This window comes from Neophocaena asiaeorientalis, unplaced genomic scaffold, assembly GCF_003031525.2.
Source record: "Neophocaena asiaeorientalis asiaeorientalis breed wild unplaced genomic scaffold, Neophocaena_asiaeorientalis_V1.1 scaffold417, whole genome shotgun sequence".
NCBI lineage: Eukaryota > Metazoa > Chordata > Mammalia > Artiodactyla > Phocoenidae > Neophocaena > Neophocaena asiaeorientalis.
The window spans coordinates 2,387,387-2,459,475 of NW_020175387.1; positions in this window are offsets into that span (position 1 = coordinate 2,387,387).

A 72,089-nucleotide genomic window follows, 5' to 3' on the forward strand; every position below is an offset into this window, starting at 1 on the left:
AATTTTTGCACTCTGACTTAGAATTATTTAATTTTCAATTAAATTATGATAGATGGTATGTATTAAGTCAACTTGTTCAGTGTCCCATATATAACAGACATTCAATAAATGTTAGAGTCATTTCCTCCTTCCTTTGTGTAAATATCCAGGAAACATAAAATGCAAATCCTTTAGTAAAAAAGAAAAGAAAAAGGTTTTTAAAATTATCTTTAAGTAAAATTATCATGAACATGGTTATTTGAAGTGTTTGGACATATTAAGCAACAAAGAGCAATATGCAGAAAAGGGTAGATGAGAGATTTCGTGGATTACATTTATGTGCAGAAAAGGCTATTTGAAAATGTATATGAATACTTTGAATTTCATATGCAAAGAAATACTGGCTTTGAAGGATTTGAAAAAGGAAGTAATGTGGGCAAAGCAATACATTTGAGAGATGATTTTGGCAGCAATGTCTGGCCACGTGTTACAGAAACACAAAAATGTGGAGGAGAGTTGAGACTACATATGTGGAAGCTGTGGAGGTGAGATGAAATCAACCAGATGTGTACGATGCCACTGTAGAAACAGAAAAGGATGTTATGAAGGAAGAAACACTGACAGAATTTTTTCAGTTTGGGGCTAAATAATAATACCAAATGGCTGATTTTAGGATGTGGAGTCTTAAAAATAATACTAAGTGGTTAATTTTAGGATGTGGAGTCTTAAAAAAAATCTTAGGGACAGAAGAATAAAGCACTAGAGCGCAGAAAGATACAAATACCAACATTTGGTCCCATAACGGAAATATTTTGAGTACAGTAGACAATTTATTTATGTTGTAGAAAATTTAAAAATTAAAAATGAGAAAAAATATTATTTATTTTTCTAGGCAAGATTGTTATTTTGGCATGTATACTTCACACCATCCATATAGTTTTATATATAATCTATAACATTTTGTGATATGTGTTTTAATTATCCATATATTTTGCATATTTGCCACAGCGCTAAATATCCTACAACATATTTATCACACATTATTCTGCTAAACCTTGCCCCAAGAAATACTGATAAATTATTTATAAAAATAAGGTTCCAGGGTCAGATTAAATTTAGAAACATTCTATGCACTATCTCTTGCATTCGTCTATATGGTGAAACACAGTGGCTGTTAGAGTATTAACATAGCTGAGAATTAGTGACACCTAAATTTATATAATTTTACAGATTCAAAATATTTTTTCATAGAATTCATTCCAGGGACTAGTATTTCTTAATACAAGTTTGGGAAATATTATTTTATTTTAATGTTTATATTTTATTACAATCTGTAGATATAGTATATTTAGTCATTTTGCTATTATTGGACTTTGTTTCATTTTTTATTTACATAGAGTTAAGATGAGTTATCCTTATAAATTTTAGCGTTTATTTCATTATATTCTTATGGCACTTTTCTTTTGGTGGCCTTGTTAGTGTATACAGCTAAATATGGCTTTAAAGGTATGTTTTATATCATCGTTCAGAAAGTATATACTAATTTACCTTCCCATTAGCATTGTTTGTATATCTGCAAATTTGTCAATTATAAACTGATTTTGAAAAATAGAGCACTTGTCTAAGCTGTATTTATGGGATAGCTGTTGATGTTTTTATTTTAAACGTTTTGCTTTAATGTTAATTTTTAATCATTTTTTGTGTTAATAAAAATTGGAGAAGATATTGTCACACTCAGTATTAAAGCTGGAAGAGATTCCCTCAAAGTTACATAGTAAGCAACAGAACTGGTTCTAGAACACAAGTCTCCTTAGTCCCTGTCGTGTTCTCTAAACCACACTCCCTCAAAAAAGAAATTCCCTGTCATAGACTCATATCCAGCCAATAACAGGGAAAGTGCCAAGTCCTAGTTACTAAACCAGTGTAGTCAAGAAATATGGGTTTTTGTTTCCCACTCTGCCATTCCCCAATTGTATGAACTTCAACACTCAGCTTATTGAGAATTTAGATTTCTTTTGTATAAAATGGAGTGGGTCCCTTATAGTGCAAACATTGTATAATAGCAAATGTGAATAAAAATATTATACCACCTTAGATGTGAATTTATTTAAATTGTTTATAACTGATCATTCCTTGTAATTTTGAGTAGCCTCCCTTTCTTTTTTACATGTTGAAATTAAGTATTTTCTCATTCTATTTACTGTAAATAATGTTTGCCATTTTATTGCCAGCTGTTATTAGTTGGCATCTTCTACTAAACAAAATCAAGAATGAAAGAAAAAATAGAAAAATAAATTTTGAAGAAATGTAGATAATTATTAGTGGGAAAGGAACTAGTGCAGTTCTGAGAAAATAAATATTTACGAGCTACTTTAACTCATTATTACTTAATTTTTTTTCAAAATTTTTATTTACAGAAAAGTTGCGTGAATAGTACATAGAATTCCTGGACACCTTTCACCTAGAATCCCCCAAAGTTAGTATGTTATGATATTTACTTTTTCATTTTTTCTAGGTAGAATGTAGAAATTTTCCCCTGAACCATTCAAAAGTAAGTTGCAGACATGATGTCCCTTTACCATAAACACTTTAGTATTTATTTCCCAAGAATGTAACCATGGTGCAGTTTTCAAAAAAGCAAATTAATATTGATACAAGGCTGTATTGTGATTTCACTAATGTCTCTATTAATGACCTCTGAGCAAAAGAAAAGCCAAAATCATGTGTTATGTTCAGTTGTCACATAACTTTAGTTTCCTCTAATTTGGAAGAATTTATTAATTTTTTTTGCATTTTTTTACAGCATTGACAGCTTTGAAGAATAGAAGATAGTTACTTTTTTACAATATTCCTCAATTTTAGCTTGTCTAGTGTTTTCTGATGATTACATTGAGAATATGCACTTCGAGTAGAAATACCCTAGAAGCGATGCTGAGTTCTCAGTATATTATACCTGAGGGCACTTGCTGTTGGTTTGTTTCATTACTGGCAATATTAATTTGATCATTTGGTTAAGGTGGTTCCCGTCAAATTTCGCCCCTTTAAAGTTACTGTTTTACATTTTGAGATATTAAGTATTCTGCGGGAAGATATGCCGAAATATTGTAAATATTTTGTTATCCTGATGGATTAATTATCAGCATCCATTGATGATTGTTGACTGACAAAATCATTGTAATGGTGGCTTGCAAATGGTGATTTCAAATATTATTCTTGTATATGTTTTGTTAGCATGTTACTGAAAAGAAATAATTTTCCCTAGTTATGTTTTCATTTATTTATATCAGTATGAATTATAGAATCCTATTTTATTGAATATAATCTCTTACTGTAATTATTTATTTTGATATTCATGTTGTAATGCTAGTAAGAGCTCCTTCAAGTTGAGTCTGGGCCCTTTTGACAATTCCTCCATTATTCTTTATTCATTTCTTTACAGTTTGGCTCAGAATTATTCCAGGATTGTTATGTACTTTCCCCACCCAGTTCTGGAATCAGCCATTTTTTCCTAAGTATTCCTGATTCCTTTAAGAGCAAAGTGGTATTTAGAAACCAAAAGGTAGGTATTCAGTGTGCTTATTGCTATTGGGGAGCCATTGCTTCTATACATTCTTAGAGTACAGAAAGAGTTATCACATTGATATGACCAAGCCCAATCCAAATCTACAGGCCTCATTCTGTCTTCTTAATTTCCATCTTTGTTTCTCCCTTCTCTGAGTGAGAAACCTATCCCCCATTTCCATAAAGTTTTTATGTGTTCCATCCTAGAAAGTATAGAGCATGATTTTAGAACTGCTTATTCATGCTTTTATCATAAAAGAAGCCTTTAACTTGGATTTAAATGTATTGTGAGTACTTTTAGAAGGTATTTTTCCTTTTCTCTTTAGCTTGAAGGCATGTAGTCTAACAACTGTGTTGAGAGGAACTCAGTTTTGATCTCAACCATCCTCCTTCGAGTTGTAACATTATTCATTTGAATACAGGTAAGTTAATATGTTTCTGTTTGTATTCTATTTTAGAGGTTTGTGGATTTTATTTATTTTTTTCTGAGTATATGAAACTTTAACATGACTATGAAAGATGTTTACAGAAAGATATATTCAGAGAATATACCAATAGAATATTTCTACCCACTCTTTGAAACTAACCAATCTCATTAGTATCTAGTTTATCCTTTCTTGTTTCTTTGTGCTTAAACAAGTAATTACATACATATATTTATTTTCTTCTGTTTTTTTACACCAGATACTCTTCTGTACTTATCCTTTTTCACATAACGATATATATTCTGAAAATTACTCCATACGAATTCTTCCTCATTCATTTTTATACTTTTACAGCATTCTATCAGATGTGCTGATATTATGTAGATATAGAGATACCAGAGGTTATTCAATTATTCCTCTGTGTATGGACATTATATTGTGTCCAATATTTTGTGATAATTATGTTGCAGTGATTATCCTTGAGCATGTTGTGTATTTTAGTGTTGCTGGAGATGTATCTTTAGATAAACTCTTAAAATTGGGATTACTGAATTAATAAGTCAACATCTATGTATTTTTTGGTGAGTTTTGCCAAATTCTCCTTCACAAGGTTTGTATAAATTTGTGTTCCCGTAAACAATATATGAGAGTCTGTTTCTCCAGTCCCACCAATAGAGGTGCTGTTTTACAGTTTAATATTTTCCAATTTGGTAGGTGAAAATACTATCTCAGTTATATTTTAAATTGCTTTCTTCTAATTATGTATGATGTTGAACATACTTTTGTATGTTTAAGGATAACATTTTCATTTTTTGTTTGAGAATGATCTGTTTGTATATTTTGTCCATTATACTTTTAGGCTTTTGTAATTTTTCTCTCAATTTTTAAGAGTTCTTTATATATTAGAAAGATTTAACCCTGTTTGTATGATATGTTGCAAATATCATCTTTCACTTTGTCAGTTATATTTTTATTTCATTTATGGTAACTTTGTTGTGCCAATTAAAAGTTGTATAGCCAATTAACCATTCTTTTATTGCCCTAGATTTTTAGTCATAATTAGAAAGCCTTTTCCTACACCCAAGATAAAGAAGGATCCACCAGTATTTTATTTTGCACTAGTTAAATCTTCACTTTATATTAATCAGTGCCACCTTATTCTTGCTAAAGTTTTTTTTTTCTCATTTTAGCTATTAACTGTTTGATATTTAAGTATATCATCAATGTTTTTCACCTTTTTTTAGTACAGTTGAATTTTAGTTGATTTGCCATTGACAATAGTTGTGTGATCATTTTTGAGAGATAAGTGTCTACTATTAAAATTAATAATTTCTCATTATAGAATACCAAAATTTTAAAAATTTAAGAGCAGTTTATAGATATAAATAGCACTAAGTTAATAAGTTCATGCTGACTTAAATGATGTGAGCTTGTTTAATTGAAAATGGTAATAAATGAAACCAGAGAAATACCAGGCATTAAGTTATTTAAGACCTTGTAAGATATTCTACTTAATTTGGACTTATTCCTAATAGAAGAAAAGAGTGTTTATAGGCTTTTAATTACTGAAGTGTCAGATACCATGGCTGTAAGGTGAATAACGGATTAGAGAATGTATAAAGCTTGAAAAAAGGAACCAAATTAGCATACGGAAATATGATGGTGGTTTCTTCAAAGGAACTGGTACTTGTGAGAGAAGTGAATAGAATTAAGACATATTTGGAAAGCCAAAGCATCATGATTTAGAAATGGATGAATTTGGATGTGAGTGACATGGAATAGTCCAAGATAAAGCTCAAAGTTTTTGTTTAGTTCAACTTCATGCAGTTATAATAATCACTTAGGTATCAAAAGGTGGAAAGAGATGATAAGTTGAATTTTTGAAATGTTGAGTTTTAGATGACTAAGGGACCCCAAATTGGAGGTTCAATAAGTAGTTGGAGAAGTGGATCTGATTCCCAAGAGACTTTTCTTGGCTAAAGTTAATGATTTAAACATCTTTAACACAGAAGAGGATACGTTTTCTTGAGTAAATTGTGGAAGTACTGTATCAGAGTTACTAAAAGTGACATTGTAGGAGGGAAAATGGACAAATACTAAAAGAAAATTTTCTTTCTTAATAATATTATATATACAGATGCATTTCAATGAATCTATTCATTTCAACAGAAACTCTGGGGATGTTGGGCTTGGAAAGAAAGCTTCAAACAGTTTGTGGGTAGGTCTAGCTTGAGGCCAGATTTTCTGGTCAACCAACTAGGACAATTATAGATGCAAAGATCTCATTAGTGATGATGTTTTAAAAGCTGGGCCAATAGACCACATGGTCTAAACAGAATCAATTCTTGACATGCCCTCCCCTGAAACCTTACAAAGCAACAATGGGAAATAGGAGAGGGAAGGGAGCAAACCTATCTGAACTCACACAGGATAACTTTTGAAGCTTAATGCAGGGGTCTGTGGCAACACAAAGCTTCTGACCTATGTACTCTACACAGTGTTTTTAAATCCCATATCTACTGAATACTTGTGAACTTTGAAAACATAATGTATTTGAAATAGTTAGTGAGGGAAGTCAAGAGCAATAAAAGATCACAAGACAAGAAGGTCAGTCTAGCCAAAGAAAATGGTGATAAATTGTAACCAGGTGTCTTTATTTCCTGATCCCTCAAGTACTGCACACTCAGCTTTCTCTGCTAGAAAGAGCAGCTTGTGAAATTCCATACAGCATTTGTCAGCTTCAATAATCCCTTGCAAGATCTGAGAATTATTTGCTTTAATCTCAACTACCTCAGAGGCAGATGAGATAAATCATTTGGAAATTATTGATAGATATGTAGTAAAAGAAAATCTACTGTTCATTGTGATTTAGGAACTTCACAGGAATACCTTATTGGCATTCTGGTGTTTGCTATACTCATTCAGGGCACAGTAGGTCTAATTGTGGCATTGCTCATGTGCACAGGTCAAAAGCCAAGTTGTGAAGTATTCCATGATTATGTACTGACTTTTCCAACAGAAATACTCAAATTCCTGTGAATTTCTGTATTTCACTCATTATTCATACTCCCTCTGAGTTTCTTCATAAGGTCAACTTTTCTTTAATTGCATTCTGCACTCTATGTGGTATTCTTTGTTTTTGTATTGGTATCTGTTTTAGTCCATGTTATTTCACTAAACTACATGGACAGAAAAACATTCAAAGAATTCTTCAATCTAACAGACTGTATCTGTATCTGAGATACAGAGCAAAGAAACCATCTTGGAAGAAGCAAAGTATAAGAACATTTGCTGGTATTGGACCTAGAAAATACACTGACCAGAATAAGGCAAGAAACAAGCCCTCATCACCGAAAGGGCTACAAGGCAAGATTCCTACCTCCCATCCATGGTTTGAGGAAAGGGATAAAATGATAGAAAAATCCATTGTATTTAAAGTATCAGTTCAGGAGAAGAAAGAACATTCTGCTGCTGCTGCACTGCAAGGGGATGCCCTTTTCTATGTGAGCATTTTCATGGAGCTGTTCATCAAAATATTGACTCCCAAAGTTACTCTCCTATAGGTATTCCAGTCTTCAGGCATGAAGCCTCAGGGAATATTCTAGCCATATTGAGCAGTGGGTAATTAACACATGATATCTTAAAAGATGCAGATATTTTAGAAAGGAGTATGTGACCTTCTAGTATCTGACAGTTCGGTGCTAACGGATGATTTGAGCCAGCAGTAGACAAGGATTCATTTTTTAAAACGCTTGAATATAGTTTCCATGAATAAAAATCATATGTACATTTCTTTTTATTCTTTCCTATTAAGGGTACTAGAGAAAAGAAGTTAGAATAAGCTAGTTTTCAAATTAAGTCCTCTTATTTCAAAAGATCTCTTTTATTTCAAAAATAGTTGTGAACTTAATGTAGGAAAAGAAAGTCACTCTGCCATGATCTGGTTATTTTCTATAAATTAAAAAAAAAAAAAGAGAAAAGAAATAAAGTCAACTAATGACCTAAGTAATTGCCAAAAATGACAACCCATTACCAAATAACTGAGTTTGGGATATTTCAAGGCATTATTTTTTCAGAGGTTAGAGAAGAAGATATGTTCCTGGATGGGGATAAAGAAGTACATCAATATCATGTTTATGGGGAGTGGCAGGGATGAGTGTTTTGAAAAGCATCCTACAACTCACCATTTAATAACATGCCTGGAACTAGAGAGTTTGCGCCCACCCATATTAAAGGATAAGTTTCAAGTTATGAAATATGAATAATAAAAAGAAACAAACTGATACCAAAACTTGGAAGCAACTAAGATGCACTTCAGTATATTAATGGATGAATAATAAACTGTGGTGCATTCAGAAAATGGAATATTATTCAGCTGTAAAAGGAAATAAGCTATCAATGAAATGAAAAGATATAGGGATATTACTAGTGAAAGACCCCAATATGAAAAGACTATCTGCTGTATGATTCCCAACTATATGACACTCTGGAAAAGGGAAAACTATGGAGAGAGTAATAAGGGTGCCAGTATTAGTGAGGAAGCAGACATGAATAAGTAGAGTTCAGAGGATTTTTAAGGCAGTGAGACTACTCTGTATAATACTACAATGGTGGATCATGTCCAAACCCATCAAATGTACAACAACAGGCTGAACCCTAACATGAGATATGTACATTGGGTGATTATGATGTGTCAGTGTAGATTTCATCAGTTATACAAATATACCATTTTGGTGGGGGATATCACTTGCAGGGTTGGGGGGAGCTATGTATGTGTGCTGGGGATATATGGGAAATCCCTGTACCTTCTGCTCAACGTTACTGTGAACCTAAAGTTTCTCTTAAAAAAGAAAAAAAATTTTATTTAAAAAACAGAAGGAAAGAAATGAGCTATTAAGCCATGAAAAGATGAGGAATAAACTTAAATGCATATTATTATGTGAAAGAAGCCAATCTGGAAATCCTGTACACCAAATGATTCCAACTACATGACATGCTGGAAAAGGCAAAGCTGTGGAGGCAGTAAAAGGATCAGTAGTCACTAGGGGTTAGTGAAGAGGGAGGGATGGATTACCAGAGCACAGAGGATCTTTAGAGCAGTAGAATTAGTCTGTATGATACTATAATGGAGGATACATGTCATTATACATTGATCCAAACCCATAGACTCTATCAGTACAACACCAAGAACTCAATGTCAACTATGGACTTCGGATGATAATGATCTATCAATATAGTTTCATAAATTATAACAAATGTATCACTCTGGTGGGGAATATTGATAGTAGGGAAGGCTGTGCATGTGTGCAGGCAGGAGTTATATGGGAACTTTGCTCTTGATTTTTCTTTGAATCTAAAACTGCTCTAAAAAATAAAGTCTATTAAAAGCAAAAAGAAAAAAGAAACAAAACGAAACTCAAGCAAACTGAAACTCAAAGAAGTGACTGATGTTAAGTAGCTACCCAGAAGAAAAATCTTGGCCTAGTCTGAAGTTTAATGGCATGCAAATTATCCATTTCAATAAAAGAGGAACTTATTACTTTGGGATATTTTCTGAGGTATATCCTCAGAAAATATGCTACTTTGGGAGGTAGCATATTTTATAGGAATGTTTCAAATAATTCGTTGCTTAAAGACAAACATACAAGGAATGTTGATCTGTTTAATGAGCCCTATCACAAGGATAGAAGCTGGTAGCCACACAAAATTGTGTAGGAGCCTCCCATTTTAGAAAGGAAAATTAATCATTTTCCATGAATCATGAATTAGGAAATTTATAACTTTAGCAACTCAGTTGTGTTTAATTTTGTGAAGTCTTTTTTTTTTTCATCTTAGTGATTAGCAGTAAAGTCTACTGGCTTGTTTATTTTCACTGGCAACAAAGAAGGAACAAACGAGACAGCATCCCTATTTCACTTCAAGTTTGGGGGAAGAAAAATCCCCAAAGGATAGATTAGATGGTTGCAAACAACCAATGTAGAAATAAAGAAAAATTAGTCCCTCTGGCAAAGTGGATAAAGAAAAGAAAGGGGAAGGGGAGAGGTGGCTGTGACGTGGTTGAAGATGGACCCTAGGACAATGCTTGTAAAAGGCCTTTGAAATCTGTAGTAACAATTCATCATGTAATTTCCAAATAACATTATCATCTTATAGACACTTGGGAGAAAGGAAAATGCTGATTGTTTTTCTTGATGAGGATACTAGAAAGAAGAAGCTGAGCGCAACTGAGAACGAATTCTTTAAATAGAATGTTGTTTATTCTTTAGATAAGGATTATTTCCAATAATCACTGTAATTTGTCACTGGTAAAGTGAAATGTAGAGTCAAACCTCCCACTACTTTTTTCTTCTTAAGTTGCGTGGCAAAATAGGATATATTGGTACTAAACTACATCTCACTAACCTCTTTGCCTCAGCTATTGACACGACAAGTTGTTTTTATCTTGAAACTGTGCTAAAATACACTTGGCTTTGCCAGTGAGCTTAAAATGGCTCACTGTTTTCTTGCCAGAAAATAAGAAACTAGCAATTTTTAAAATAGGTAATAATTTATGCTTTGATGACTTACACCTACCTCATTTTGGGTAATATAGTGCTGTTTCATTTAAATGTTTTAATGTATTTAAACTTAATTTATTACTATTAAAAACTACTCAGTTGACATTCATAAGACTGAACTGCTTTGTCTTTAACTACATAACAGGTACAGCAGGGGTATAATTTGGTAATATAAAATATTCTCCTTGATTGGATAGCACATCTACCTTGTGTTTGCTGGAATAGAAATCTCCAACTTCAGGACTGGGTATTATTTTTTTCAAGTTTCACTTTATTCTTATAGTGCATTAATAACAATGCAAATTTCATTCTAGCTATCATAATGTGTGTATTTGATTATTGAGGAAGAGAGAAATAATAATAATAAATAATAAGATAACTTGCTTATAACACATAATTCATTCTAAATAACATGGGTAAGGAGCATAGACCAAATAGAAATAAAAGCTTAAAAAACAAAGAACTTCCAGGGAGCTGAAGATAATAATGGCTAAGTTTGCATCTTTCAATATACCATCTCCAAACAATTCAAAACTATAAGAAGAAAGCAACAATAATAGCAAAACTATACCAAAAATATGCCTTAAGCATGACTTAAAGACAAAGAATGACCAAACTTCAAAATAACAGTAAATAAAAAAAGAAAAGCATCAAATCCCAGAAAACAATCTTTATATGATAGCACCACTGCCAACCTCTGTGGTGAGCAAGGACAGGCCAAGAAAAGCAGAATAGAAAAGAGAAATTTGTGAGATAATTGGATAATAAAGGGGAAAATTTAGAGTCTTACCAGACAAAAGAGCCAAATGTCGGAGACACACAACCTCTTTCCCAACCATAAAAAATAGAAGTAACAAAACCCATAAAGGTCTGGATTTTTATCTATTTTGATGTACTGATAAAAGAAGATGCTACTGAACTAGAAATTCTATTAGATACCTAAAGTTCACAACAATGAGCAAAAGAAAACTCTATAAATCTATACAGAATTATTATAAAAATCAGCAAATAAAATTTAATGAACTTTAACTGATGAAACTCTCCATTTCTCCAAAAAATAAAAAGAAGGAAAGCATGTAGCAAAAAACAACTGTAAGGCAATACATTAAGTCCCCTACATACGAACCTTCAAGTTGCAAACTTTCAAAGATTTGAACGTGCGTTCGAATGTCCAGTCATGTAAGTTAGTTCACGCGTCTGGCATACATTGTCACGTGCCTGCATCCTCTACCGGTGGGTGTGCTTTTGTGTACTTTACTGTGCAATACTGTAAGGAGTACGGTAGTACAGTATCTTTATTTCAAACCCAGGATCTGAGTGAGTGAAATTGCAGCTTGCCCTCCATCTCCTATTGCTGACTATCCTTCATCTCTACCATCTCCCACCTCCTCTCCCTCCTCCAGTCAGTAACTCTTCTTACCTGATCACTCAATGCCAATCCTGTATGCCAGCTGTTGTATTGTACTACTGTACTTTTCAAGATACTACACTGTAAGATTAAAAATATTTTCTTTATTTTTTGTGTTTGTTTGTTTTTTATGTATTATTTGTGTGAAAAGTATTATAAACCTATTACAGTATAGTACTATGTAGCCGATTGTGTTAGTTGGGTACCTAGGCTAACTTTGTTGGATTTACGAACAAATTGGACTTACAAACGCGCTCTCGGAATGGAACTCGTTTGTATGTAAGGAACTTAGTGTACTTCAACTTAGTTAAATATACACAAAAAAAGTATTTAGTGATACGGAAAAATCCCTTGCATTATAATTTAAAAATTAAGATGAGAAAAGAGCAGAAAAAGAGAAAAAGAAATGAAGGAAGGTGGATTAGATTCAGTATAGAAATGGAAGACATTGAAGAAATTATCTCAGAAATAAAAACAAATGCATGATGCTCAAGGGAGAATAAAAATAAATAAAACTTCATAACAATTAGGAAAAACAGGAGAACAACCAAAGATACAAAAATTAAAGAAGTGAAAAGAGCCAGTAAGAACATAGTAGAAATGGAAGACAGGAAAAGAAGGAATAATATTTGTGTAATTGGAGTTAGTAAAGACTAAAACAATGCATTCATACAAAATTAATATTTATAATTGTGATTGAAAAAAATTTCCAGAAATAGAAAGCCCAAGTCCATATACTGAAAGGGCCAACTGGAAAACTGGGAAAATTATGTGGAATTATCAACCTTGAGAAATATGCTAGTAAAATTATTAGACATCAAAGATAAAGAAAAATAATTCTCAAGGATACTACAAATAAGATAAAATAAATTGCAAGAAAAGTAATTATATTGGAGGCAGAATTTTCAGAATATTGATACAAAGTCTTTCTCTCCTTTTCTTTCTGAGTGTTCTTCAGTCTGTTTTGGAAAATTTTCAGGAACACTTGGGAGATAACCTTAGTGACAAATGAATGTGAATTATGAAATTGACTGAAGGGCTAGCCTTTTCTGATGAAGTAAACACAAAAGAAATGCAGTTAATGACAACTTTGGGCAGTTTCACTTCATCATGAAGACTCCAGTCCAAAGGATGTAAAATTGGTATCAGAAAAGTTTGATATACTCTATTTCTTTCATTTCTCCCTAGTCTTTTGACAAACCCATTGTTCCTAACATGCAGTAACTGCCCCAGAACTTTTAATCCTCATTGGATCAGTTATCAAACATTCTTCTACTATTTCATACCCAGGACCATGTAGCTGAGGATACATACTAGGATAACTGTGGTGGATTGGTGGATTGAAAATAATTTCTAATGTTACAAAAAAGAAGGAAATTTAGTTGTTTCATCTCCATTTCAGGTGGCTATAAAATGACCTCTTAATTAAATTTTCCTTTTATAGTCATTACTATCAGAACCAAAGAAACATCTCTAAGTCAGTGAATTGCAGATCAGGAGCAAGGGAGGATTTTGCCTTAGCAATTGGAAGATAATAGTTTTACTAAGATGTGGAGGATTATTTTTGGAACTTCTCAAATCACTCCCATTTGGGAAGTATAATTATTTGTGTTACTTGTGACTAAAGTTTCCATAGGGAAAGTAGATATATAGCTTCTTCTCATCTGGCATAATTATTTTGTGTTATTTGAATATTCTTTGAGATATGGGTCTCTGTCTTTTAGCATTTCATATTCTTATAAATTAAATTATTTTCCTTAAGAAACTTTTTCTCGGGACCTTAAATACATTAGTTATAAAAAGAAATATGTGAACCATATTATTTATATATATAATTTGAAATAAATTGAAATTATATAATATCAAATTTTCAACAGAAAAAGAAGAAATATAACTTTATATTCTCTGTTATTACTTCCTTTATTCCTTCCCTCCTTCCTTCATTCTTGAATACATCAGTCCAAGATATACTCAGTAGGACTGAGTAAGGCAGGTATTCTCACAAGTAGAGGGAAGAGCCCAGTGTAGGGTGTCATCATCCAAGCAGGTTGGAAAGATCATCCATTCAGGAATGGGAATGGCTATGCTGAGGGCTGCCTAGTTTGGGGCATCAATGCCCAGCTGAGTAAGGAGAGCCTCTACAGGAGGCATGGACGCAGCAGTCATCTAGCCAAGTATGTGGGATCTGAAGAGGAATGAAGGGCAGTATCCACAGTGAGTAGCAGTGGCACTGACATAAGATTGTTTACATTAAGAGGAAATTGATCAAATTTTTAAAATATTGAAAATAATTGGAACCAGATTTTTTACTTAATTTCAAGGCCCAAGAAACTCACAGATTGGTCCTTTGTACCTGCAAGGCCACCTGGAGGCTCCCACACTGAAATAGCACCCAGGGGTTTACTGTTGAAGACAAGAATACCAAATATATAAAGGGAGAAAACAAAATTCCACCCTGTGTATGTTGCACATTGTCTGATAATATATAGAGTGGAGGACACAGCATCACTTTAGTAAAATTGCCAGTGAAACATGTAAAATCTGAATCTAATCATGAGAAGACATCAGATAAATCAAACTTGAGAATAATTCTAAAAAATAACTGACCCATAATCTTCTCAGGTCAAAATCATGAAAGTCAAGGAAAAACTGAGAAATTGCTTTGAATTGAAAGAGGCTAAAAGAAACATGGCAACTAAAGGAAAGAGTGGTCCTAAGCAAATTAATTCCAGGACATTATTGGCAAAATTGAATGCTCTCTGCAGGTTAGAGGTATCAGTGTTGGTTGTACTGTGATTACATGACAGAATATTCCTGTTGTTAGGAAGTACATATTGAAGCATTTGAGTACAAGGGCATTATACTGGTAATTTACTCTCAAAGGATTCAGGAAATATTTTTTTTTGGTATTATTCTTGCAGTTTTTTAATAAATTTAAAATTATTTCAAAATAAAATAAGGGCTTCCCTGGTGGCGCAGTGGTTGAGAGTCTGCCTGCCGATGTAGGGGACGCGGGTTCGTGCCCCGGTCCGGGAAGATCCCACATGCCGCGGAGCGGCTGGGCCCGTGAGCCATGGCCGCTGAGCCTGCGTGTCCGGAGCCTGTGCTCCGCAACGGGAGAGGCCACAACAGTGAGAGGCCCGCGTACCGCAAAAAGAATAAAAATAAAAATAAATAAATAAAATCACGCAATATAAAATATATTTAATTATATTTAAGAAGAAATACAGTTATTTCTAAAACCTACCAAAATCAATGGTTATTTATATAATTGAAAAATCACTTAGGAAAGAAGCTAAGTTCTGAAATAAATGTTGAGGTGGAGAGATTTTTCACAAATATTTATTATTTTTAGTAATCAATTTAAACAATATTTGCCTGCATCAGATAAATTTATTATTGATTAACAAAATAGAATCAATAAAATGCAATTTATAAAATCATATGTAAAATATTAAAAAAATAATTTAGCAGATAAATTATAATGCATTCAACGAGAGGAATTCTTCTATAGCTATGTGCTCATTATGTTAAGGAAAATTTACTGTTTTATGAAAGAAAGATAATATTTGTGAAAACTCACTCTTGAATAGGATAAAAACTCAAGACTTAAAAAAAAAATCAATTTCCAGAAAGAATTTTAGCTATACTTCTGTTGTACAGAATTGCACTGAGCTCTGTCAGTGAGGCCTCTGATGAATGATCTTTTGGGCCAGGGATAAATAGGGCTTGTTGAGTGTGAACCATTTTCATGTGTTTTAGCCTTCTTTCCTCCTGATGATAACTCCTTGGCCTCTGAGACTTGGTTCTTCATGCCCTCTCTTCCACAGACTGTGAGCACAACTTGCAAGTTGGCTCAAGGAGACTTTTGAGTCCTGATTCCAGAGCAAATAAGATCCAATCTTTGGGGCTAGACTGCACTACTTCACTTCCCTGGTTTCATTCAAGGAAATTTTCCAAAAGTACTTTCTTAATCATGTAGCTTATGGTTAGCAAACTGCTGCCTCCTCTGTGTTTTTGTATGGCCAGTGAGTTAAGAATGGTTTTCACAGGTTGCATTAGTCAGCTAGAGCTGCTTTAACAAAATATTACAGACAGGGTAGCTTAAAGAACAGAAATTTATTTTCTTACATTTCTGGAGGATAGGAGTCTAATATCAAGGTGTTGGTAATGTTGCTTTCTGGTGAGGACTCACTTCTTGGCTTGCAGATACCTTTTTGCTCACATGGTCTTTCTTATGTGCTCGCACATCCCTGCTTTCTCCCCCTCTTCTTATAAGGACACCAGTTCTACTGGATTAAGGTCCCATTCTTATGATCTCACTTAACCTTTATTATATGCTTATAAATCCCATCTCCAAATACAGTCACTTTGGAGATTATGGCTTCAACATAAGAACTCTGAGGAGACACAATTCAGTACACAAATGAGCACAACTGATAACACAAATGAAGATCTACAATCAACTTGATGATAGGGAACACTGACCTTGAACCCTAATTAAGCAAAATGTTGTATCCTCAAGAACGAGTTTTATTCTTTTCATTAGTAGACTTTTACTCCAAAAAGGAAATGGTACTCAATTATTATTTTTTATTTTGAATTTTTTCAATAAAATTTTTGTGGAATTTGTTTTCTATATTTTTATAAAGGTACCTATATTATGTTTTTGATTCTGCCTCTTGGCCTGCAAAGCCTAAAATACTTACTACTTGTTCCTTGACTGAAAAACTTTCTCCACCTCCAACGTGGCCCAAGCAAGGTTGACTGATTCATTTTTAGTCTTCAAGCCTTTGTCTAAATTACAGACATCTGCTCAGTTAAACATTTGCTGCTTCTGATCTCTAAGTATTTGCTATAAGTTCCTATTTTGCTTTAGCTCTTTTCCCACAGAGATCCATCACTTCCCATGAGCTTGTTTTTTAGACTCTCCTGAACTGTTTTGACAAGCATGGCATTAGCTTGTGTAAAGCCCAGTTCTGTTGTAAATGTTTTAGGATTATAAGGGTGTTACAAAAAAAGAAAAAAAAATCCACAGACTCAATTTATCAAGAGAATTTTCTCACAGTTAGCTCGAGGGGCCCCCAGTTTCCTAAATGCCTTCAGTATTAGGAATGTTTAATCCAGATCTGGGTGCCAGGCGCACATAGGAGGGACTGGAGCAGGCTGTTTTTTTCCCACTGCATTTACCTAAATTTTTCTAGACCATTGTAGATTTGCCATAATAGAAGAGCAGTGGCTTTTGTATACAAATCCAATATCCTGGTTAGTTTTTAGCTCTGAGAAATATTTGAAAAATATATACAGAAAATCCTGCACAGAAAGTCCTCCTGATTTCATAGAGTACTATAACTTTGCCTTATGGAATACTTGAACAATAATAATAGCAAAACAATAATAATTGAAATTTACTGAGCATTTACTATATGATAGTACTCTGTTAATATCTTTATAATGTAAATGCTAATATGCTCCTTAATGTACCAATGGGAAAGTGTCTTATAAAATATGTATAATTAGCCGAAGGCCACACATCGTTAGCATTTGGAGAGTTGTGTCTGAAACTCAAGGCTGTTTGACATCAAATCTGTGTTTCAGCCAGTCTATTTGATTGCCTCCACGTACATGTTCCATTTTCCCAATAGTAAGCATCAACTTTGTCACTCCTGAGAAATAGCAAAGAGAATATTCGTTCCGCATTATGTCTATTCAAATCAGGTTTAAATATATTGGAGGAGGCAATGATTCTTCCTTTATACTTGACCCAAGTTATTTATCTCACATAGCAAAAATACCACAGGCTCTCTGGTCAGGATGGGTTCAGGTATTAGTCAGACCCACCACTTACCAGCAGTGTGCAAGGGTGTTATTGGTTGTAGTTTATGGTGAGTTTTCTCTCAGAAATCCATTGTCTTTTAAAATCTGACCTCTGTGGGCTTCCTGGTATATTCCTGAATGCCATTGGTGGGAAGGCCCAATTACTTTGATCAGCAGGTATCCCACACCTGATATAAATCAGTGGATGAAAAATAATATAACAGGAGACGGGTTTGCCTCACTTCTCATCAGTATCATGACCCAGTTCATGCCCATCCAACATAGTCTGTTACATAAGTGTAAAGAAAGATATTTTAATGTATGCTTAAACTATTATTATGAGCCTACAAAAAAAATAGAAAAGACAAGTAGTGATTGGTATCGCTGATTAAGTGAGTTTATTCATTCTGATTATTGGGAATATAGAAATATTTTTAATTGTTATGTAATTCTGTGCTTAGAAACAAATGAGTATACTACTATTTAAGGTTGGCATGGTGAACTCATGCATTTATGTCTGTCCTCTGCCAAAATTCAATACAATGATAATAAAATTATTTTCAATGAATCAACTGAAAAAAACAGATGTAAGTAAAGCATGGGAGATTGAAAATGCTAAGTTGTTAACTAGCTAGCAGACCCTAAGAAGCTGCCAGACATTCAACATCCAGGCAGAAGACTGGGAGTTGGTTTTCTTTTGAGAAATTTAAGCAGAACAAAAATCAAAACAAAACAAAGCAAAAATAAATCTAAAGATTCTCATGTAGGAGATTCTCCAAAGAATCAGCCTGGATAGATTATCCTACAATGGAATTCAGAGTCAGTAGTAAGTACTATAAGATTACACAAAGCTTCTAAATAGTTTTTTTTTTAATTGTTGTATTCTTAAATATGTCCATAATTAAAAGTGACCAAATACTTAAGTAAAGTCTCTTATATGAGAAGTAAATAATAAAAACAACAAACTTGGAAGAAACATATGAGGAATGGAAACAAAAGTAAAAAGAAAGCAAATTTTTTCAGAGATATAAAATAAAAACACATTAATAGAAAACACTGAAGGTGTGATACAAAAAAAGGAAAGAACATTTAGGGGAGAAAACAAGAATTCAACATAGTAGCAAAAAGAGATGGCAGTGAATGTTGGGGAAATATATATAGTAGATAAAATTGAAAATGAGTAAAAATAAAAAATATAAGGATATTAAAAGAAGGAAGGATCACGTTAGAGAAAACAAAACGAAGCGTATCAAAGAAAAATGATAGTATCATGACTTACCTGTGAAGTGTATTTATAATTATAATATGCATGTTATATGCACATTATATATTAAAATACAAGTTTATACAAAATTATGATGCAGTGCTATTAGGAGGATGGGAGATTGGGAAGTCTGTGTTGAAGAGGCAGGATGCTGAGGGGTGAAAGAAAATTAACTTCTCATCTTCCATAGTGAAAGGCAATACAGACATTAAAATTGCAAGGCATAGAAATTCAGGTCTATACTTTGTTATTAGAAATATGGAGGAAATTACCAAAAGAAGTGGCAAAAGGATTGAACTGAATCGCCCTTTGAGAGTGAGTAATTGGTGGGGTAGGTAGTACACTGCTCTTTTCTTTAAAAGGCTTGTAAACCTATCAATATATGATTCTCTAAATTGTGTTCATGTATCACCTAGATAAAAGTAAAAATTATAATAGAAACAGATGAGTAGTTTACTGAAGTAATGTTGCCAGTGTGGGCTTTCTGTGCTCTATTGTCAGTTATCTACATTAAGTAAACAACATCAACTCTGTCAAAGGATTAAGTTGATTTTTACTTGCATTTTATTGAATTAAGCCAAATTCACTTCCATCTCCATCTGAAATATAGCTTAGGGAACCAAAAACAGGAGAACCTAATCTAATTTGGAAATCAAGGAGAGACCTTCACTATGACAGAAGAGTACGGTGTGGAGATCACCTTCCTCCCCACAAATACATCAGAAATACATCTACATATGGAACAGCTCCTGCAGAACACCTACTGAATGCTGGCAGAAGACCTCAGACCTCCCAAAAGACAAGAAACTCCCCACGTATCTGGGTAGGTCAAAAGAAAAAAGAAAAAACAGAGGCAAAAGAATAGGGACGGGACCTGCACCAGTGGGCGGGAGCTGTGAAGGAGGAAAGATTTCCACATGCTAGGAAGCCCCTTCACGGGCGGAGACTGCGGGTGGCAGAGAGGGGGAAGCTTCAGAGCCACAGAGGAGAGCGCAGCCACAGGGGTGCGGAGGGCAAAGCGGAGAGATTCCCACACAGAGGATTGGTGCCAACCGGCACTCACCAGCCCGAGAGGCTTGTCTGCTCACCTGCTGGGGCAGACGGGGGCTGGGAGCTGAGGCTTGGGCTTCGGTCGGATCCCAGGGAAAGGTCTGGGGTTTGCTGCGTGAACACAGCCTGAAGGGGCTAGTGCGCCACGGCTGGCTGGGAGGTGTCCGGGAAAAAGTCTGGAACCGCCTAAGAGGCAAGAGACCATTGTCTGGGGGTGCGCGAGGAGAGGGGATTCAGAGCACCGCCTAAACGAGCTCCAGAGACGGGCGCAAGCCGCGGCTATCAGCGCGGACCCCAGATACGGGCATGAGACGCTAAGGCTGCTGCTGCCGCCACCAAGAAGCCTGTGTGCGAGCAAAGGTCACTATCCACACCTCCCCTCACAGGAGCCTGTGCAGCCCACCACTGCCAGGGTCCCGTGATCCAGGGACAACTTCCCTGGGAGAACGCATGGTGTGCCTCAGGCTGGTGCAACGTCCCGCTGGCCTCTGCTGCCACAGGCTCACCCCGCATCCGTACCCCTCCCTCCCCACAGCCTGAGTGAGCCAGAGCCCCGGAATCAGCTGCTCCTTTAACCCTCTCCTGTCGGAGCGAAAAACAGACGCCCTTAGGTGACCTACACGCAGAGGGAGGTCCAAATCCAAAGCTGAACCCCAGGAGCTGTGCAAACAAAGAAGAGAAAGGGAAATCTCTCCCAGCAGCCGCAGAAGCAGCGGATTAAATCTCCACAATCAATTTGATGTAACCTGCATCTGTGGAATACATGAATAGACAAGGAATCATCCAAAATTGAGGAGGTGGACTTTGGCAGCAAAGATATATATATAGAGATTTTTTTTTTCCTTTTGTGAGTGTGTATGTGTATGCTTCTTTGTATGATTTTGTCTGCATAGCTTTGCTTTTACCATTTGTCCTAGAGTTCTGTCTTTCCATTTTGGTTTTGTTTTTCAGTATAGATTTTAGCGCTTGTTGTCACTGGATTTGTTTTTAGCTTTGGTTGCTCTCTTCTTTCTTTCTTTTAAATTTTTTTATTACTTTTTAAAAATTATTTTTTATTTTAATAACTTTATTTTATGTGTTCTTCCTTCCTTTTCTTTCTTTCTTCCTTCCTTCCTTCTTTCTCTCTCTCTCTCTCTCTCTCTCTCTCTTTCTTTCTTTCTTTTCTTTCTCTCCCTTTTTTTCTGAGCCATGTGGCTGACAGGGTCTTGGTACTCTGGCCGGATGTCAGGCCTGTGCCTCTGAGGTGGGAGAGCTGAGTTCACGACATCAGTCCACCAGAGACCTCCCGGCTCCATGTAATATCACATGGTGAAACCTCTCCCAGAGATCTCCATCTCAACACTAAGACCCAGCTCCACTCAACGACCAGCAAGCTACAGTGCTGCACACCCTATGCCAAACAACTAGCAAGACAGGACACAACTCCACCCATTAGCAGAGAGGCTGCCTAAAATCATAATAAGGGCACAGACACCCCAAAACACACCACCGGATGAGGCCCTGCCCACCAGAAAGACAAGATCCAGCCTCATCCACCAGAACAGAGGCACTAGTCCCCTCCACCAGGAACCTACACAACCCACTGAACCAGCCCTAGCCACTGGGGGCAGACACCAAAAACAACAGGAATTACGAACCTACAGCGTGCGAAAAGGACACCCCAAACACAGTAAGTTAAGCAAAATGAGAAGACAGAGAAACACACAGGAGCAAGGAGCAAGGTGAAAACCCACCAGACCAAACAAATGAAGAGGAAATAGGCAATCTACCTGAAAAAGAATTCAGAGTAATGAGTAAAGATGATCAAAAATCTTGGAAATAGAATGGAGAAAATACAAGAAATGTTTAACAAGGACCTAGAAGAACTAAAGAGCAAACAAACAATGATGAAGCACATGATAAATGAAATTAAACATTATCAAGAAGGGATCAGTAGCAGAATAACTGAGGCAGAAGAATGGGTAAATGACTTGGAATATAGAATAGTGGAAATAACTATCGCAGAGCAGAATAAAGAAAAAAGAATGAAAAGAATTGAGGACAGTCTCAGAAACCTCTGGGACAACATTAAACACACCAACATTCGAATTATAGGGGTCCCAGAAGAAGAAGAGAAAAAGAAAGGGACTGAGAAAATATTTGAAGTGATTACAATTGAAAACTTCCCTAATATGGGAAAGGAAATAGTTAATCAATTCTAGGAAGTGCAGAGAGTCCATACAGGATAAATCCGAGAAACATGCCAAGACACATATTAATCAAACTATCAAAAATTAAACACAAAGAAAACATATTGAAAGCAGCAAGGGAAAAACAGCCAATAACATACAAGGGAATCCCCATAAGGTTAACAGCTGATGTTTCACCAGAAACTCTGCAAGCCAGAAGGGTGTGGCAGGACATATTTAAAGTGATGAAAGGGAAAAACCTACAACCAAGATTACTCTACCCAGCAAGAATCTTATTCATATTCAACAGAGAAATTAAAACGTTACAGAGAAGCAAAAGCTAAGAGAATTCAGCACCACCAAACCAGCTTTACAACAAATGCTAAAGGAACTTCTCTAAGCAGGAAACACAAGAGAAGGAAAAGACCTACTATAACAAACCCAAAACAATTAAGAAAATGCTAATAGGAGCATGCATATTGATAATTACCTTAAATGAAAATGGATTAAATGCTCCAACCAAAAGACATAGACTGGCTGAATGGATACAGAAATAAGACCCATATATATGCTGTCTACAGGAGACCCACATCAGACCTAGGGACACATACAGACTGAAAGTGAGGGGATGGAAAAAGATATTCCATGCAAATGGACATCAAAAGAAAGCTGGAGTAGCAATTCTCATATCAAACAAAATAGACTTTAAAATAAAGACTATTAGAAGAGACAAAGAAGGACACTACATAATGATCAAGGGATCAATCCCAAAAGAAGATATAACAATTGTAAATATTTACGCACCCAACATAGGAGCACCTCAATACATAAGGCCAATGCTAACAGCCATAAAAGGGGAAATCGACAGTAACACAATAATAGTAGGGGACTTTGACACCCCACTTTCACCAATGGACAGATCATCCAAAATGAAAATAAATAAGGAAACACAAACTTTAAATGATACATTAAGCAAGATGAACTTAATTGATATTTATAGGACATTCCATCCATAAACAACAGAATACACTTTCTTCTCAAGTGCTTATGGAACATTCTCCAGGATAGATCATATCTTGGGTCAGAAATCACGCCTTGGTAAATTTAAGAAAATTGAAAACATATCAAGTATCTTTTCCAACCACAATGCTAGGAGATTAGATATTAATTACAGGCAAAAATCTGTAAAAAGTACAAACACATGGAGGCTAAACAATACACTACTTAATAACCAAGAGATCACTGAAGAAATCAAAGAGGAAATCAAAAAATACCTAGAAAAAAATGACAATGAAAATATAACAAAAAGGAATCAAAATTGGAAAAGAAGAAGTAAAGCTGTCACTGTTTGCAGATGACATGATACTATACATAGAGAATCCTAAAGAGGCTACCAGAAAACTACTAGAACTAATCAATGATTTTAGTAAAGTAGCAGGATACAAAATTAATTCACAGAACTCTCTTTCATTCCCATTCATTAATGATAAAAATTCTGAAAGAGAAATTAAGGAAACACTCCAATTTACCATTGTAACAAAAAGAATAAAATGCCTAGGAATAAACCTACCTAAGGAGACCAAACCTAGGCAGCTCATAACCTTAAGGAGCACAGATGCTAGAAGGGAGAGCTCTTGCATGGCTGACTTCCTGACCCTGAGAGGACAGATAGGTATATGTCATTTTCTTCCCACGTTTCCTCTCACATCCAGGCTATCACATTCTTGGATTCTCGAGTCTAACCTTAAGGGACTAAGTGGCCTCCTCCTAAGACCAACTCCCAGCCTTCTCTGAGCATGAGATTATCACTAAAGGACTAGGGAAGAGTGGTTTAAGTCCCCATAGGGACAGAGACTCAGGGATGCAGGGAATGTATCATGGGATCATTGTCACAGTCACTTAAGAAAATTTTCTCCTCTCTTAACTAAAGTCCCTACATGAATGAAGTTAGTACTATTGTAGGAAAGAGGTAGCAAGGAAACCAATTTACTAGTTACTTGGGCAGGCTTTTCGAGGTTGCCTGAAAAATAGACATAAACCAACAATCTTAAAGAAATCACAAAAAAGCACTAATCATAAAGGAAGTGACTGATAAACTGTTTGCATTAATACTGAGAAACCCTGAGGGATATACAGCAGCTCCCTATTATGGCAACTTTTCTTGAAGTGTAAATGTAGTTCAATATAAAATTTTAAAAATCAAAAAAAAAAAAAGGAGACCAAAGACCTGGTTGCAGAAAACTATAAGACACTGATGAAAGAAATTAAAGATGATACAAATAGATGGAGAGATATACCATGTTCTTGGATTGGAAGAATCAACATTGTGAAAATGACTCTACTACTCAAAGCAATCTACAGATTCAATGCAACCCCTATCAAACTACCACTGGCATTTTTCACAGAACTAGAACAAAAAATTTCACAATTTGTATGGAAACACAAAAGACCCTGAATAGCCAAAGCAATCTTGATAAAGAAAAACAGAGCTGGAGGAATCAGGCTCCCAGACTTCAGACTATACTACAAAGTTACAGGAATCAAGACAGTATGGTACTGGCACAAAAACAGAAATATAGATCAATGGAACAGGATAGAAAGCCCAGAGATAAACCCAAAGACATATGGTCACCTTATTTTTGATAAAGGAGGCAAGAATATACAATGGAGAAAAGACAGCCTCTTCAATAAGTGGTGCTGGGGAAAACAGGCAGCTGCATTGAAAATAATGAAATTAGAATATCACTTCACACTGGTCAGAATTTCCGTCATCAAAAATTCTACAAACAATAAATCCTGGAGAGGGTGGGGAGAAAAGGGAACCTTCTTGTACTGTTGGTCAGAATGTAAATTGATACAGCCACTATGGAGGACAATATGGAGGTTCCTTAAAAAACTAAAAATAGAACTGCCATACGACCCAGCAATCCCACTACTGGGCATATACCCTGGGAAAACCATATTTCAAAAAGAGTCATGTACCACAATGTTCATTGCAGCTCTATTTACAATAGCCAGGACATAGAAGCAAACTAAGTGTCCATCTATAGATGAATGGATAAAGAAGATGTGGCACATATATACAATGGAGTATTACTTAGCCATAAAAAGAAATGAAATTGAGTTATTTGTAGTGAGGTGGATGGACCTAGAGTCTGTCATACAGAGTGAAGTAAGTCAGAAAGAGAAAAACAAATACCATATGCTAACATATATATATGGAATCAAAAAAAAAATGGTTTCAAGGAACCTAGGGGCAGGACAGGAATAAAGACGCAGATGTAGAGAGTGGACTTGAGGACATGGGGAGGGGGAAGGGTAAGCTGGCACAAAGTGAGAGAGGGTCATGGACTTATATATACTACCAATTGTAAAATAGATAGCTAGTGGGAAGCAGCTGCATAGCACAGGTAGATCAGCTCGGTGCTTTGTAACCACCTAGAGGGTGGGATAGGGAGGGTGGGAGAGAGACTCAAGAAGGAGGAGATATGGGGATATATGTATATGTATAGCTGTTTCACTTTGTTATAAAGCAGAAACAAACACACCATTGTAAAGCAATTATACTCCAATAAAAATGTTAAAAACATAAAAAAGAAACTCAAGGACATTTCTAAGGAATATATAATTTATTTTGGTCTTCAAGGACGAGAAATATTAAGCAGCAAAGAGGGAAAGAATAGCATGTACAAAGGACCTGAAGAGAAAGAAACTTGGAGCTGAATTCAGCAGCTCTTGTGGTGAGGGGGTGGCAGGGAGGTGGAGTCAGGACTGCTTTGGTGTAGGGATCCACAGGCCAAATGGCGTAATGAGGCTGGAGAGATAGCAGGAGCAAGATCATTTAGGACCTTGGGAGTCATGTTAAGGGTATAAGTTCAGAAAGTTTTAGATGTTCTTTAAGAAGATAAACTTGGTGCAAGCAAGGAGAATATAAGTTAAGGGGAGAGAGAGAGAGAGAGAGAGAGAGAGAGAGAGAGAGAGAGAGAGAGAGAAAGGAAGAAGGGAAAGAAACTAATTATTAATACCAAAGAAAACAAAATGAAGCATAGAAAAGGAAAAATTATCATAATAGTATTTATGACTTAGCTGTGAAGTACATTTTATGGTCATAATTAAGCAAAATTTTGATACAACTCTATTGGGAGGAGATTGGAAAAGACAATTAGCACTGTTTAAATAGCAAAGTAATATTTTCATTACTTGTGTGACTTTCTTGAGAAAAGAGGTAGGACAAGGGAAGCTGAAAAACTGGAAAAGAAAACTCAGGTTGAAATTTATTTGTATGCACACGTAATAGCCATAAATGACGTTATATAAAAACTTGAGGGGAAAGTCTTTTCACAAAGGGAATAACCATTGTTAGTCAATGAAATATGCTGTTTTCTTATAGCCCTTTCATTGTCCTGTACATACTACATTTACCAAAGTGTTGTCAAGAGTAGAATCAAATCTGCTCTAGGGAAAGCAAGCTGACTTACAAGGTATGAGAAATTCCCTTAGTCATCAGACATTATACTTGGATTCTTTTGCAGAAAATTAGCTTTGGGTAGCAAAATATTTAAGAATAAATTCATTTCTGTATTTACAGTCAGGTTGGAATATTCTATATTATTTAGAAGAGTTAGAATGGACATTGAAGAGCCTGTTCTTTACCAGAATCTCTGTTTTGGTCCCATGAGTATTAAAGGGCACATCTGCCTATGTGATGCAGCCTGGAGAAGGTATTTAAATATAACCCAAGTAGGTTAAAAAATATGTCGTGGATTTTGTGTGTAAAACCTATTAGATCCAACTGGTCAATGCAATGATTCAAAAAGCTATGTAAAATAAGGAAGAATATTTTAAAGGTACTTTTTAATAGACAATGAAAATTTTAAGGACTTTTTCAATAGAGAACACTAAAGAATGGAAAACATCAGAGATGCAGTAAGTGGAATATAGATGTAATAATAAAAAACAGTCCAAAACACTACTGTAGACATTTAGCCAAAGTTTGCCTTGTGAAACTGTCACTGAAGAAGTAAACTCATACCCACAACCTATTCCAGGAAACTCTTAGAGCATACTTTAAACAGGTTAGTACACACTTAGGAAATGTGAAAAACTAATGTCACATTCATACAAGATTTCTCTGAGAGAATCTGGAGTTTTTTATTTAAATTCTTGGCACGGGGGAAAAGGTACTCCCTGAGTTTGATAATAATTGTGATTTTGGTTTAAATTCTGGACATCACTCAAGTGTACACTTCGTTGTGTGGAATAAAAAATAAATAAAGAGAAAATGAGAAAAATAGAATATGAGAGAATGAGAGGAATGAAGGAAAGAAGGAAGCAAGGGAGGGATGAATAGGAAGGGAGAGGGGAAAGAAAAGAGAGGATGATGATGTTGAAGAAGCCTCAGATGAGCCTAAGGAGTCAGGGACATCTGCCAATCCAAGATGTTTCCCTAAGAACCCATGCTGTACCATCCCTTGTCTGACAGAGGAATTTCAGTGCAGTTGTATAATGGAGTTATAGCCTGGTGTCAGAGGCCACATTCCAGAGATTAGCCTGATCTTCCTATCTCAGTCCATTGTTTATAATTCAGAGACAGAGGCCAAGACAAGTGCAATGAAGCAAAACCCTAGAGGGATATGCAGACATTGCTAAGAGATAAAGTGAATGCTGGGCCCAGATTTTACAATGATGATCACAGACACACTTCCTGGTGTTGATTACTAATTAGTTCCCTCCAAATTAAATTAACAGATAGACAACTGTGATCTTAGAGGACTTGTGTGGATTTTTATTGTGCCTGATTTAAAATGCTGGGGAGAACTCCGTGTTTGTTCAAGCCCTAAAGCAATTTCCAAGACCCCCTGCAGATAGGAGGTGGGCTGCTCATTTTGCAAGTCACAACTCTGAGACCGCTTGTGAAGATAAGTGCCTAAAATAAGCAGGACCACAAGTCTCTCTGAACCATAAAATCTTTATTTATACAGTACATGAAATCATTTTGATTTCATTTGGCACAAAGCTGTTTTACATATTAAGCTTATCTGTATTTTCTTGTCATTAGACTAGTAATACATAACGTAAAACATGGTGGCATTCTCATGAGGTTAAAGATTTATTAAGAAACTAGTTTATTCTATAAAAGTGTACATTGATTATGAATTACACTTGAAAAAATGTTTTTCTCCATAATTGTAAAGAAAGTTCAAAAAGGTGCAAACACAGATTTGAGACTGTTATTGCCATTTAGAATTTAGAACAATCTAATAATTGAATGTGAAGCATTTTAGGGAGGTGATTACTCTGTACCCACATTACAAACACGAATGAAAAGGTATCGTTCATAAAATAATAACAAATATGTTGTATATTGTTTTCAGATGACTAGCAACACGAGAGCAAACAAACTATGTTTCTGGTCATAATTATGTAACTGAGACTGGAATTAAGTTTTCTGTAAATAAGTAGAAACTTGAAAAAATACAGCATAAAATTGTTTTCAGACATTGTACAAAAACAGCACAGGAACAAGATCTATCTATATATGATAGAAGGGAAGTAAACAAGATAAGCCCTACAGTTGCCCTAAATTTCTGGGTAGGGGAACTTTCCACATTGCAGTACATGAAGGGTTATTACAAAAAGGTCATGCTGGTTTTACCAACATTGAAAAAAAAATCTGGAAGGCTGGGCTTCTCTGGTGGCGCAGTGGTTGAGGGTCCACCTGCCGATGCGGGGGATGTGGGTTCGTGCCCCGGTCCGGGAGAATCCCACGTGCTGCAGATCGGCTGGGCCTGTGGGCCATGACTGCTGAGCCTGCGTGTCCGGAGCCTGTGCTCCACAACGGGAGAGGCCACAGCAGTGAGAGGCCCGCGTACCGCAAAAAAAAAAAAAAAATCTGGAAGGCTTATATATAGTACCTGATTTCAACACTTACTATAAAGCTGTTGCAGTCAATTGTGTGATATTGGTGTAAGAATACGTCAGTGGATCATTGGAACCAAACAGAGAGTTCAGAAATAGAGCAAAGCAAAGATATTTAATTAATTTTTAAAAAGAATGTCTTCATTCTTAAAGAATCCTTTCATTGGATATAGAATTTTGATTAGTATTTATTTTATTTCAGCACTTTAAAGGGGTTGCTCCATTGTCTTCTAGCCTTTGTGATTTCTGATGAGAAGTTTGCTAGTATTCAATTTGTTGTTGTTCTCTATGTAATTAGTGTGTCATTTTTCTGTGACTGCTTTCAAGATTTTCAGCAGGTTAACTATGATGATCTTAGGTATGGTTCTCTTTGACTTTATCATATTTGGGTTTCCTAAGTTTCTTGAATCTGTAAATGTATGTATTTCATTAAATTTTGGAAGTTTTCAGACATTTTTTCAAAAATTTTTTTCTGCCCATTTCTCTTTCCTCCTTTTCTAAAACTTTAATTACTCATATAATTGGCTTTTTGAAAATTTTCCACAAATCTCTGAGGATCTACTTGTTTGTTTTGTTTAATCTCCTTTCCTCTCGGTTCTTCAGATTGTATATTCGATTGATCTGTCTTTATTAACTCTTCCCTCTATCATTTCCCATTTTGCTATTGAGACTATTCAGTGAATTTACTTTTAGATATTGTATATTTTAATTCTAAAGTTTATATTTGGTTATTTTTTTAATAGTTTACATGTTGTTAAGACTTTATGTATTTTCATTTATAATGAGTACATTTGCTTTTACTTCATATTGACCTAAAACAAATAGATTGCGAGATATTTCCCCAGCAAAGGTATGTTTATTCAGGATGAGTAGAAAATTGCAATTTAGGATCTGCAACCATGATGAGCCACATGGAAGGGAAAGAGAATTATTTTATAGAAGGGAAAAGGTAGTTGGGAAGGCTATAGTAAACAAAGAGTTCATGAATTTTCATTGGCTGAGTCCTTGCTAAGAAAGAAGAAGAGTCTTTCTCCCTGTTGGGCTTTGCTATGGTCACAGGGTATGAGAGCTCCCTCTACTGGCCTACCAACTCTATATAATTGAAGTGTCTGTTTATTAATATATTTTTTTGCATTTCCCCCTTTCGATTAAGATAGTTCTGTGAATCATCATTGATGAAGTGCCAGGTTTTCCAGTTTCAGAGGATTTTTGTCCCTCAATGCCAGGAGGAAGCTTTCCTGGGTGTAGCGTCTCACATCAGAGGCAAAGTGCACAGATTGGAAACCTATTAAGGCCACATTCGATTAACAAGTAGGAGTAGGAAGGAGAACTCTCAGGTACTTTTTTTTTTTTTTTTTTTTGATCCTGTTGCAGAGCACAGGCTCCAGGCGTGCAGGCTCAGTGGCCATGGCTCACGGGCCCAGCCGCTCCGTGGCATGTGGGATCTTCCTGGACCGGGGCACGAACCCGTGTCCCCTGCATCGGCAGGCAGACTCTCAACCACGGCACCACGAGGGAAGCCCTCTCAGGTACTTTTTATCTAAAGTCCAGATATTATCAAGATAATAGACATTTCAGATCATCTGAAGTGCTATGTCATCATCAAAGATTTGGGAAGTATTTACTTTCAGGTCATCAGATGATGTGCAGTTTCAGTCAGGGTTCAGTTTTCTTTAGCTGTGTCACTTGCATCCAAGAGTATATTCTTTGGAGTCTGGTGGTACAAAGGTTGGTTAGCAGTACCTGACAGGGGCCTCTCCAGTGAGGTTGAAGAGAGTTCTTCTGGACGTGTCTTTTTTAATCGCCAGGTTTTAAGGTCTTCAACTTACAAGAAAGCACTGTGAAGAGGTTGCTCTACCAAGACATGCTTATTTTTTAACAGAAGCAGTGAGGCCTTTGCATTATTAGAGTATCTCTCCTTTTATAAGTTGTGGTTCAATAGAAGCAGAAGCCAAGTGCATTGGGTGTCTTGTAACTATCTCAAAGGGTGAGAGTTTATGAGTTTCCAAAGAGGAGGTGGATGTAAGATTTAGAAGGACCAACAGCAATGCTTTTGTCCAAGATGTTTGGAGGGCCTCTACAAATTTTACCAATTGAGTCTTAATGCCGTTAGTGCATTCAACTAAACCAAAGGAATGAGAGTCATAAGCACAGTGAAAGTGTCATAAAACCAGCTAAACAACATGGATTTGTCAAAGATTTACTGGCCAGTAAAATGGGTTCCTTGATCACTATGAATTTTGAGAGGATTTCCCCAGGTAGGGGTAATCTTTTTCAAAGGAACTTTAGTCATAGAAGAGAAAGTAGCCTGTCTGCAAGGGAAACCTTCAGTCCAGTGTGAAAACATACAGACCATGACTAAAATATATATCTATGAGATGGAGGAATTTGTATGAAATCCATTTGCCATATCTTGGATGGTCCATTAGATAGTTTAAAATGTCTGGGAACAGTACAAACAGGCTTTCTTGGTTTGTATTTCAGACAATTGGGACAAATGAGGTAGGCAGGTTTTGCAGGCTTATTAGTTTCCTTATCAATATTGATTCATGAAGGCTATCATTTTGTCAGTAGACCAATGGTTTAATGCATATACAGTGGTGAAGAGTGGGAGTTTTAAGAGTCTCCGGTAGGACTGGGTTATTTGGTCCAAACCAGAGCTTTCTCTTTTTATTAAACCAACAATTATTGAATTTCCAATCTTGTTTTTCCCTTTTGGGAGCCAATTGTTGGGCCTCTCTAGCCAGTTTTTCTAAGTTATCATTTGGGGAAATATCCCTTTGTACTGTGACAGGGGTTTGGCTGCTATTGGTCCCATTAAGGGCAGCATTCCTTGCAAAAGTGTCAACAAGATGATTTCCCTTAGCTTCCAGAGAGTCAAGTTTATAATGCCCTGGAATCTTAATAATAGCTAAAGTGGTAGGAAAAAGTGTTGCATTCAATAATTCCTGAACATAGGAGACATTATTTATTTTATTTCTGCTGGAAGTGAGGAAGCGATGTTGCTTCTACAGCATTCCAAAATCATGACTACTTCAAAAGCGTATCTACTATCAATATAAATATTTCAGTTTTGTCCTTGCCTAAAGTATAAGCCTGCGTAAGAGTATATAATTCAGCCTTTTGGGCTGAAGTAACAATAGGTAAAGATGCTTCTTCGACAACATCAAAAGAAGTTGCCATAGCATACCCAGCACAGTATTTTCCACCCCCATCTATTAAATAAGAACCATCAATGAATTATAAGAAGTCAGTGTTACTCAGAGGTATTTCCTGTAGATCATCATGAAGGGTCGGGAGGTGATCCATCAGCATTAAGCAGTCATAAGGAACTTCACTGGTGACTGAGAGGAGAAAAATATCAGGTTTAAGGTTATTACAATATAAAAGACTTATGTGAGAACCAGTTAACAAAAGGACTTCATAGAAGATGAGGCAGCCAACTGAGAAATGTTGAGTGTGATGAGAATTCATTAGGGCTTCTATTGCATATGGTACAAAAATTGTTAAAGGCAGTCCCACAATAATTTTCTCGGCAGTTTTAAGCAAAAGAGCCATGGCTGTAATGACTCTAAAACAGGGGGAGTATCCACGTGCCACAGGGGCCAGTTGCTGGCTATAATACCCTAATGGTGGCCTCTGTGTTTTGTGACAAGTACCCCAAGGGCATTCTATTCCTTTTCATATACAAAAAGGAAAAAGGGAATCTAATAATTGAAATGCCCAAGGGCAGAGGTGTTTGTAAGTTCTCCTTTAAGGCCGTAAAAGCCATGTCATCTGGTTTTTCCCATAAAATTCGGTCAGGGTTGCTGTTTAGTAAAGCGTACAGAGGTTTGGCCATAAGAGAGACATTTGGAGTCCAACTTCAGCAGTAACCAACTGGCCGAGGAAAACCTCACAGTTGGCACTTAGTTTTTGGGTTTTGGGAAACTTAGGACACCATGAAGTCCAACTGGATCTAGGTGTAGCCCTTGTTCTGATATCAGATGCCCTAAATATTGAGTCTGGGTTTGAGCAAACTAATTTTTCTTAGGCAACTTTACTTCCCTTTAAGGCTAAAATCTTTAGCAAATGGATGTTGTCTTCCTGTAAGGAGGCTTGAGAAAAGAGCAAAGAAGCAAATAGTTCACATACTGTAGCAAAGTAGAACCCTTAAGGAACTTCATGTCATCTAGATCAGCCTTTAGGATTTGTGAGAAATAAGAAAGACTCTCAGTAAAACCCTGAGACATTACTGCTTAGGTGAATTGTTTTTCTTCCCAAGTGAAGGCAAAAAAGTATTGGCTAGCTTTATCAACAGGAATAGTAAAAAACGTATAACTCAATTACAGTGAAGAATTTACTTTTGGTGAGAATGGATGTTAGCAACATATGAAGGTTAGGGACAACAGGGTATGGAGGGCTAACAATATTGTTTATTGCTCAGAGGTCCTGGACACAACATCCTAGCTCTTAGGTTTTCTAGCTAAGGACACACATCCTAGCTCTTAGGTTTTCTAGCTAAGGACCCACATCCTTAGCTCTTAGGTTTTCTAGCTAAGGACCCACATCCTTAGCTCTTAGGTTTTCTAGCTAAGGACCCACATCCTTAGCTCTTAGGTTTTCTAGCTAAGGACCCACATCCTTAGCTCTTAGGTTTTCTAGCTAAGGACCCACATCCTTAGCTCTTAGGTTTTCTAGCTAAGGACCCACATCCTTAGCTCTTAGGTTTTCTAGCTAAGGACCCACATCCTTAGCTCTTAGGTTTTCTAGCTAAGGACCCACATCCTTAGCTCTTAGGTTTTCTAGCTAAGGACCCACATCCTTAGCTCTTAGGTTTTCTAGCTAAGGACCCACATCCTTAGCTCTTAGGTTTTCTAGCTAAGGACCCACATCCTTAGCTCTTAGGTTTTCTAGCTAAGGACCCACATCCTTAGCTCTTAGGTTTTCTAGCTAAGGACCCACATCCTTAGCTCTTAGGTTTTCTAGCTAAGGACCCACATCCTTAGCTCTTAGGTTTTCTAGCTAAGGACCCACATCCTTAGCTCTTAGGTTTTCTAGCTAAGGACCCACATCCTTAGCTCTTAGGTTTTCTAGCTAAGGACCCACATCCTTAGCTCTTAGGTTTTCTAGCTAAGGACCCACATCCTTAGCTCTTAGGTTTTCTAGCTAAGGACCCACATCCTTAGCTCTTAGGTTTTCTAGCTAAGGACCCACATCCTTAGCTCTTAGGTTTTCTAGCTAAGGACCCACATCCTTAGCTCTTAGGTTTTCTAGCTAAGGACCCACATCCTTAGCTCTTAGGTTTTCTAGCTAAGGACCCACATCCTTAGCTCTTAGGTTTTCTAGCTAAGGACCCACATCCTTAGCTCTTAGGTTTTCTAGCTAAGGACCCACATCCTTAGCTCTTAGGTTTTCTAGCTAAGGACCCACATCCTTAGCTCTTAGGTTTTCTAGCTAAGGACCCACATCCTTAGCTCTTAGGTTTTCTAGCTAAGGACCCACATCCTTAGCTCTTAGGTTTTCTAGCTAAGGACCCACATCCTTAGCTCTTAGGTTTTCTAGCTAAGGACCCACATCCTTAGCTCTTAGGTTTTCTAGCTAAGGACCCACATCCTTAGCTCTTAGGTTTTCTAGCTAAGGACCCACATCCTTAGCTCTTAGGTTTTCTAGCTAAGGACCCACATCCTTAGCTCTTAGGTTTTCTAGCTAAGGACCCACATCCTTAGCTCTTAGGTTTTCTAGCTAAGGACCCACATCCTTAGCTCTTAGGTTTTCTAGCTAAGGACCCACATCCTTAGCTCTTAGGTTTTCTAGCTAAGGACCCACATCCTTAGCTCTTAGGTTTTCTAGCTAAGGACCCACATCCTTAGCTCTTAGGTTTTCTAGCTAAGGACCCACATCCTTAGCTCTTAGGTTTTCTAGCTAAGGACCCACATCCTTAGCTCTTAGGTTTTCTAGCTAAGGACCCACATCCTTAGCTCTTAGGTTTTCTAGCTAAGGACCCACATCCTTAGCTCTTAGGTTTTCTAGCTAAGGACCCACATCCTTAGCTCTTAGGTTTTCTAGCTAAGGACCCACATCCTTAGCTCTTAGGTTTTCTAGCTAAGGACCCACATCCTTAGCTCTTAGGTTTTCTAGCTAAGGACCCACATCCTTAGCTCTTAGGTTTTCTAGCTAAGGACCCACATCCTTAGCTCTTAGGTTTTCTAGCTAAGGACCCACATCCTTAGCTCTTAGGTTTTCTAGCTAAGGACCCACATCCTTAGCTCTTAGGTTTTCTAGCTAAGGACCCACATCCTTAGCTCTTAGGTTTTCTAGCTAAGGACCCACATCCTTAGCTCTTAGGTTTTCTAGCTAAGGACCCACATCCTTAGCTCTTAGGTTTTCTAGCTAAGGACCCACATCCTTAGCTCTTAGGTTTTCTAGCTAAGGACCCACATCCTTAGCTCTTAGGTTTTCTAGCTAAGGACCCACATCCTTAGCTCTTAGGTTTTCTAGCTAAGGACACACATCCTTAGCTCTTAGGTTTTCTCACCAGTAGAATAGGAGTATTACAGTTACTAATACAAAGGATAATTAGACCTTAATTCTTGTAATCTTCTATTTTCAGCCTTATGCCTCCAAGGCCTTCTTTATTTGCAGGATATTGATTAATTCTGGGAAGAGATTATAGAGGATCTATTTGAATCTTTATGGGACATGCAGTATGAATTTTGCCAATTTCAGTTAGATATTTTGCCCATAAGGAGGATGGTAGCTGATTCAATAAGAACAAATGATCAGTGTTTCAAGAATCAGCTCTTGTACAGTCAGAGACAAAACAAATAAAAGATGTCAAAGGCCCATTTAATCCACCTGGTTGGTTATTTTGTGACTACTATCAAATTCCAAAAAATTTTCCCCCTTTTGGGATAAAGAAATTTCAGCATGATACTTTTCTATAGAGCCTCAGCCTAGTAAATGGATGTGGCAGAAGAACTAAGGAGAAAAGTGTGTGTATCTCTCAAAGGGCCTAAACAAAAGGAAATAGGTTCAGAGACAGGAACCTCTTCAAATTCATTAGAGATCCCACTGTGTGCACCATTTTAGTACTCCGAGGTGGGGGCTGCTTTATAATAGGTTGAACACTGACAGTATGGTTCCAGGTCAGTTAGGACTGGAAGAAATTCATCTCCAATCTGGAGAAATGTTTCTCCAATCTGATTAGGAGGGAGGATTGGAAAGAGCCCCTGTAGTTTCTCAGAGCCCCATCATTGAGAATTGGGAGGACAGAGAAAAGGCTGATTTGAGGGCTGAAAGTGCCTGAGGCACTTAAATTTGTAACAGTTTTCTTTTCTAATGTCCTGGCTCTTTGCAATAATAACAGAAACTTGGAGGGTTTTGATTTAATTTAGGAGCTTTCAATAGCTAGAAATGATGATTAAGAATTTTAGCAGTCTTCCTTTTAGGTGACTCATCCAGAGTGTGAGAGAACTGGTTTGCCAGGTTAACTAAATTCAGAGTGGACAGAGTTTCCCATTCTATCCTGGTTCTTTTTACTGAAGGGAAAGCTCCTGATTCAGCCCATTAATAGACACAGAGTTTTAAAAAACTACCCAGGTGGAACATCTGAAGGAAAGCCAGAATTTTCTTTAAAAAATAATCTGAAGTTGGTTGTAATAGTCACGAACAGGTTCATCAGATTTTTGTGTGCAAGGCTGAATTTTGTTCCAATCAACAGGGTTGGAAAAACCCTAGGAATTAATTGCCTGATGAAGTTATCTAGTGATTTCTCAAAACTGATCATTTAATAAGTGAGTGGGCTGGTTCCCCAATTGTGATTCTAGAGACCTTTCAGGATTTTTCCCATTAGTGGTTTTCATTGAATACTGGACCTGACGTTCACTGACAAGCATATGAACTAACTAATGTAAGTTGGAGAAACCAGGATGATACATTTGAATGACTACATTACATTCCTCAGAAAATCTGTGAGGATCATTGGTTACTTTGGAAAAATCTTTGACTATGGCTTGCTTTGGTCCAGAGAATATAAGAAATTAAGGGTATAGCCTACAGGTACTCAGAAGACTTAATTTTAGAGAGACAGGTTCTGATCGGTACAGAAGAAAAGGGAGTGGGAAAAGTTTCAGAGAAAAAGGGAAGTTTGGCAAGAGAATTAGTACAGGGGAACTGAGGGTATAAAGAAGGCAAGGTGGGCATAGAAAGGAAGGAGGAAGATGGTACCAGAGGTGGAGTCTGACCACAAGGAGCTGAGGGACAGAGACAAGATGGCACCAAAGGCAGAGCCTGAGACCAAGAAACCAAGGAAGAAGAGCTTGAATGTTTGGGAGCCATTTTGTCTTTATTTTTTTTAATTAAAAAAAAATTTTGTCTCAGTTAATCTTAAAATCTTATTTTGCATAGAGGTAATTTTAGACTCCTGATAATGTTGGGAAGCCTCAAAATACCAATCAAAATAGGCATTCCATTTAGTTCTTGTGATTTTAGAGCTCTTGTCATCAAATTATAAGGTAACTAAGTGTGGGGATTTCAGAAGTTCCCCATAATGGCCATTGATTTTCTAATTGCCTTTGGTTAGGTCAGTCCATTTAGTTAGGGACAGGGTCCCTAAGGAGGGACCATGAATTTTAAACATAAAATCATCCAGAGTTCCTGTAGGAGGGCACCCTGAAATATTTAGATAACCACTTTTCAGAGGTTTTTCTCTGGAGAAAAAATAATTTTCAAACAGTTTAAACAGCTTACAGCTCAAACACCTAAATTTAAACATCTTGCAACTCAGACAGCCTGCAGGCCTAACATGAGCCAGTTCTAAGGAAACAGCTTGTCCCAGAGGGGCCAGGCCAAAAGCTTTTCAGCCAGTAACCATGGAACAGTCCCATTCCAAGAGAAAGGACCAAAGCCTGAAAAAACAGCACAGTTTCAGTGAAGCAGCCCCTGTTCCCGAAGGAGTGGGCCGAAGGTGTCTCAGCCAGCTTCAGTTGTAACAGTCTGAACTAAAAATCAGATTGAACTGCCAAAGGAGTACACACATGCAGAGCAAAGTCTTAACCAGAATGAATAAAACTTTAAAATAAATCCTGAATAAAGTCTGGAAAGTACTCACATACAAAGCAAGGTCTTAATCATAAAGAACAAACCCTTAAAATAGATCCTGAATGAAGCCTGGATAGCTTCAAATGCAAAGAGAGTGTGAGCTCGAATCCAGGAGAAAAACATGCCTTCAGGATAAGTGAGAAAGCAGTGAGTGACAATGGACTGAATTGTCAGTGCCACACCTATTTGCTCACCAGGCTCAGAGCCTTTGAGGGCCTTCTGTGGTCCTCCTATGGGCCACCAAAATGTTGACCTAAAACAAATAGACTGCCAGATATTTCTCCAACAAATATAGGTTTATTTGGGATCAGCAAAGAATTGCGATTCGGGATCTGCAGCCATGGTGAGCCACGTGCAAGGGAAGGAGAACTCTTTTATAGAGGGGAAAAGGAAGTTGGGCTGGCTATAGTAAGCAAAGAGTCTGTGGGTTTTCATTGGCTGCGTCCTTGCTAGGAAATCAGTCTTTCTTCTTCCTGTCAGGCTTTGTTATTGTTGCAGGGCCTGAGAGCTCCCCCTCTGGTCTCTTGACTCTATTTAATTGAGGTTTCTGCTGATTAAATTTTTTTATTCTCACTAAGCAGAGTTAAAATAGCTGTTTTAAGGTTTTTGTAGTGCAATTTTTAGCATCTCTGTTAACTTCGGGTTGGCATCTTTTGATTATCTTTTCTGTTGAGGTTGGGTCCCATTGTTCTGGTTCAATTTATGTTAAGTAATTTTTGTGTATATCCTAAACACTGTGAATATGATACTGTGTGGATTTCAGGTTATGTTATAATCTCCAAAGTGTTGATATGTTTGTTTTTATCAGATGACTAACTTGGTTAGACAGAAATCTGGGCAGCAACTCAGATGTCAGTTCAGTTCTTCAAACCTTAGTTGTTATCTGCATGCAGTTTGCCCTACACAGAAGTGGTTCAGGAAACAGCAGGGACTTAATGGTGAATTTATGTGTGAAATTAGGTACCTCTGGGCATCTTTCCTGGAGCTTCTTTCTCAATCTTCAGAGGCTGTTCTTGCCCCAAGAATACTTACTATATATAGTTCCAGAAAGATGGTGAAACTTTCTATCAGAATTGGAGTCACTTGACATTGTAATCAAGGTCAAACTTCATATACCCTCAGTATAGACAGAAAAAGAAAAAAGAAACTTGCTCTGTTGGATGTTTGTTCCAAGTTCTGACCCCTCTCCACAAATTGTCTGCTTTCATTCAGTCTCCAGAGCCTTCAGGTGTTTTTGTTGCTGTTGTTTATTGTCTAGATTTATGGCTGGTATTTATGGGAGAATCAGTTTTTAGGATCTAATCTTTCTATGCCAGTTGACAATTTATTACTTTCTAAAGGAGAAAAGCCCAGGGAAGTGTCTGCTTACTTTTTATATGGTTGTGACATAATAAAATTGGGCCCCTGTTGGAATGTTCTTATATCTTACATTTTGAAAGCAAGTAGCAAATATGTCCACCTGTAAATCTTGAGAATTTTTCCTAACTCCTTAATTTAAGGGAAACCTGACAATTGGTAATATGAGTTCTATGACCTAAAGAAGAGGCACAAAATTGTGTGTTAACTCTCTGTTGACTGACAAACCATACTTCCATTGTCCTGTTCCTCTCTTGGTCCCACCTGGTTTGTGGTTTTGCTTGGGTCTTTCTCCTCTCTCAAATATCCACTTGAATATTTCTTGATAGTGCCAGTGACTCTCCAGCCAAACATAACGTGTTTCTTGCCAGACGTTGTTCTGCTATCACAGGCTGTGTTCCAGAAAACCAAATTCTTTCTTCCACAGCATAAATATAGCTGACTATTCATTTTTCACATCGCCCCTCCTTTCTTCAAAATTACAATCTAGAGGAAGAGATACAAATACACAGTGAAATTAAATTAGAATTGAAAATTGAAGTGAACATACTTCACATTTTTTATTCAGGGGTTTAAATATTTTATCTATCCATTTCTATATTTTTCTTTCTTTTTTGTTTTGTTTTACAGTTTATTTTATAGATATTGTCAGGTTTCTTGACGCATTTTCTCCGTGTCTCTTGTCAAGAGTCCCATTCACCAAAAGTGCTACATCAAAAAGTGGGTGACATTCTTTAAGAGATGTCTTAGAAGAGATTCCTACACTAATGAAAAGCTAGATTTAATGTCTCCAAGGTCATTTTCAGCTCTAAAGCACAAAGATATACTCTGTAGCATTATCATATCACATTGGAAAGGAGCTATTACTTTTACTAAATTATGTATTTTAGAACTAATAAGTCCTTTGAATAAATAGAAATTATTCAAAGAATATTACATCTTTTCACACTATTCTAAAAAACACAAAATTAAAAGAACCTAGGTTAATCATAAGGGACTGATTTATTGCTTTAGTACACAAGAAGTCTGCCATTAACCTAACAGAGGCTCCACACAGAAAAGTCATTCTGTAGTGGAGGAGGCCAAAAAGAAAATTAGCCCTATGCTGAAAGAGAACCCATTATGGGTGATTTGATGATATTAATGGCATTTTCCATCCTTTGCAGTATTGTAAAACCTAGACATTTTAATGGTGCTCATTTCCTTCCCTGGAAGGGAAAGATTACATTACTCTAAGCCTTTTGTAAATTTTAGAGCATATGTTATATAGTAATTTGATTCTTATACTTCACTGAGTTTAGGGAGCTTCATTCCTTTGATCAGAAGCTGTGAAGCGAGAGCCACTCGGGGCTCCAGATCCTGTCTGCCAACCACTGGACTTCATGATAGTTCATGCTGCCAAGTGGACAGAGACCGATTATTTTCTGGTTCCCAATTTCTGAGTCCTGCACTGTAGGTTAGACCAGCCCGTAAAGTTGACTTTGTGTATACAGTACGCTGAAATGGCATAATCAACACATTTTTCTTTCTGCACATGGCAGCAGAAGAGAAGAACATGGCTCTATTAATTGATCTGCTGTAACCTTGGTCCACAGGGAAATAAATCTTTCAACCCTTGAGTTATAAGGACTGTAGTTTTCCTAGGGCAGTGAAGATCTTTTAATTTGCTTGTCTGTGTTAAGCCAAACCTTGGTTTTCAGTACTCCCATATATTATTCAGGAACACTAGAAATCATTCTTACCTATCTATTCTTTTAATAATTATACTTTCCAATATTAGATTCTCCTATTTTGCATGCCCAGAATGCATATTTACAACAATGATCTCCTTTAGAAGAGTAACAGTAGAGCAAATTAAAGATATGACTCTTCTTCAGTCTTAACCAACACACCCAATTATTCCGTCATTTCTATTATTGAAGAACAATTGAGAATCAAATTACCAATAACATTTAAAAGATCCCTGTGGCAGGTGGAATTATTGTATATTAATTTTTCACCATTCTCTGAATTCATAACCTTTGTCACATCATTTTGCAAGTCCTTTCATAAAAGGTGGGCTCGGCTCACTTTTCACTCTTTTGGGTTTGGCCGATGAATATAAGTGAATGGACCTGGCCAAAAGCAAAGAAAGTGATGGTATGAATGGGCTTGCTCTCTGGAATTTCTGCCATCAAGAGAAGAACATGCAGCTAGCTAGCCCTCTAGTCCAAGGGGACAGGATATCCTTGGGGGAGAGCTACATGGCTGATCTAAAAATCTGCAGCATGAAGCATAGATTCAGCCTACGTCAGCTGATCCCCAACTGAATGAAACACAGACTCTTAACAAAGCTCAGCTATCAGTGAAGTTGCCCAGCCAATTTTCAGTCAGAGACAAGAGTGGTGAAGATTTATGAGAAAAATGTACTTTATTTTTTTCTATGAGTTTGTGATATCTTCTTACAGAGAATGTCACAGTAATGCTGTATACTTATAATTAAAATGATTATCACAAGCTTAAATTTACTAATGTCCAGATCTTTAACTTATAATGGATCTCCTTAATGCCCTTTTCAGAAACTCATTTACCTTAATCACCTGTAATTTTTAAAATGTGGTTTTAAAGTAAAAATGCAAAACTTCTGATGCGTGAAAGGATGTATTCTTAGTTCTTTAGAGAATAAGCCCAGGATAACTCATTTTCCTTGAGTTACATATTGTTAACCATCACTAAAAAGTAATTAAAGTGTTTAATGACTTAAGTTAAAATCCTAGAAAAACTTGGTTTAGATGATAAGTAATAGCACTATGTGTCTATACAGAACACCTCATTCACTAAAGAGTTCAACATTGCCATTTCACATCAGTCCTTATAAGAATTGGCATGGCAATAGAAGAAAGACACACTGACTTTAGCTGATTGTGTCTCAAGGGCACGTGTTATTTTAGATATAAAAGAAATAGTGGTAATGATTTTGGTGTTGAATATTAAATGAAAGCATTTCAAATATAAGGGGAAATTCTTCCTGTTTATGGTCACCAAAAAGTATTTGTGACTTACTGATTTTAAACTTTGAGAGATAAAGTTTTTATTACCACCTATTCTACTTCAAAACTCTTATTATTTCGCCAAGGATTTCCTCATCAGTGTATTCTTATTTGGAGGAATGCAGATTTGAAGCTCATTGCTTTAAAGGCTTAACAGTAGGGAAAGGCCGTGCTTGGATGTAGTTGCTATAATCAGTCTCCATTGAGCAAATAAGGATTGCCAAGATTAATGAATTCTCACTATGAAGGCATTTTGTAGCAGTGACAGAAAAACTTTTTCCAAAGTTCTGTCTGTAAACCACAAGAGGCCTTTTTTGTTGTTGTTGTTCATCTGACCAAGTTTTGACTATTTGTAAGTATTCTGGCTCATAAATTTCTGTGTTCCTCTCCCCAACCCCATTCTACAGAATCATTGCCATGCTCGTTTATAATCATGCTTTCAGTTTATGACATTCTCTGTGCTTCCTGGTTGGTAGCAACCATCTCCAGGCCATTTCCCTGGAATTGGGAAAAATTTTGATACCTAGTGTGGTTATTTTCTTCACACCCTTACACTTGCCTTCTCTCACTACCACTTGAGGAACTTCCGTGTTTATATATACATAAAGAATAGCTTAGGTGAATGTCTACGAAGAAACACTCAGGTAGAAGCTGAACAAAAATGAGATTTCTCTCAATGAAGTAAAAAATAGTCAGACAGAAATATCAAATGTTTTTTAAGCTATGACTGTGGTTTCTGATGGATGTTTGACATTGATGGAAACTATAATTATATCCCTTCAAAGAAAGCACCATAATAAGAAATATATATTTTATGTATTAACCTGACAATGGCATGTGTATGTAGCATTTGAGGATCTTCTAAAGTTAAAAATATCTCAACTTGTTATTCCTGAGTAGATATATTTTCAAAATTAGGAATGTTAGTACCCTGAAATTAGCCTTCCTATCAAGTATATTAATTATTTCATTTAATATATATTTATTTAAAAATCTACCATAGACTAGATATGGTCTTAGTTGATAAGGGTATAGTGGTGAAAATGTATCTGTGCATGGAGCTTACTTAGATTCTAGAGGAGGAGATAAAGAGTAAACAACAATTTTGTTAAGGCTTAGTTACATTTGTGGGAAATGCTATATTAAAAAAAAAGAAATGCAGAGTTTGTGAGAGTACATGACATGATACTACCAGGTAAAGGAGGGCAGAGAGAAAGTAACAGTAAGCTGAAATGAAATTTCTAAGATGGATTAAACTAAGTTAGTGAAAAGCTCTGGGTGCAGAATTTTCAAGTAGAGGAAAGAACACCCTGAGGCCAGTAGGAAAACGGTGTGTGTTGGTTTCCTAGTGCTGCTGGAGCAAAGTACCACAAACTGGGTGGATTAAAACAAATGAAATTTATTCTCCTGCAGTTCTGCAGATACAGGTAGAAATACAAGTTAATTTTAGACTTGGTTAGAAAGAAGAAAATTTGGGCATGCATGTTAAAAATTTAAGGGCTACCCCTAAAATAATATATTAGGTTGAACTAAAAATATAAGAACATTTTTTACCAATCTAACTGTTGATAAATAAAGAGGAAAAAAGATGAAGAATAAGCATGGTAAACATAAAACCTTAATAATATGGTGGAATTATGTTCAAATATATCATCATAAGCCAAATGAATATTATTGTTGCCTACTTAGAAACTGAAAATCTCAGATATTATTTTTGAAGTGTTCACTTTGGCTAGCTTTACCTAGGAAAGATGAATCATGGGAGTTGAAGATAGATTGAAAAGGAGAAAAAGTGTAAAGGTCAAGAAAAGTTCAGAGAACATTTCAGTATTGGTGGTGAGAGTAGAAATGAAGTAAAATAGGTATTTTAAGGAAATACTTAGGAAGTAGGTTTAATAGTTTATTATATAATCCAAGGGTCAGTAACCCATGTATTCCTAAATCTTACAATCCTCTGAAGTCACCCTTACCACTGAACTTTTAAAATAACTTACTGGGGCTGGACAGGAATAAAGATGCAGACCTACTACAGAATGGACTTGAGGTTACAGGGAGGGGGAAGGGTAAGCTGGGACAAAGTGAAAGAGTGGCATGGACATATATACACTACCAAATGTAAAATCGATAGCTAGTGGGAAGCAGCCACATAGCACAGGGAGATCAGCTCGGTGCTTTGTGACCACCTAGAGGGGTGGGATAGGGAGGGTGGGAGGGAGATGCAAGAAGGAAGAGATATGGGGATATATGTATATGTATAGCTGATTCACTTTGTTATAAAGCAGAAAATAACACACCATTGTAAAGCAATTATACTCCAATAAAGATGTTAAAAAAAATTAAAAAAATAAATAAAGTAACTAACTGTAGGTCCCAGTCCCCCAAACTAAGAAATATAGTTTCCTCTTCCTGCTTTACAGTATTTCTCAAGATTTGTAGGTAACTAGTATGTCTCTTAGTGATCTGATACTTACATCCTTTCTCTTCTGAATTCCATCTTTATTACACATTCTGTTTCCCGTGACTTTCTTTCCACCTTGTCTCAAATGTGTCATAAAGTTCATTTCTTTATTTCTAGTAACCAAAAATATTATAAAGCATTGTAGTATACTAAACTTTTATTCCAAATAGGGAGTGATGAAAGAGTGTACCAGAATAGCATCAAATTTTTTAAAAATTAGTCATTCTTTACCTTAAGGCTCCCTTAGGTAGCCTCTCTGACATCACAAATTTATCCCTGGTTGTCGTTAACCCTCGGGATTTGTCCCTAAACCACGTGATTCAGATGCACTCGTGTCCCTTTCTTGGTTCCCTCTCACACCCACACTCTTCATATCTTCTCATTCACTGTGATGGAGAAAGGACTCTCAACATGCCACTCAGGAATTTCAGTTTCTTCCATCTATCTCTCCGTTTTCTCTACCTTACAGTGTCCACCCACAAACACAATCTCTGTGCATGATTCTACATTCGGAACATCCAATGTCCTTACCTTGCTTTGCTGACTATTTTGCCTTGCAGAAGACAGAGAAATCATGGAGCAAACTATTTAGGAGAGTTGTTTAAACTTGTCCTCTTTAACATTTGTTCGAAATTGAGCCCATAGCCTGGAGGACAGGGCAAAATGTTGTGGGAGTTTTTCTTCATTCTACTCCTGATTGTTTGCTGTATATTTGGGTGATATTTTGGCATGTTGAAAAACATTGAGTGACAGTGTCTTAAATCATTTTCTCCTTTGGACTATGTTACCTTTCTCATAATTTAGGCTTTCAAGTCATATCATTTTAAGATTACATATTATTCACATTCTCATTTTTATCATTTTGATTTGAAATAAAGATTTTATTTTGTTCTAGACTCCTTTAACTTTCTAATATTTTACATGATTATTTCTTTTAGTTCCTTAAAATATGTTTTAATAACTTTTATTTATTTATTTTAATATTCATTATGTTTTTAAATGAAAAAGTAACAGCACGTTAGTTGATTTAATGTACATGTAATGTTAATTCAGTTAGAGTTAACTTTCTTTTTTTCCTATTCCTTTTTTATCGAAGTATAGTCGATTTACAATACTATATTAGTTTCAGGTAAAAAGCATAGTGATTTTTATAGATAGATTTATATAGATATTTATAGATTATACTCCATTTCAAATTATTACAAAATAATGGCTATAATTCCCTATTCTGTACAATATATCCTGTGCTATGTATTTAGTAGTTTGCATAGTAGTTTGTATCTCTTAATCCCCTACTCCTATCTTAACCCTCCCTCTTTCCCTCTCCCCGCTGGTATGCACAAATTTGTTTTCTATATCTATGAGGTCTATTTCTGTTTTTCTATATACATAGGTCTGTTTAATTTTTTAGATTCCACATATAAATGACAACATACAGTATTTGTGTCTTTCTCTAACTTCACTAAGCATAATACTCTCTAGGTCCATCTACGTTGCTGCAAATATTTGTTCTTTAGATTTATCAATTGTTATCTATTTTAATTCATTCCTGAAATGCTTTAAAAGTTACAACTTTTAAAAACTATTATTTTATTTCTTGTCTTATCTCTTTTAGCCTTTTTGCAGTCACAAATTTAGTAGTCTTACATTTTTGTCTTACCGATTTTATTGTTATAATTTTGGCTTTGTCATAATTATACATTTTGATACTTCTGTTTTAATAGTTTTCTGATTTAAAATTTTTTGATCTAATTTTAACTTTTCTTCAGACTTTAATTTTGGGCTTTGCTTTATAATTCTAACGTTGCTGACTTTTTTTCACGTTTTTAATTTAGTGTAAAATTTAACAGTTTCACCATTTCATGATAGGTGTGTAAGCTCCAAATGTTGGTTGAGATATGTTTTCAGATATAACACAATATTGCAATAGGTGTACTGTTGAAGAGGAAGTGATTAATTCCAGCTGATAGAACGTAGGTTGACGACAGAGGAAATGGCATTTCAAGGACAAAAGAGAATCTACTTCATTGAGGTCTTTCTAGGTGTCCAGTATGATGAAAGTGCTTCACTCAGATTAGTCCCTTTATCTTCCCAACACTCAAGCATAGATGGTATTATTATATCCAATTTGCAAATGACTCAACTAGAGTTTCAGGAAGAGTAATTTCTCCTAGATTATCCAGCCAATAAAAAATATAAACCATGTCTATCTGACTAATTCCTCCCTTCTTTGCATCACATATGCTCATTGACATGGTGGACCAGGCAATGACAGGGAGCTGCTTTGAACCTAATTACTACCAAGTGAGCAGAACCAGAACCCACTGATGCATCAGCTGTGAGGATAATGACATTCTGAATAAAAATATGTTTGACATAACATGAATAAATCTGCTTACTCTTTCAGGGTGGTTACAAAAGGTAGGTGAGGGTCTTATCTTTTATAATTTACTATATACACTTAGGATATTTTTATACTGAGAAGAAAAATTGCAGAGAAAGTGTCTTCTAGTTACTCTTTTTCCTCTCATCAAAATTCACATGTTTAAATCACATTCACTAACATTGATAGAAAATGTAGTTCTACTTAGTAAAGTGACTACTAATTGAAATCTAATTACCTTAAAAATATGTTCCTGGGAAATGTGTCCATTTTATGAAATCACTGAATTTGTTATAAACTTTTGTTTAGAATTCTAAACTAGTACTACTATGCTCTTTAAGCTTTCCACTACTTTATAAACACTCTTGTTGGCCACAGAGTATATGCCAAACTTAATTCAACTAAGAGCCTGGATTTGTTTTTCAGTGTTTTGAAAACTGCATAAATTTTGATGATTGACCCTCAGGGTGTGATTCTTTTTCCTGGACTGAAAAATAAATGAAATCTTTCTACTTTTGAATGACAAATACCCACAATTTAAAAAGAGTAAGAAGGCTTTGGTTGTTTGTTTTTCAAAGTGCATTCACTATTAGAAAGTAGACCTAGAAGAAACAACCTTTTATGTTCATTTGATTTTAAAATTTCTCAGGGAAGATGCTAGTGACTTATATTAATACTCTTATAGTTCCCTTAAAGTTATCTATGCATTCCTTCTTAACCAAATCCATTAAATTCAGCATTATTACTAGTCTAGATTCAGTTTTTCTGATATGACCGCGTGGGTTAACTTGTCAAGTAAACAGCATATGCGACTTACACTATTGTTATATATTTTGAATGTGATTCATATGTTACCTCTTAATGCATATTTCTATCTGAGTATGTAATCTTATCTATATTATATTGGTTGTTAATTGAATTTTTAAATAATTATACTATTTTAAATAATTATTACTAATAACCTTTATCTTCAGCATATTGGGGTTATAAAACATTTTCTATAATTTAGTAACTTTCTTAATTAATTTTTTCCTTGGCAAGCAGATGCCATGATATTTAACAATGCTTAAAAAAAAAATCCATACAAGTCAGGTAGTGAAAGCCATATGCAGTTTAGGTAAAGCAATAAAGAAGGTCAAAAATAATGGAAAATCACAAATATTATGATAGTAAATACTGAGGAGAAATACCTGGACTGTGATAGTATAAACTGCATGTGGAAAATAAACCACATTTCATTAGATAAAAAGACTGTCCAATGTTTGGTTTAGCCAGGAAGTTAACTTTTTGTTTAATCTCAATGTCTGCTTAGTTCAGGGTTCTAGTAACTGCTCCCGATAACCTTTCATTTCTTCACTTTTTTCTCTTTCTCTCTTTATTTTATTTGCTTTATTTTTGCTTTTTTGTGATGTTGTTGCCCATGTATTCTCTGAGTTGGCTCTAGGAATTGGCGGGGGGCGAAGGATTTCTTATAAAAAATCACCACTACATTCAGTACAATTAGAATTAGCCAAAATAAGTGTTATTAACTTACTTATTAAAAACAAAAGAGGCCTAAATACACTGCTATACAAAAGGCACAGCAGAGAAATAATGACCAGTCCCTTGCTCCTGGTCCTTAACTAGAATAATCCCAGGATAGTGATAGCTGGTGAATGGATACATCATTAATTACTCCTTTTAGATAATGATTTGACTTCATTGGTGTCCTCTTTAATCCCTTGTTTTCAGATTGATGTAGAGTGTGGTGGTGTGGTTAGAGAATATTAGTGTTAATATGGGTACCAGGCGTCATCTCAACAAATAAGGTGTAAATGGAGCAACTGAACTCCCTTTCTGGATTTCAGCCCTGCTATTCTGCTCCCCCACTGCCTTCTATTCTCCATCAGGTCTTCTCTCTAATGTCATTGGATTAGAATTGGGGAGAGAGGACCTCTAAAATAGATTATCAGGGTTGTCCCTTTGTTATGATTTCAGTTAGATTTTTTCATTTGTAAATGATAGAAGATCAAAATAGCTTACACCCCCTCCCCCAATTGTTACATCATTGAACAATTACATCATTGTTCAATTACATCATTGAACAATTACATCATTGAACAGGTAAAGGTGACCCATTTCAGCATAGCAGGATCCAGGAATGCAAATAACAGGTCTCTTTCTCCAGTTCTAGGCTGCTTATTCCTTTGTGTCAGTTTCATTCTCAAGTAAAAATGATCACCAGCAGCTCTAGACTTACATCAGATTTACAGTAATAGTCCCAAATCAAATAGAACGCCATTTCTCAGTTATTCCAATAAAATTTCCGAGGTTGGCTGATTAATTTGAATCACATGCCCATCTCTGCCCAAATATCTATATTGATGTAAATGGGGTACTCTGGTCAGCTCTTGGTTTCTACTCAAATTTGTGTAGATCGGGGAACCTACCACAACTAAAACCAATAAACATCACAAAAAAGAGTGTCACTCTTTTACCAAAATGAGTGGCTACACATGCTGTGCAGACATAAGTAACTGCAGTGTTCTATAAAATATTGAAATTTTAAAAAAAGTTTTTGAAATAAAAATAGGGATTTTTGTAGAATATTTGAAATAGATTAGAATGTAACCAAGGGAATATTATTCTGAGAAACACTAGGAAAATTTTTACGAGTCTCTTTGTGTGTGTGTGTGTATATTTGAACTAGTTGTATTCAAATTGGATGAGTGAGTTCATAGCCTGTTTTTCCATTTACTTATTATGACTATTCATAGTTGTCTGTGTTACTAAAAACACTTTTATAAAAATTCAATGACTGTATAATATATTTTAAAATGATATAATATTATTTACTGCCATTTCCCTATTTTTGTTTTTGTTTTTTTAAATTATTTTTAATGACACACATTTTCAAGCATGGGGTTATTTCTAAATTAAAGATTAGTTTTATAGATGAATTCCTAAAGTGATATTTTTTCATTAAAATATGTGAAAGTTTGTATAACTCAATTCATATTGACAAATCTATTTCCTGAGTTGCCCTATTTTTAAATGTTCTCTTAGGCTCTCTTTTCATCTAACTCTGCATATTCTCCCGTGGCAAACTAATATACACCCATGGCTTTAATTACCATCTTTAGTCAAATGGTTGGTAAACCTGCATAACAAAATTGAGAATTGTCTCCTGAGTTCCTGACCTCCAATGCAACAGAATTTTGACATCTCCAATTGGATGCTCACTGGGCTTCAAATTCATGACATGTATTAAACCTACGCATTGTGATAGCCCCACCCTAAGGTGTGGGCTCTTTGGAATTGTTTTTCTTTTTTCCTGTCTTTTTCAGGAATCCTTTCTTTAATGCCTTTAATAGATGAAATCACAGCATTTCCACAGAGGTGATTGGGACACCTAGCCAAGTTTCCCCACTAATAGTTCTTCCCCTTTTTCTGAAGTAGAATTTAAATTTAAGACCACAATAAAAATGTGTGCTGAGCGTCTGCTTTTTTGACAATCCTGGTCATAAAATAAAGAAGTATATGAAGTCTTTCATGCTGATTTAAAAGTGTTATTTATAACCAAAGTCTTAGTACTGAAGAATATAAGAAGTGAAATTATAGAAATCACAATATAAAATTAAAAATTACTGTTTTATAAACTCAGATAACTTTTTTAGTGTACAAAAACATTTCCTGTTTCCTTGAATAAAAATTAAATTAAATCGTAATGTTTCAGTATACAAAACATCTCCTGCTCCCCCAAATGAATATTAAATCAGATCCAAACAAATCATTATGCAGAAGGAGATGAAAACAAAGACCATAAACAAAGGGATTGAATTCCTATATAGGCACATTCTTAGAATACTCACGATTGTAATATGTTTCCTACTCAATATTGTGGTAATAGCAGAAAGTTTAATCTGATATCAGTCTAGAAAGCCACACTTTCCTATATAATTCTTATGGTCTGTTATTGTTGTTATCTGATGGTTTTATATTTATAAACTTGTTAAATACCCTTTCAGAATGGAGGTATTTTATATTCTCTGGTTTTTATAAAGGTAGCAGCCAAAAAAGAGCAGCCAAAATAATGTTTCTCATGAACATTGGTACTGATGTAGGTTGGAATTTTTTATGTACTGAATTTGCAGAGAGGCATTTATTCGTTTACTGAATAATTATTACAAACCCCAAACAAATATTATAAGAAAATTTATAACTGTCTTTCATAACTCATTAATTCTTCAAAATGATAGTGGACTCCTGTTATTGCTCATGATTTCATACTTTTTTGTGGCTCACCTGGCTTAGGAGATTTCAGGAGCTTGATTAAGTCTTCTTCTGGTCTGTCAGCAAGAGTAGACGGATAGTGAGCTGCTCAAGTTCTTTTTTTCTTTTTTATGTGAACAATGGAAGACAGAATAGTCTACTAATCTGAAACCATATCCTTCTTCCTTATAGTTATTTCATGTTTATAGATGTGTATTTCCTATCAAATGTATGGGTACATGAATAATTAAATCATATCTTCTGGGTTGTCAGAAACCTATAACAAATTGATGGCAAATAGGGCAGGGATATCTCCATGTAAGATGAAACAAATGAAAACATGGCATAAATTCTTATATATTTACCTGGAATAATTTATAAAAATTCCATTTTTATATTCACGGAAATCTTCAAATTTGAGGTCTCTTTGTAAAGTTATTTGGCAGAAAATGATCAATAAAGAGAAGGGAGGTATTTAGTAATATTGCTTTTTAATCCACTACTTCACTTAAGGAAACAACATATTTGGACTTAGTCTTTCAATACTATATGAAATTTTATATAATTAGACCATCAAAAGCTGGGACCTGAATCATATACTCTTAAGGAATTAAATAAATAACTTAATAAAGACATTATTATTGCTAAAATTATTAACTGATTTCTCTTAGAAATTTATTATGGCTAAGTCTTGAGAGTAAAAGTTCATGTTTTTTATTGTTCCATCTTTGAACACTTCTGAATCAGCTATGCTGGGATTTACCACAGAGTAACTCCAAGAGACTGCATGATAATATGGCATCAAGTCAAAAACCATCTTAAGTAAGAGTTTAGGTGTTCTAACATTGAGCAATGCCAATGACAGTGTCTATTTAGAATTTCTACACCCTGTTCATATGGGAGAAAAAGGCCCTTAATGGATAATGCAGAACACATGGTCCAAATTTGATAAATCCATCCTGAGTGCATTTTCCCGTATGGTACCACACAGGCATTACTTGATTCAAACTCTGGGCATCTTGTCTTAATTTATGACCTACAAAAACTTTTTAAAGTTTATATTTAATATATGAGTATTGTGGTGAGTTATATAGCAGCTGATGTTTGCCATTCTAGAAGAAACTAAAAAGTTTTGGATGGAACCACCTGGAACTAAAAGTTAACAGGACGAGACTGGCAGTACTAACTAGTGATGGATGGTATCATGAATAAAGACACACCTCAGAGATATTGAGGGCTTGGTTCCAGACCACCGCAATAGAGCAAATAAAACAAGTCACACGAATTTTTTGCTTTCCAAGTGCACAGAAAAAGTTATGTTTACACTATACTGAAGTCTTTTAAGTGTGAAACACCATTATATCTTAAAAAAAGCAATGAATATACCTTAATTAAAAATACTTTATTGCTAAAAATGCTAACCATCATCTGAGCTTTCAGCAAGTCATAGTAGTAACATCAAAGATCACTGATCACAGATTACTATTACAAATATAATAATTTAAAAATTTGAAATATTGCAAGAATTAACAAAATGTGACACAGTAACACGAAGTGAGTAAATGCTTTGTAAAAATGGCACTGATAGGGTTGCCAGAAACCTTCAATTTGTAAAAAACAGAGTATCTGTGAAGCACAAAAAAGTGAAATGCAATAAAAAGAGGTATGTGTGTATATCACTTCAGACTTTAAAACCTTATAGCCACCTAGATTAAAGCTATTCAAGAAAACTAGCTGGACTGACTCACCATGCGTTATACATGCAAAGGTGAAGTAAATTTAAGTAGTTCTTTTCAACGGATACCTTGCATCATTTTTCTCATCTTTTCTCCAGTACTGGGGGGAAGGTAACATTTTTCATGTTGGCAAGGAGACTCTACATGTAAGACAACTGCTTCTGTCCCTGAGACCAACAGTGATAGGCTCTCAAAAACAGCGAATACATGTATCTGATTGCTGAAGTTTCCACGCCACAAAGATTCACAAAAACCTGAGATAATATACTGAAATAGCTGCTGGTGGATACAAGCTACTTGAAATACAAGGTCCTGAATTTATTACAATATCAGAGGGAATTCTTATTTTGAAGGACAAGGCAAAAATAAAAGCTATAAAAGAAATTGTAAAAGTTTACTACAGTTTAACAATATCTCCATTTCTATATTCATTTAAAACTTGTTTTGCATGCTATAAAGTTATATTTTTAGTAAAAAACTCAGTGCCCATGAGAGATGATGACTAATATGTCATGAAGTCATCTAAAGATGATCCATGCAAACCAAATGACAGGTGAGTCATGAAAACTAAAGATTCATGATTCAGGCAGACCATGACCCCAGTATCTGTTCTGTCACCCCAGCTATGTTTCGTAGCTGTCACAAAGTAACTTTGAAAGTGTTAAAAATTTCAACTCCTCTGAAATCTCAGTAAAAGGATTTTAAGACCTGAGCCAATCTAAAATTACTGCATTTTCTATATAAATATTTTTGTTTTTCCACTCAATGCTGCTTAGCTAGAAAAGAACAAAAATATAAATACTTCTCTATATTTACACCATCATTTTAGGTTAAAATGATCAATTTCATAAGAAACTACTAGGTAACTATGTGATAAAGGAAAAGCAAAATTATTTAGTGAAATGACAGTTTAAAATGTAACACAACAAAAGTACAATTAAGTTCTAATATATATCTTTTAAAATTCTAAACAAGTATGCTAGGTATCTTTCATTTGCTCATCTAGATTTACTCTCCTCTTCTCTTTACCCTGATTGGGTTTCTTGGGAAGCAACCTACATGCACTAAAGGAATAAGATGCCGATTCCCAGTTTGCTTCAGAGAAAGGGGGCACCATCAGAAGTCGGTGAGAGGAAGGACTGTGAGTGAGGTCAAGCTATTCCCTCCTCCCTTCCATCAGGGTCACTGCAGGCTGCCTATGGTCCAGAGCTGAAGGTCACAGCAAAAGTCAGCCTTCAACCCAGTTTTCTCTTGCCCATTGCCCATAACTGTTCCCACCCTTATCCTTAAGTGGGAAAATAATGGCTCCCAGCTCTTTTAGCCCCTAAAGTACCGCACTATCCTTGTGGTTTTCATAAAGCTTACCAATGCCTTTTCAAACACTCACCTTTAAAAAAATCTTTTCAAATGTGTGTGTGACATTTATTTCTTGCTTAAACCCTCGTTGATACACAAGTAACAGATATCCAGATATCTGGTGGCCATTCTTATTATCAAAAATGGAAATACAAGTATCTACTCAAAATTTAGTCTATATGGAATGTAACCTAAGATTCATGGAATATAACTGGAGATTCTCTATGAAAAATTTATTCTTTAGAAAACCCCATATAATCTTGTGGAAAAAAAAAAAGAAACGGTTAAAATCAAGAGTAATCCTTTTCTAGGATTTGGATGACCTAGCGTTTCCTCTCTCTTCCCAGAGTTTGTCAAAATACTATGAGACTTTTCATGTTTATGAAACTTTTTTCAATGACCTGAATGATGTTTGGTAAGAGGAAGCCTCACTATATAGACTTTCCAATTTCCAAATGAAAATTTATTTTGATTCTTAGCCAGTTGGCTTTGGAAATGCATAAAATACTTGGCCATTATCAGATTTCAGTAAAATTTGAACTTTGCCAAAACATACATTTGGTCTAAACCTGTATTATTTTGTTTTTAAAGGTTGGGGTTAAATGAAAATTTTCACATCTATGTTATCTTTATATTATTCATCTCTTTGAAAAAATAAATGTTTTAAAAGGATTTCTTTTTACAGGTAGCTTTTCATTAATTGTTGTCACTGTGTTCCTATGAAAGTACTTATACCGTTCTTTATACTAAGTCTTTGAAGTCAGATGTGTTTGTTGCTCTTCATTTTACTAAAGGTGAACATTCAACAAAAAGAAGTTAATTAATTTGGACTGTTATTACTGTCATTAGTGTCATTTCTGTCTGCTTAAGTGCCTCTCTAATGTTCCCTCACTTTTCATTCAGTTTACCCTTCTGAACTAACGCTCTCCTTGCCTGAGTTTGCATATTAGTACAGACTTTTGTATCTGATTTAAATTTTCTACCTGTCACTTTAGATAATGATGTTCTGAGATGGCTGGCCTGGGTAGAGCCCTGAAACTTTGATTTGTCTGTTAAAGGAATCTGCATTTAACAAATCTTTGAGTACCTACCATGAGCTATGCTAGACATTAGAGCAGCATTGTAGCTAGTCTATAAGTGCCTTTTCACAATTTAGAGAAAATCTCCCTTTTCCTCTAATGGTTGCAGCTCTTCACCAGGGCACACACATTGGGTATCAGTCACCAATGACCACCTTGCTCAGAACAGTGCACATACAACACAACCATACATAGGCAGTGCTACACGGAGAATAAAACAGATAAATTAGGTACGGGCTTTGCTTTTGAGGAATTCATAACTGAATTGGGCAGACAAGAATGTATGAAAAAATGTAGTATTAAAAATGCTGTCTATGATTAAAGTATGAAAAATAGGTGCTATGGAAACTCATCATATGAAGTTAATAACTTAGAGAGTCAACGCATTTCTACAACTCATATGTAACAAAGAATTGCAAGCCTAGGGTTTAAATTGCTGTGTTTTTGAAAAATCTAAGACCACCCAATGTACTTTTCCTGGACTTGCTTACTCTCAGAGGATATCTTTTTGTGAGTATTGAGAACAATTAACTAATCTTAGTGCACCCTTATATACATGTAACATATAAAACTCTGCTTACTGCCAAAGAGCTCACAAATTCACACTTTCAGATAGACCCTCGTGGTGATAACAAAGCTTTCTTTTTCTCCTCACCTTTTTTCTGGCAGTTGCACTCTAAGAACCTGAATATAATACTGCTTTGTGGTGTCAGTAAGGTTTTCACAGAGAAGATGTACTTTATGTATTGTAAGATTTCAGGTGAACAGATTTCTGCTCAATGAGAGTAGATAGAGTGACAGGAGAGTATTTCCTTGTGGAAGAAGCACTAGGTCCAAATGCTCTGAACTGCAAAAGCACAAAGGGATGCAAGGATATTCAGCAAGGAGCTCTGACTTGCTGCAACCCAGAGTCTATATATGAGAACATATAGGGTGAAGAAGATAGGTAAATAAACAAGCAAATAAATGAAAACCATGACACTTGTGGGGAATATGGCTTTTTCCTAAAAGGCAGTTGAGAGCCAGGAGGTCTTTAAAGGAACAAATGGATATAATCAGATTTGGGTTTTAGAAGATAAATTGGACAGTAGTGTGGAGCTGGTGATAGCGGGACAAGACTTGACAACAGTGAGAACACCCTGGAAGTGATCGCCATATAAAGGCCAATGGTGCTCAACCTGGGGCAGTTTTGTCCCACAGGGAACACTTGTCAATCCCTGGAGAAAGTTGAAGGGGAAGTGTGCTTCTGGAGTCTAGAGGCCAGGGATGCTGCTGAGCCCTACAATGCATAACACAGTCCCCAATAACAAAGACTTATCCTGAGCATAATGCCAGTGGTGCCGAGAAAAAGTGGTTTAAATAGGGTGGTAATGTGTAGTATCACACTGAGGGTTTAATTTGTGTTTCACTAATGGCTAATGCAGCAGGTTCTTATTAGTTATCCATTTTAAATTAAAGTGGGTGTTGTATAGAGAGAGAAAAAAAAAAAAGATGGACATAAATTCTTCCACTCAGGTTAAAAAGTGTGCTGCAAAAATACGAGATAGGGGGCTTCCCTGGTGGCGCAGAGGTTGAGAGTCCTCTTGCCGATGCAGGGGACACGGGTTCGTGCCCCGGTCCGGGAAGATCCCACATGCCGCGGAGCGGCTGGGCCTGTGAGCCATGGCCTCTGAGCCTGCGCATCCAGAGCCTGTTGCTCCGCAACGAGAGGGGCCACAACAGTGAGAGGCCTGCGTACCACAAAAAAAAAAAAAAAAAAAAAAAAAAAAATACGAGATAGGAATTGGCAGCGGTTCACATGAACCAAGATCGGCATGAGAATGTGCATGGTCCTTGGTTACAACTAGATAAGCACATCAGTTAATGTGGATGAGGACTCTGAGGACACATACCAAAAAGCTAAGCAGTTGTGTTATGGGGGTGTCTTCCTCTATTTTCTAAAGCCTTTATATGTCATCCTGTTACTTTTATAATAAAAAAGTAAATGCATACAATTGTTTTGAAACAAAACAAGGAAAAAAAGGAAAATGATCCAGAGGTCTTAGTCCACCACAAGCCTCAGGTGATCCCACAGCGTGAGGCAGCAGCTGAAAGAGGTAACTTGATCTCAGGCTGCACAAAGGCTGCCTGCCACCCAGGTCAGACCACCGGGGTTCACTTATTTCAGAGGCATGCTGACAGAAGTATGACCGGAGGAGACAGCAGAGGATGAGAAGTCTAAGATGCTGAGGTTGTTCAGCTTTGGCAAGGCTGAGAGGCATCTGAAGGGCTGTTAAAATTGGATAGGGATGCAACAAATGTACCACACTAATGCAAGATGTGAGTAATAGGGGACACTGCATAGGGAAAGAGGGGAACTCTCTGTACTTTCCTCAATTTTCTGTAAGCCTAAAACTGCTCTGAAAAATGTCTATTAAAAAAAATAATAATAGCGGCTAACGATGAGCACTTTTTCCTGTGCTTGACTAATACTGTTGAGTAACTTTTCATTGTATAGGTATATCTTCTTTGGTGAACTGTTTGTTTAAGCCATCCTTATGTTTTTAAAGACTGGGTTTTCTTATTCTTGCATTTTGAGAGGTCTTTATATATTTGGGATACCAGTCCTTTATCAGCAATGTGCTAAGTAAATATTTTCTCCCAGTCTGATGCTTTTTTTTTTTTCATGCTCTCAGCCATGTCTTTATTGATGAGGTCTAATTTTCTATCTTTTTCCTTTATGGGTTATGCACTTCATGTTATATCTAAGAAATCTATGCCTAATTCAAGGCAATACAGAACTTCTCCTATGTTGTTTTATAATTTTAGCTCTTACACTTAAATCACTGATACATTTTGGACTAATGTTTCTATATGGCATAAGGTGTGGATCAAAATTTTGTTTTGTTTGTTTCTTTGTTTTTGGTGGGGGTTGGGGAAGGGCGTAGATATCTGATTGTGCCAGAAAATTTTGTTGAAAAGACTGCTGTTTTTCCACTGAGTGCTAATGCAACTTCGGGGAAAAAATGACTTGGTCATATATAGGTGGGCCTGTTTCTGGATGTTCTGCTCTGTTTAATTGATCTATTTGTTTATCTTTATGCCAGTACCAAATTGTCTTGATTATATGGCATTATAATAAGTCTTGAAGTCAGAGAGTGAAAATCCTCCAGCTTCACTCTTCTCTTTCACAGTTGTGTCTCTTTTAGGTCCTTTGCATTCTCATATGAATTTTATTTTATTTTATTTATTTTAATTAATTAATTTATTTTTGGCTGCATTGGGTGTTCGTTGCTGTGCATGGGCTTTCTCTAGTTGCAGCGAGCAGGGGCTACTCTTAGTTGCGATGCTTGGACTTTGCATCGCGGTGGCTTCTCTTGTTTCGGAGCACAGGCTGTAGGCACGAGGGCTTCAGTAGTTGTGGCACGTGACCTCAATAGTTGTGGCTCACGGGCTCTAGAGTGCAGGCTTAGTTGTGGCACACAGGCTTAGTTGCTCAGCCGGCATGTGGGATCTTCCTGGACCAGGGCTCGAACCCGTGTCCCGTGCACTGGCAGGTGGATTCTTAACCACTGTGCCACCAGGGAAGTCCCCTCATATGAATTTTAGAATCAACTTGTCGATGTCTATAAAAAGTCTGCTGATATTTTGAATGGAATTGCACTATCCATAGATCAATATGAGAGAATTGTTATCTTAAAAATATTGGGTCTCCTTATGCATGAGCTTAGTATGTATTGCCATTTATTTATGTCTTTTTAAAATTCTGTCAACAAGTTTTATAAATTTTAGTGTACAGCTCTTTCCATGATTTTTCAGATTTATATCTAAGTATTTCACATATTTTATGTTATTGTAACTGAACTTTTTTTTACATTTCAGTTTCCAGTTGTTCTTTGTTATTCTAATGAAATACAAATTGTTTTTGTCTATTCGTCATATATTCTGCCACCCTGGTGATCTCAGTTATTAATTCTAGAAGCTTTTCAGAGATTCTTTATGATTTTGTATACAATCATGTGACCTGCGAATAAAGACAATTTTAGTGCTTCCTTTCCAATTCAGATGCTTTTGTTGCCTCATTGTACTGAGTTGAATGTATGAATTATTATTTAGCTTCCAAAATTAGGCAGTTTTCCTTGTATATTTCTGTTACGCTATCTAATTTATTTCCAGTGTGGTGTGATACTTTGTATGACATGAATCCTTTAGTATTGACTGAGACTTGTTTTATAGCTCAGAATGTGGACCATATTGTTAAACGTTTTATATGCACTTGAAACTGTCTAAACATATTCATTTTCTGAACACCTGGTCTATCAATTATTGTGAAAAGGGTGTTGAAAGATATGACTGTAACTGGATTTGCCTATTTCTCCTTACAGTTCAATCAGGTTTTTATTTATATTTTCATAATTCTGTTATTAGTATATAACATTTACCATTATTATGTCCTCTTGATGAACTGACCTATCATTATAAAATGACCTAATTTATTCCTGGTAATATTTTTTTCTCTAAAATCTCCATTTTCTGATATTAATTTAGCCACTCCAGCTTTATTTTGATTAGTTAGTATGCTATATCTTTATCTATGTTGTTACTTTTAATCTGTTTGCATCTTTATGTTTAAAGGGGTTTTTATGGGCTTGGGTCTTTCTTTTTCTATTCTAACTTGACAATCTCTGACTTTTAACTGGGGTGTTTAGACCATTTATACATACTGTTGATATGGTTGGAATTAAGCCTATCGTCTGGCTACTGGCTACTGATTTTCTATGTATCCCATCTGTTCTTTGTACACTTTCCTTTGTCTTCTGTTTTTTAAATTACTTGAATATTTTTATGATTTAATTTTATTTCCTCTGTTGGCTAGTTAGATATAACTCCTCTGTTGTTATTTTAGCGTTTGCTTTAGAATTTGTAGAATACCTGCTTCATTATTACATTCTACTTTCATTTTGATGTTATACCACATCACAAGGAGTATAAAAAAACTTATGACAGGGCTTCCCTGGTGGCACAGTGGTTGAGAGTCCGCCTGCCGATGCAGGGGACACGGGTTCATGCCCCGGTCCGGGAAGATCCCACGTGCCGTGGAACAGCTGGGCCCATGAGCCATGGCCTCTGAGCCTGCGCATCCGGAGCCTGTGCTCCGCAACAGGAGAGGCCACAACAGTGAGAGGCCCACGTACCGCCAAAAAAAAAAAAACTTATGACAGTATATATTTATTTCTGTCACCTTGACCTCTGTACTATTGTCACGCATTTTACTTCTATATGTTATAAATATCATAATGCGTTTTTATTATTTTTCTTTTGAACAGTTAATAATCGTTTATGAAGACTCAAAAATAGTTAGAAAAAAGACCTCAACTGCAGAGATGGTTACTGTTTCTGGTATTCTTCATTTCCACCTGGTATAATTTTCCTTCTGTCTGAGGGTTTTCTTTAACGTTTCTTGGATTGCCAATCTACAGCTTATGAAATATTTCAGCTTCTGTATATCTAGCAAAGCCTATTTATCTTTCATTTTTCAAAGGTAATTTGACTGGAGAGAGAATTCCAGGTTGAGAATGCTGTAAAAATATTGTTCCTCTGCAGTCTCACTTGCTTTGTTTCCAATGAAAAATCTACTGCCATCTTTATCTCTGTTGCTCTGTGTGTTATATGTCTTTTTCTTATAGTTGCTTTTAATATTTCTCTTCATCACTCTTTTAAATTAATTTCACTATGATATAACTTAGTGTCATTCTCTTTTCATTTCTTGTACTTGGGGTTCCGTGATTATCTTGGTTCTATGGATTTATACTTTTCATCAAGTTTGAAAAATGTCTGGCATTTATTTCTTCAAATATCTTTGTTCATTCTCTATTCATTCTTCTCCTTCAGGAACCGTCATTACACATATATTTGACTATATTAAGTTTCCCAGATCTGTCCATTTTTTCAGCCTCTTTTCCTTCTGTGTGTGTGTGTGTGTGTTTGGTTGGTTTCTATTGCTGTATGTTCAAGTTCAACAGTCTTTTCTTCTGCAATGTCTCATCTACCATTAATACTGTTTAATGTATTTTTATCTGAAACATTTTAATTTTTACCTCTTTGATTTGGGTTTTTTTAATATTGCGCATGTTTCTGCTTATGTATCACATATTTCCTCTAGCTTCTTGAACATACGTAATACAATTATAATAACTATTTAGTGTCTTTGTCTATTAATTCTACCACCTGTATCATTTCTAGGTAGGTTTCAATTAATTAATTTTTCATGTCATAATGGGTTCTAGTTTTCACCTTCTTTGAATGTCTGATAATTTTGATTGGATGCCAGACATTGTTATTTTTACTTTTTTGGGTACTGTCTGTGTTTATATTTCTATAAATATTCTTGTGCTTTGTTTTAGAATAAAGTTACTTGGAAGTAATTTGATTATTTTGGGTCTTGCTTGAAAACTTTATTATTCAGGGCAAGAGCAATGTTTAGTCTAGGTTAATGGTTCTCAGAGGTGATTTTGTTGCCCAGTGTATATTTGGTAATATCTGGAGACATTTTTAAATGTTCACTGTTTAGGGATGGTGATGGCAGTGGGAGGCTTCTGGCATCTAGTGGGTACAGGCCAGTGCTGTTTCTAAACATCTTACAACCTCAGGAAAGCTCCTCCTACCTCAACAAAGAATCTTACAGCTCAGAATGTCAATAGTGCTGAGATAGAGATACCCTGGTCTGCGAAAATGATGATGAGTTTGTGCACTAAGGAACTGACATGATAAAGAAGCCCAAATTGAGAATCATTTATGAGTCCAAAGATACAGCATTTGACTCCCAATTGCATGAATATTCAAGAAAGAAGTCAGTGATTTTAAAAAAGTACTTTTTTTCCCTTGTAAACGTGGATGTTTATGATTCCACTAATTTGGATCAAGAACACTGAAAAAGAAGGTTTTAAGAGAAAATGAAGGAAGGCTCCATAAAATGAAAATGGAGAAAATTGTCTTCTCTTCTGATAGGTTTGATGATTGTGGAAGAAAGCTAACAAAAGTTCTGATCACCACGTTTATAGCAGTTGACGATTTCAGGCTACTGTGCAACAACGAAAAATGTCTGCGAAAATGAAGTAGAAAAACTTCTAAAATAAGGTTTTTTTAAAATTCTCTGACTTTCATTTTTTGATTTATGATTTATTGCTCTGTCACATTGTGGACTTAAACATAATAATATCAGGGACCTGTTGGGATCAAGGTTCATATTTCAAAATGCAGTATTCACATATCCTCTGCTCTCCCTGAATACCCTCCTTCAGTTAATGGAATGATGCGGTGGTACTATCTGCTAAATTGTTATGTATAGCTTCTTTTGACATTCCCATCTGTCTATATATTTTCAGTGTTTGAATGTAAGAAAGTTATAGAAATAAGATACACTCTTACTATGGCTAAATATAAAGCTATCCTGATAAAATATTCAGGAAAAATTCTTTCCCAAGAAAGTATCAGGAATTAATGTTGGACCTTTTAAGTTCATCTAGACTGGAAATATTCATTGGGAAGCTGAAATACAGATATTGAGTTTGGAAGAAAGGGTCAGGCTAGTAGTATAGCTAACCTTTAAGTGGAAACTTGGGGATGACAGAGAGCATCCAAAGAGACTGTGTAAAACAAGAAAAGGGATGATCCCAGGAAAATAAATCTGAAGAATTTTAATGTAACACAGAAAGCTCCTAAAACACAGTTCATAAAATTATCACCTTTATATAGACTATCAATAGTAAAATCTTAAGTTTCTTATGTCTTAAATCAGGGGCAAAAGGAAACTTAAATAGTTTTCTGATATATCTATAAACATAAACATCATGTGAATAGAAACAGTAAAGTTGCAAAAAGCTATAAAATTTTACAATGGTTTGTTTTACAAGGCATATAGGAAAACTTAACATGATATGAATAATTATTGCACAGTGATTTTGATGAACCAGTTTCTTCTTAGCATAGTTTTGTCGTCTATCCACTGAGAGAAACAGTAGATATTAGGTGTTGAAATGGGCACCAGGCATCAAGATGTCTTGTATATGTTAATTCTTGAGATGATGACGTGGACTCTTCTAGAGTTCCTTACTTGCAATCTCCACTATGACATCATAAAGAATTATTTAAAACTTTTATAATAACTGCCATAAAGAGGATTAATAAAGACCACTAACAGAATCTCTTAGAGACCAGGTTGTTGCTAAAATCCCAGTTAACTAAAGAGTCCTATAAGCATGTTGTCAATCTCTTTCTCCCTTCAATTTTGACAGTTTTAGATCTTTTAGTTAATAAACAGTGTTCTCCCTTAACACCTGGGAATTATTTGTTCTCTAAAGCAGAAAAATAAAGTTAATTTTAAAGAAATGGTTCCATTATGAAATAAAATAAGATTTATTTTCCAAATAGCAAAAAGCATTAAAGATGTTGAACAAGAGGAATTCATGGTTACAGTGTTGCCATCTGTCTGCCCATTAGTGTTTCCTCACTGACTAAGCCTATGAAGAAAGGTGTTATTTAGAATTTGAAATATCATTACTGAGAAATTTTCTGGGAAAATTGGTATATTGTGTGGGCTCAACTAGAATTTTCAAATATTTTGAAGTAGATTCTACTATGCTCATTTCTAGAATTTTATTAAAAATCAAATATTAAGCAGAATTTAGAGAACATTGTGTTCGTTTGTCATATTTGCAGAAATGTCTACTTATGAGAATTAACATTTTCTAGATGTTAGAGTACATATTTTCCTAAGCAACTGACCATATTTTATGGGACATAAAATATGTACCCCTGCATACACCGTATGTTAGAAAAGTTCTCACATGCAATAGTACTAATTATGCAGAAATCATAAATAATGTTTTTAATGGTGTTCATAAAGTTCAATATATTGATATAAATAGGGGAATATATAGTTTAGGGAAGATAACACATTTATTCATTCATAATTCATTAAAATATTTTCTGATTTTCTATTGTTTTATCAGTTCTAAGTACAAAATGGTAAACAGGTGAGCCATTAAAGACATTAGAAACTAGTGGAAAGGGGAAAGACAAGTTTAGAAGATGATTACCACCCCAAAATGATTATTTTGCCTATGCTGTTATGAGTCCTTTAATAAAAGAGAGCCAAATTACAATACTTTTAATTTCACCTATACATTGACTGATACTACTCTCAGTAACCTATATTTGTTCTTTTCACTCATTACAGGACTGCTACAATATTTCATAACAAATGATAATATCTTTTCAGAGAAACATCTATTTGTCACAAAATATATATATATTTATTATTCATTCTATACGTTTTTGAGAAATTGTCAAATATTTACTGAATATCTACTTCAGCCAGTATCTATTTTAGATGAACAAGCACCAAACCTTCACTTGAGGAACTTATACAGTAGAGGAAATGACAACGAACAAGTTGTCTCAAGTGTGTTACATGTTGTAAAAGAGGCGTACAGTATGCTACGGATGCATAGTGCAAAAGATCTAACCTATTTAAATGGCCAGGGCATGTGTACTGAAAACATTAATTTAGGATGAGACCTGAAAAGGTGTAGGCTGTATGTTGGCAAACGTGTTTGTGGTAGTGAAGAGAAATTGGGAACTACTCCTGGCAGAGGAAGGAATATGTACAAAGATTATGAGACAAGAAAGAATATTTGAAATAATAGTTCTATGCTTGAAAGGAGAAGTGGTAGGTGATAAAAAGAGGGAGGATAGTCATGATGTAGATTCTGTTAGGACTTTTAAGCTATGTGAAGTACTTTGGTCCTTATCCTAGAGCAAAAGACTTTCAAGAGGGAAGTGGTATAACCAGATTTGCTTTTCCCAGAAGATTGCTATAGATTAAAACAGGCAAGAATGGCTGCTCAGAGCCATTTCTGAGCTCAGTAACTGCATGGCTTGTAAGTACTATTTAATGAGCTAAGAAATACCAGATGAAAAACATATTTGGAGATGATGACTTCATTTTGAAGTGTTGCTTTTTAGGGCTGTAAGATTTTCAGGTGTAGATGAGTAGTAGGTGGCTAGATATACAAGGCTAGAATTCAGAAAATAGATCTTGATTTAAAATAAAAGTTTGGGAGTTAGTGGTTTACATAGAAGTTCAAGGAAGCCACAGAATGTATAAGGTTGCCCACAAGATTGTATAGAATGAGAACAGAGCCTAGAACAGAGCCCAAGTGCAAAACACAGTTTTTTTCCTCTCACTCTTTTGGCCTGATTTGGTATACAGAAAGTCTAGGATGACCCCATTATTTTATATAGCTTTCTTGTCCCCCTCCATTTTACCCTTATTTATAGTATTTTATGCCACAAGAAAAAAGCAAACTAAAACAAAATTATCTCTCAGATAGATGAAACTTCAAAGAATATCACACAATTATGGCCGATAAAGGAAACTGAAATATTTGAAATTTCTGTAATCCAATGAATTAATTGATGATGTAAATATTTTGAAAGTTCAAAAATAAGAAATAATCCCAGAAAGGCAAACTTCAGAACATCACTTGTTAATGATGGTCATGGTCTTAGAAGGGAGCAGAATTAGGATATCAAAAAATATCAGTATATAAAATACTTGTTGGGACACAGTGGGCATCATGACCTGCAGGCCGGATTGATCTCTGTCTTCTATCTAATAAGGTGCCACAATTACAAGGATAGGGGCTTTATATCAGCAACAATATAATTTTTTAAAAGGTTCAAAGGATGAAATGTGATTAATTTAATCAAACTATGAATATTTTCAAATTATATTGATTTTTGATCAAATGACTAGTCAATAAATTAGACCAGAGTTTTGCAAACTATAGCCCATAGGTCAAATCTGGCTCCTTGCCTACTTTTTTAAATAAAGTTTTATTGGAGCGTAGCTATTTGTTTACACATTAACTATGGCTGCTTTCTCAATACAGTGGCAAAGCTGTGTAGTTGTAACAGAGATCATATGTGTCCCACAAAGTCTATAAGTCTACTGTCTACTGAACCCTAATTTAGACAGTCTCCATTTTATATCACAATGTATTATAATAACAATAATCCATTCATTTTTGTATAGTTCTTTACAATTTATTAAACATTTTAACATAATCTGACTATACCTTTCAAGATAGGTAAGGATGAATTTATTACTCTTCCAACGTAATAATGAGGTAAGTTCACAACATAATTTATTCATATCCTTTGACTTATTATATTTTGAGGTATATGCCTTTAAAAATCAAAAGTTAGAAAAATGTATTATTATGCAATTAGTTAGTTATGGTGCAATTTCCAATGGTAAAAAATGGAAGAAAATTATTAATTATGATTTAAGAACTGGACTAAATATTATGCAATCATTATTTTAATTAGGAAAAATATTCAGTATCATGGGAAAAGCCTATGATAGCCTATTTACACAAACCGAGTAAATATCAACATGATATACATTATGAATATAATTATCTATAATGGTACATTTTTAAAGAGAAAATTATAATAATAATTATGTTAGAATAACAGGGTATGATAATCTTTTGATGTGTTTGATGCGTCAGCTTGACTAGGCTGTAGTTTCAAATTAGTTAATAAAACACAAACCTTAGGTGTGGCTGTGAAGGCATTCGTGGATGTGATTAAAATCCATAATCAGCTGACTTTAAAGTAGGAAAGATTATCCTAGATAATCTGGATGGGCTTGATTCAGTCTGTTGAGAAGCCTTAAAAGTAGAGCTCAAACTACCATGATGAAAAATAAATTCCATCTATGGATAACATTTTCAGTCCTCACAGAGTTCCAGCCCCAGCGATCATATAAGTCAGTTCTTTGCAATAATTCTTTCAATATATATCTCCTAATGATCCGACTTCTCTGAGTGAACCATGACTGATACAGATTTTGGTAACTGGAAGTAGAATGCTGCTGTAACAAATAACTAAAAGGGTGGAAGTGGCTTTGGAATTGGGAAATAGGTAGAGGAAGAATTTTAAGAAAAATTTTTTAAAAAGCCTACATTGCCTTGAACAGACTATTAGTAGAAATATGGATGTTAACAGCTCTGCTAGTGAAGACTTAGAATGAAGGGAGGATCATTGTAAAGAAAACATTCTGTCTTAGAGAATACCCAAATCATCAGACACGGAATATTTATAGAAATAATAGACATTAAAGATGCTGCCAGTGAGGGCTAAGATGCAAAAGAGAAACTAGTTATTGGAAACGGAAGAAAAGGAAATCCTGGCTATATAGTGGCAGGAAGCTTAACTGAATTGTATCCTTTAGGTATGTGGAAGGCAGAACTTGTAAGTGATGAACTTGAATAATTTACTGAGGAGATTTCCAAGCAAAGTGTGAAAGGTGCAGCCTGGTTTCTTCATGATGCTTATAGTAAAATCAAGAGGGAAGATATAGTTTAACTGTTAACAGTTAATCGAAAAGAAACTAGGACTTGGTGATTTTGGAAATTCTCATCCTAGGTTACAGAAAATGCTAAAATTAGGAGATTTTCTTTCAGGAAAGCATGCTCTTAAGAGAAAGCCAAAAGTGGCTGAAAACCAATTTTCTAGTGCCTCAGAAGGATTGAAAGACCAGAGTATTCAGTCACACTGAGGGCTCTTTGAAGAGATTAAAATGTGACTTGTGAAGGCTTCCCTGGTGGCGCAGTGGTTGAGAGTCCGCCTGCTGATGCAGGGGACACGGGTTCGTGCCTTGGTCCGGGAAGATCCCACATGCCGCGGAGCGGCTGGGCCCGTGAGCCATGGCCGCTGAGCCTGTGCGTCTGGAGCCTGTGCTCCGCAACGGGAGAGGTCACAACAGTGAGAGGCCCGCGTACCACAAACAAACAAACAAAAAAAAAAAGTGACTTGTGGGCACCCTAGGCCGTATCAGCAGAAGTCAAGAGTAGAGATATGGTTTTCCAAGAGAAACTTGTGGAGAACACTCTTTTCTAATGAAGTGATTTCTCATAGCATACATGGGAGACCCACAAAGTTCTTGATAATGTTATACCAATAGAAAAATTACCAGCTTGGGCCAAAAGGGACAGAGAGAGAGAGAGTACTTGCTGTCACATCCCCAACAGGTTGATAAAATAATCGACTGAAAACATACTCTATCTTTGAAGAGAAAGAAAAGATGTCTCCTAGGGCAGAATCAGGAGCCCAGAAAGTGGAGCCACAAGCACAAAGGAATATTTCCAAGACTTGAAATCAAATGGAACTCTCCCAGATGATATCAAAATTGCTTGGGACCAGTGACACTTTAAAAAATTGTTTTCTCCCTTTTAAAATAATATGTTTATAAAATACTATCTGATGCCCACCCACTATTTCATTTTGGATGCAAATTACTTTTTTCTTGAGTTTTACTGGTTCACAGCTAGAGATGAATTGTGACTCAGGATGAATAACAGCCAGTGCCTTAGCCATACCTGATTTAGATAACAAGATCTGGGGCTTTTGAAATGATGATATTTTGATGAGGTACTGAACTTTGAGTTGATGCTGTAATTGGTTGAGACTCAGGAAGATATTAAAATGGGATGAATATATTTTGAATGTGAGACAGATGTGACTATTTCAGTGCTAGAGGGTAGACTGTGATAGGCAGAATAATGCCCTCATCTGAAATACATCTTTGTTCTAATCCCCAGAACTTGTGTTATGTTACATAGCAAGGGGGCATTAAAGTGGCAGATATAATTAAGTTTGCTAGTCCGCTAACCTTAAGATAAGGAGGTTGTCATGGATTATCTAAAATAAACGAGTAATGTAATTACAAGGGTCCTTTAATGCTGAGGAAGGAGCCAGAAGTGTCAGTGTCAGAGTGATGCAATACAGGAAGGACTCAGCTGGCCACTATTGGCTTTGAAGAGGAAGGGGTTAACTATCCAAGAAGGGCAGACAGCCTCTATCAGCTGGAAAAATCAAAAAAACAGATTCTGCCCTGAAGCCTCCAGAAAGTAATGCAGTCCTGAGGATGTGTGGCCAACATAGCAGAGTAGGAATGCCCTGAGCCCACCTCCTCCCAGAAGCAACCAAAATGACAGCTGTTTACGGAGCAACTATCAATAAGAACGACCTGAAGACTAGCAGAAAACATTTTCCACAACTAAAGATATAAAGAAGGAACCACAAAAGGTTAGGAGGGGTAAAGACATAGTACAGTCAAGACCCACACACCAGTTGGGCAACCCACAAACCCACAAAGGCAATTGAGGATAATCACAATTGCAGAGGTTCTCCCCAAGGGGCAAAGGGTCCAAGACCAACATCCAATTCCCCAGTCCAGAGGTCCTGCAGTGGGAGGACGAATCCCCAGAATGTCTGCTTTGAAGGCCAGTGGGGTTGCCTACTTTGCAGGAGAGAAGGGATGTACAGTTGACCCTTGAACAGTGTACGGGTTAGGGGCCCCAACCCCTACATAGCTGAAAATCTCCGTATGACTTTACAGTTGGCCCTCTGTATCTGTGGCTCCACATCTACCAATTCGACCAACCGCGGATCATGTAGTACTATAGCACATATTTGTTGAAAAATATCTGCATGTAAGTGGACCCATGCAGTTCAAACCCATGTTGTTCAAGGGTCAACTGTATTTAAAGTAATGAAAGGAAAAAACCAAGAATACTGTACACAGCAAGGCTATCATTCAGATTTGATGGAGAGATAAAGAGTTTTACAGACAAGCAAAACTAAAAGAATTCAGCACCGCTAAACTGCTTTACAAGAAATGTCAAAGGGACTTCTCTAAGCAGAAAAGAAGAGACCACATCTAGAAATATGAAAAGTATGAAAGAAAAGTCTCGTTGATACAGGCAAAAGTACAGTAAAGGTAGTAGATCAACCACTTATAAAGCTAGTAGGAAGCTTAAAAGACAAAAGTTGTAAAATCATCTATATCCACAATAGGTAGTTAAGGGATACATGAAACAAAAAGATGTAAAACATGATGTCAAAAATGTTAAACACGGCAGGGAGAGTAAAAATGCAGGGTTGTTAGAATGTATTTGAACATAAGAGATCATCAACTTAAAATAATAGCCCACTTGCATCCATGGACATCCATCATCCAGACAGAAAATCAATAGGGAAATGCTGGCCTTAAATGACACATGAGACCGGATGAACATAATAGATACATATAGAGAACATTGTATCCAAAAGCCTGGATGCCGTTTTACAGGTTTATACATTCAATCAACAATGATTGTCCTTCTTCTAGGAGCTGCCTTTATGGAAAGCATTGAAAATACAAAGCTAATATAATATTGTCTGCTTTAGAGAAGCTAAGTGTTGAAACATACGAACATTAGAAAGTCTAAACTTGCTATGATCTGAAAGTCACCTTTTTGTCGTGACAAAAAGGCTTGACTCGTTAGGTAAGGATGCATATTGGGGAGTCAGGGAAATGAGTTCTGATATACTGGATGGGATGATATTCTGGGAGAGCTTACATATCAGGATTTTCACATTTGTGTGGTAGTAAAAGATCACTATGGATGTATTTGCTTGAGAGTATCATAATGAAATTATTTAAACAAGATTGACCTGGTAGTTTTATAGAAGGATATTCAAAAAGGGAAAGAGAGTAAGAGATACCAATTAAGAAAGTGTTGTAATAATTCAGATGCAAGGCCATGAGAGATTGAACAAAGAGTTGGCAGTAAAGAGAGAGGAAAAGGGATGAATACAAATAATTTTCAAAGGACATATTTAGAGGTCTTCATAACTCTTTGACCTAATGAAACAAAAGAAATAATTGTTGTGACTCTACATCTACAATGTATGAGGCATGAAATCACATCAGACCTAGTATGTATGTGTCAGTGTCTAAAGCAGAAAAGCTCAAGGTTTCTCTGAGATTAAATGAAAATTTTTAAAAAGAAAGAGATGGTTTTGGGAAAACAGTAGATCAGGGAATGGCGTTTAGGTCTGTCATAGGTAACATTTTCATGGAATGGAGTAGGTAATAGTCTGTGAAAAGGAAAATAAGTTCAATCCCTTGGGGTTTGGAGAAGACAGAATATGGGGGCAAAGTATCCAATGCTTGAAAGAAGAAATGGGCCTGAGGCTTAATCAACAGAAGATCCTAAGAGGATTCCCCAACAAGCAACAGGCAGATGGAGGAGATGCCTTAGGCAGGTAGGACTTACCTCTGACACACCACAGGCTGTCACCTGGCCCTGAATTCCTAGAGAATATGATTTGACTG